The 60,948-nt window shown below is 40.9% G+C and overlaps 2 protein-coding genes and 1 long non-coding RNA gene across 3 annotated transcripts; 2 read left to right on the forward strand and 1 right to left on the reverse strand.

Moving 5' to 3' along the window:
- Nucleotides 1–34,569: 34,569 nt before the first annotated feature.
- On the forward strand, nucleotides 34,570–37,870 carry LOC117402742 (complement component C1q receptor-like). The gene has a single exon (XM_034004170.3). The coding sequence runs from the start codon at nucleotides 34,631–34,633 to the stop codon at nucleotides 36,326–36,328; it is 1,698 nt and encodes a 565-aa protein (XP_033860061.3). The 5' UTR covers nucleotides 34,570–34,630; the 3' UTR covers nucleotides 36,329–37,870.
- Nucleotides 37,871–42,369: 4,499 nt separating this feature from the next.
- LOC117402496 (thrombomodulin-like) lies at nucleotides 42,370–45,972 on the forward strand. Its single transcript, XM_034003708.3, has one exon. It carries the CDS (start codon nucleotides 42,530–42,532, stop codon nucleotides 44,216–44,218), a length of 1,689 nt encoding a protein of 562 aa, XP_033859599.3. The 5' UTR covers nucleotides 42,370–42,529; the 3' UTR covers nucleotides 44,219–45,972.
- A 4,220-nt stretch (nucleotides 45,973–50,192) lies between these two features.
- On the reverse strand, nucleotides 50,193–51,611 carry LOC131737217 (uncharacterized). The gene is made up of 2 exons (XR_009328801.1): nucleotides 51,395–51,611; nucleotides 50,193–50,912 (listed from the first exon to the last, which is right to left on the reverse strand). It is a non-coding gene; the product is annotated as an uncharacterized LOC131737217 (long non-coding RNA).
- Nucleotides 51,612–60,948: the final 9,337 nt, after the last annotated feature.

A 60,948-nucleotide genomic window follows, 5' to 3' on the forward strand; every position in this document is an offset into this window, starting at 1 on the left:
TCCTGGGGGCATTTCCTAGCAGAGCAGAGTTTGTTTACATCCTGGCTGGGAACGAGTGTGGCAGGGATGCCTCAGCTGCACACAGAATCAGGTATTTACCCTGACAGGGGTTACATACACTACCGGTCAAAAGTTTTAGAACACCCCAATTTTTCCAGTTTTTATTGAAATTTAAGCAGTTCAAGTCCAGTGAATAACCTGAAATGGTACAAAGGTAAGCAGTAAACTGCCAGAGGTTAAAAAAAAAAGTTTAGGTTACCAAAAACTGAAAAATAATGTACATTTTATACAAAAAGGCCTTTTTCAGGGAACAAGTAATGGGTTAACAACTTACAGCTGTTCTGCAGCAATTGAAGTAAATTAAGCCTTGAAAGTTGATGCTAACAATTCCTACAGGTGTCCCAACTTTTATTGATTACTTACAAACCCTCTGTCTGTATAAAAGCAGTGTTGGAACAGACTGTGTTACTACACCCTCTTAAGCATTATTTGGACAGTATTGTACTGCAGGAAGTAGTATATTGCTCTCATAATGGCAAGAAAAAGGCAATTAACAAAGGAAGACAGACAGACCATTATAACCCTTAAAAGTGTAGGTCTTTCCTTTAGAGAAATTGCAAAGAAAGCCGAGGTGTCAGTGAGTACAGTTTCCTACACCATCAAAAGGCACTTGGAAACTGGAGGAAACTCTGACAGGAAGAGGTCTGGCAGACCCAAAGCCACAACAGAATCAGAAGACAAGTTTCTGAGAGTCAACAGCTTGCGTGATAGGCGGCTCACAGGACAACAGCTTCAAGCACAGCTTAACACTGGTTGAAGTAAGCAAGTCTCAGTTTCAACTGTGAAGAGAAGACTTCGAGCTGCAGGTTTGACAGGTCGAGTGGCAAAGAAAGAAAGCCATTGCTAAGATGGCAAAATAAGAAAAAGAGGCTTGCCTGGGCCATGAAGCACCGCCAGTGGACTACTGAAGACTGGAAGAAGGTCTTATGGACCGATGAATCAAAATTTGAAATCTTCGGTTCATCACGCAGGGTTTTTGTACGCCATCGAGTAGGCGAAAGGATGGTTCCTCGGTGTGTGAACTGTCAAACATGGAGGAGGAAGCGTGATGGTCTGGGGCTCTTTTGCTGGATCCAGAGTCGGCGACTTGCATAGAGTGAGTGGCACCCTGAACCAAAACTGCTACCACAGCGTTTTGCAGCGCCATGCAATACCCTCTGGTATACGCCTAGTTGGTCAGGGGTTCATCCTACAGCAAGATAATGACCCAAAACATACCTCCAGGCTATGTCAGAACTACCTTAGAAGAAAAGAACAAGACGGTAGGCTTCAAATCATGGAATGGCCAGCACAGTCTCCAGACTTAAACCCCATCGAGCTGGTTTGGGATGAACTGGACAGAAGGGTGAAAGCAAAGCAACCTACAAGTGCAACACATTTGTGGGAACTTCTGCAACAGTGTTGGGAAGAACTTTCCAAACAATATTTGATTTCCATTGTAAAAAGAATGCCACGAGTGTGTTCGGCTGTTATATCTGCAAAAGGTGGCTACTTTGATGAGTCAAAAATTTAGATTAAACAAAACGATTCCATGATTTCTTTTTTATCTCCAATTGTTTATTTGTTCTATGCTTTAATTTCAGAGTACATTGAGACATTAAACTGCGTAAATTTCAATAAAAACTGGAAAAATGGAGGTGTTCTAAAACTTTTGACCGGTAGTGTATATAAACATGGTTAACTTATAATTTAAAGCAAAAAAAACAACAACAACAACAACAAAAAAACACAAAACTGGTTTATATTATTTTCAAGTGCTAAACATTTTTTAAATATGTTATTTATTGATTGATTTAAAACAAAACAAAACGGTGCTATCAAGAGTAAATGCCTTTAAAATGGCACAAACACAAACACCAACTACAAAAATAAATATTATATTCTACTTGGAAACATAACGTACAAAATCTAGTAAAAAACAATTTGTCTACACATACACATGTTTCAATATGTTGTCGTACTGCACATAAAAAGTAGCTTCAGTCTTTTTGTCCAAGAAAAAATACGCAAAGAGAACTTTTTATGTATCAAAAAACTAAGAAAGAAAAAAAAAAATGCTAATCCATATAGCCGTTATCAAACTCCTGTAGATGGTGTGCACATTTACTCTGAATTCCCTGTCAGCTCTTTCAGACATCGATTCTACAGAGGCTGCGCATTAGTGGTATAAAAGATATATTTTTTGCAAATTGTGGAATAAAATGTTATTTTTTCAATAATGTACTTACTGTTGCAGGTAATAAGCAGGGCACTGTAAAGAATGCAGTAATCAAATAAAGTGCTAGAACTGCATGTATTATACACATAAACCCCCATTCTGAGATTGAAATTGACTACATAGGCCTAAAACTGAATCTTTAGGGCTAAATCTTCATCTATCCCAGCTCCCCAGTAGATCTCAACAGTCTGCAAGTAAAAAGGAGCTGCGCATAGTTATTATTATTATTATTATTATTTGTTTATTTAGCAGACGCCTTTATCCAAGGCAACTTACAGAGACTAGGGTGTGTGAACTATGCATCAGCTGCAGAGTCACTTACAACTATGTCTCACCCGAAAGACGGAGCACAAGGAGGTTAAGTGACTTGCTCAGGGTCACACAGTGAGTCACTGGCTGAGGTGGGATTTGAACCGGGGACCTCCTGGTTACAAACCCATTTTCTTTAACCACTGGACCACACAGCCTCCTTACCCTGGGTACCTCAGTACCCTGAAGTATATTGTAGCGTACCAGCTTTTCAGGAACACAAGAAGTAGAACAGACGAGAAGAGACAAGAAAGCTTAAGGTACCAGAACGGCAATTATTTTATTTGGCAGACATAAATCTTGATAGCTGTGCAACCAATGACCAGTGTATATACTCTGCTTCCACACTCTGCCTCCACCCTCCCCCGAGGAGCTTGCAAGCTCCCCTTAAGTAGCCCCTAGCCTGCCAAAAATAATGCAACAAATATAACACAATTTCCAGCCCCTGCCCCCCCACCCCCCGTCCCTTCTTTTATTCCAGGTGCGTCCCTTGAAGCCCTTGCAGAGGTGCACCAATGGGTCAATGCGAGCCTGTCCGTGGCAATCCCTGCAGACACCAGCTTCTGCTCGCCATCCAAGTGATTGGAAGCAGCCAGCTTGCACCGCCTCCATGTTGCTGCTGGCGAGACGGAACCACAACGGCCCAGCCACAGTATCTCATACTGTATGTGCCGTTGCTATATGAAAGACACGCCTTTTTTGCAACTTCATGAAGACAGAAAAAATAATAAAATGATTATTTCTGAATACAGCAGATAATAAGCAGGATACTGTAAAGAATTCAATTATCAAATACAGTGCTGGAAACTAATGTGTTATACACACATAGACACACAGTTTCATGAAAAGGACTATTGGCTAAACAAATATTTAGGGATAAAGCAATCATTTTAGAAGTGATTTGCCATTTCTACATCACCCCCAGATCTCCAGCTGAAGGCAGAAAGGGATGCAAATGCACCCCAAAAATGTTCCATATGAACTTTGAAGAAGGATTACTCCAATTTCCAGAGTTAGACAAAATAATAACAAAACAATTTCACACATATATTTCTGACTGATTTCTGAAATATTCATTCATGAATACATGTGATATAAAATATTTTTTACGAACCTGGTTACTGAATAGAAACAAATCTAGAGAGTGCACGTGCTGTGGAATTGCGCGTTAGGAGGATTGAACATATAGCCTGTGCAGGGCAACCTTTTGAACTGGGAAGGTTCTTGAAACTGTTTTTCTTTTGAGTGTTTTGTAAAAGTCAAGTCTGTTTAAAGCACGAGTGTGCAATGCCTACCGTTGGTGGTAGTACAGATGCTTCCTTTTGTTGAAGCAACAGCTTTTATGTATTGTGAAACAATTTTTATGTGTAAATAAACCATGGGCTTCTAAAGGACATTTTTACCACAACCTCTGTCTCTCGTGCCATCTCTCTGAGTGGTTCCTAATACCCTTTTACAAGTCCATTCATTCCAATCAATATTATTATTATTATTTATTTCTTAGCAGACGCCCTTATCCAGGGCGACTTACAATTGTTACAAGATATCACATTATTTTTACATACAATTACCCATTTATACAGTTGGGTTTTTACTGGAGCAATTTAGGTAAAGTACCTTGCTCAAGGGTACAGCAGCAGTGTCCCCTACCAGGGATTGAACCCACAACCCTCCAGTCAAGAGTCCAAAGCCCTAACCACTACGCCACACTGCTGCCCCTAGAATGACTAGTTGAAACACACTTTCTTTTCCATAAATTGTACTGTTTAACTATTTCATGGCCATAAAAATTTCCAATTTACCCAAAAGGTTTTAGTTTTTAAAAGTGTAGTCAAGATATAGCACCCTGGGAATGTCACATGGATAATATTTGTTTTTGTACACAGGCTCTTTAATTTATAAAATCTAATCTAAACTAGGCAAATCTAGAAATCTAAACACAACGATTAAAGAGATTGCTCCCTTTAGTGATTAACTGGATATAGCAGAATTGGCTAAAATGAATGGAGTAGAAATAAAATAAGGTTTACAATATATCATGGGTTTACAGCAGGGTAAAAAAGTACTATATCTGAACTATAATTAAATACTGTTTCTGTATACTGTTTTTTTTTTTTTATTTGGGTGGTTTATGGCCTCAGGACAAAGCCTAACTAAATGTGGTGTTTTCATAATGATATACAGTATCAGCCTTGACCTCAATAAGAAATAAATTGTGTTACGAGAGCAGGCAGTAACCCTGAGGGCTGTTCTGACATTTCCTGCCATTGAAGACTGGTTGCTGCCTTTCCTTAGCAAAACACAGGACATGTTTTACATTCTTATGTTTATCTGTGTTTTACAGACAGTAAAATACAATAGTTTTCAATAGGTTCCCCAAAATATGAACCAATGACCAAGGGGATGGGCTGGTCACAAATGCCAGCAAGACACAAAGTTGCTGATTAAACTAGAATCATGTATTCCTGTATCTGCAGCCACTGCCTTAAATGAAAACCATTGTGAGCCCACAGAGAGTCCTTATAATTGTGTTAACACACAGTAAGTGAGAAATTATAGTCAAATGCAATCTGAAACATATATAGGAGGCTTGGAACCGTGCAGGACTCTGATCTGTATAATAAAAAATGGATTGGAAATTCCCTTTAACCTGAAAAATAGATACATACCGTATTCTTTTATGTATTTCACCTTTTTCTGCTTGATGAAAGCAAATCTTCATTTTAGTACACACCCTCTGAATGTTGTCTGTCAATATCAGTGGCAATATTATTATTATTATTATTATTATTTATTTCTTAGCAGACGCCCTTATCCAGGGCGACTTACAATCGCAAGCAAATACATTTCAAGTGTTACAATACAAGTAATACAATAAGAGCAAGAAATACAATAATTTTTGTTCAAGTGTGACAAACCACAATTCAATAATACAGCAGATAATAGTGATAGTTACATCAGGATATGATTAAATACAAAATACTACAGGTTAAACACTTGGCAGATTACAGTATTCTGAAGTACAGGATTAAATGCAGTAAAATAGGGGGCAGATAAGAGCAAAATAAAGCACATTTAAATGAAGGGTGATAGTGTCCCAGGATACAAACAGAGGAGTTCTACAGGTGCTGTTTGGAGAGGTGAGTCTTAAGGAGGCGCCGGAATGTGGTCAGGGACTGGGCAGTCCTGACATCTGTAGGAAGGTCATTCCACCACTGCGGAGCAAGGGTGGAGAAGGAGCGGGCTCTGGAGGCAGGGGAGCGTAGCGGAGGTAGAGCCAGTCTTCTAGTGCAGGCGGAGCGGAGAGGTCGAGTGGGGGTGTAGGGAGAGATGAGGGTCTGGAGATAGCTGGGTGCAGTCTGGTCAAGGCATCTGTAGGCTAGTACAAGAGTCTTGAACTGGATGTGAGCGATGATCGGGAGCCAGTGGAGCGAGCGGAGTAGTGGAGTAGCGTGGGTGAAGCGAGGCAGAGAGAACACCAGGCGGGCAGCAGAATTCTGGATGAGCTGGAGCGGACGGGTGGCGGACGCAGGGAGGCCAGCCAGGAGGGAGTTGCAGTAGTCTAGGCGGGAGAGTACCAGGGCCTGGACCAGGAGCTGGGTAGCATAGTTGGTGAGGAAGGGTCGGATTCTTCGGATGTTGCTCAGGAAGAATTGGCAAGTGCGTGCCAGAGTGGAGATGTGCTGGGAATAAGAGAGGCAGGAGTCCAGTGTGACTCCAAGGTTCTTAGCGGAGGAAGAGGGAGAGAGTGTGGTAGATTCCAGAGGAACAGAGATAGAGAGATCAGAGGAGGGGGAGGAGGAGGGAAAGAAAGGAGGTCAGATTTAGAGAGGTTGAGTTTGAGGTGATGCAAGTGCATCCAGGAGGAAATAGCAGACAGACAGGTAGAGATACGGGAGGAGATGGTGGAGTCAGAGGTGGGGAAGGAGAGGAAAATCTGAGCATCATCAGCATAGAAATGGTATGGGAAACCATAGGATGCGGTGAGGGGGCCCAGGGAGCGGGTGTAGAGAGAGAACAGGAGAGGACCCAAGACTGACCCTTGGGGGACTCCAGTTAAGAGTGGGTGAGGTGTGGAGGTTGCTCCACGCGAGGTTACCTGGTAAGTGTGGTTGGAGAGGTAGGAGGAGAACCAGGCCAGAGCAGTGCCAGAGATCCCCAGGTCAGCAAGAGATGATAGTAGAATAGAGTGATCAACAGTGTCAAAGGCAGGAGAGAGGTCGAGGAGAATTAGGACAGAGGAGAGAGAGGCAGCTCGGGCACACTTAAGTGAGTTGGTGACAGACAGGAGGGCGGTTTCAGTGGAGTGAGCAGAGTGGAAGCCAGATTGGAGAGGGTCAAGCAGAGAGTGGTTGGACAGGAAAGCAGAGAGCTGGTGGTGTACAGTCCGCTCGAGGGTTTTGGAGAAGAAGGGTAGGAGGGAGACAGGACGGTAGCTCTGGTGGGAGGTGGGGTCGGGGGTAGGTTTCTTGAGGAGGGGAGTGATAGAGGCTTTTTTGAAGGCAGAGGGAAAGATACCAGAAAGTAGAGAGGTGTTGAGGAGGGAGGAGATGAAGGGAAGTAGAGCAGGAGCAGCAGCTTGAAAGAGGTGAGTGGGGAGGGGGTCCAAGGCACACGTGGTGGGTTTGTGACCCTGGAGCAGGGAGGAGAGGTCAGAGTCTGAGAGGGTCAAGAAGGTGGAGAAGGAGGTCGAGTTAGTAGGGGATGTAGTGGGTGTAGGGGTTGGAGCAGGAGGGGGTGCGGGGGAGGGAGAGGTGTTAAAGAGTTTGCGGATATCTCAGATTTTAGAATAGAAGAAGGAGGCAAAGTCATCAGGGGAGATAGAGGAGGAAGGAGGAGGGGGGGAGGGTTTAGGAGGGAGGAGAAGGTAGAGAATAGTTTACGAGGGTTGTTAGTGGAGGCTTGGATTACAGATTGGAAATAAGCACATTTAGCAGAGGAGACAGTAGAGGAGAAGGAGGAGAGGAGAGTGCGGTAAAGGTCTAGGGCAGCAGGGAGTTCTTCCATTTCTTTTCAGCAGATCGCAGTGCGATTCTTGCCGAGCGGAGCGCCGAGGAGAGCCAGGGATGGGGAAGGGAGGGGCGAGCAGGTCGGGAGGTGAGGGGACAGAGGGAGTCGAGGGAGGAGGTGAGTGAGGAGAAGAGGGTGGAGGTAGCAGAGTCTACGGAGAGTTGTGAAAAGGAGTCGATAGAGGTGAGAGAGAGCAGTGGCGGCAAGGACAGAGGGGGAGAGAGATCGGAGGTTACGGCGAGAGGTGACAGTGGGGGTAGGAGAAGCAGGGAGAGGGGGGAGAGACAGAGAAAAGGAGATGAAATAGTGATCAGAGAGGTCCAGGGGGGTGACAGAGAGGGTGGAGGGGCAGCAGGCCCTGGAGAAGGTGAGGTCCAGTTGACGGCCAGCTTTGTGGGTAGGAGGGGACGTAGAGAGACAGAAGTCGAAGGAGTGAAGGAGAGGGAGGAATCCAGCAGAGTGGCTGGGGTTGGAGAGATGGATGTTGAAGTCACCCAACAGGACAGTTGGGGTAGACAGAGAGGGGAGGGAGGAGAGTAGATAGTCGAGTTCATCCAGAAAGTGAGCAAGAGGCCCAGGGGGGCGGTACAGAACAATGAGCAGGAGTTGACAGGGAGAGGTTAGTTGGACTGCATGAAATTCAAAGGTATTGACAGAGAGTGAGGTGAGATCGGAGGGGACAGAAAAGAGTAAGGAGGGAGAGAGGAGAAGACCCGTTCCACCTCCCCGTCCAGTGAGACGCGGGGTATGGGACAGGACGTAGAGAGAGGACAGGGCAGCAGGAGTAACAGTGTTATCAGGGGACAGCCAGGTTGCAGTGAGAGCAAGGAAATCGAGCGAGAGGTGGGAGGCAAAGGCAGATATGAAATTAGCTTTGTTAGCTTTTAAGTGACAGTTCCAGAGTGCACCAGAGAGTGTGCGGGAGGCGGGGAGAGGCAGAGAAATGAGGTTAGAGGGGTTGGAGGAGCAGCAGCGGAGGGAGGGCAGAGGACGAGGACGGGAGGACAGAACAGTCCAATACAGTAAGCCCAACAGGAATAGAAACTAGTCTCTGGTTTGAATGGCAAGTTGCAGAAATCAGGCAACTGGATGCAGATTGATTACTTTGATAAACGTTATGAATTCACTGTAAACAAGTTACATAACAAACAGAGTGATCAGCACTAACACATGTGTAATGTCTGATGGCTTGCATATTGTTAACTGCTGTGTCAATTACTATAATGCTTCAATCAGCCAGGGAAAGATAAAAACCCCAATAGTTCAGGTGAGGAGAGTGACGGGGGAGTCTGAGTGAGAATGCAAATGTGCTGAATTAAGCAGTTTCGGTGTGTAGTGGAAGGCACCACAATAACAGAGTAACAACCCGCTGTGAGAGAGGATTTAAGCCAGTGTAACATTAGAAAATGCATCCTTGTCAGAAAATGCATCCCGCTAGCATTTTCTGACATGCAGGGGTTTATTTATTGAAGTTACAACATTTACATGGAAATATGCACCCCCCCCCCCCCCCCCCTACAATAACAAAGCATTTTAAAAATGTATCTTTCAAAATATGGATGAAGCTCTGCTAGCACCAAGTAAAGCAATGGCACCACCACAACATAAAACACATAAACTTACATAAGATCACAAAACAGTCAGCAAATGTGATTTAACAGTTTATTTACAGAAAAATAAAAAACATTCGCGATCAAAAAATGTGATCAAGAAAACAGAAAATAATTTTCAGAATCTTTAATGTCTGTATGTTAGGACCCCAAGCCAAAATACAACCCAGTCGTTACACATGTTACACTTTTACAAAAAATGTTTTTTACTTTCGCTAATACATTTTAGCACATATTAATAACTTAAATGCTTACATAAATACACAAACGTTCACAAACCATTTTCGCTTTTATGTAGGATATACCTGAAGTGAAGAACAGTTTTCCATGGTAAAGCCCTAGGGAATGCTCACTCACATGTGTACCTGTACAGACAGTACAGCATGAATTCAAGCAAAAACAAAGTCTGCAAAACAAGTATGTTTGTCAATGCTATAAACCATTCTTGACAAGTTTCTGAAAAAAATGTAGCCAACGCATTTTTGTTTGAAATTGAATTCCTGTAAACAGCAAATATACAGGTATGTCTGGGCTCAATTTTGTGTTCCAACTTTATTTACTGTGAAATACTGTAATTGCACTGGTCAGTCTACAAAAGTTTGCTGGACTTGATTTTTTTTTGTGAGCGATTTACTGTAAAACATTTTTACTTATACATGTTGTAGCAGGGCGGTTGAAAGACCCTGCTGTTTAAATGTATTGGTTTATTTTAGAACGCCCCCTCCGCCCCTGTGTTATTTTTGTATTTGTGGTTTTTGATTTATTATTGTGTGTAAATGACGATGAGAGCCGTGTGTTTTGTTTGTTTATTGTTTTATTTAAAATGTGTCCTGCAGAGGCGAGAGTGGGTACTCATCCTCTGCCAGGAATAATTAAAAACCCTGTGCAGAAGGTGGCCATCTCCCGAATTAATTAAGTGATTTATTTGTTGGTAAATCGGGAGATGGTCACCTGCATAAAAGCCTACAGCTCTCTGCACTCGGGTGGGGGGTGTTAGGAGTGAGAGGAGCGAGAGAGAAACAAAAATTAAAAACCAAAACGTAAGGATCAGTGATGGCAGTTGCTCAGCCTGACCTTAGTGTTCTTTTGTGTTTGAGATTTGTTTTGTTTAATTATTTATTTTTGCTCTGTGATCAAGTGTTTTGTGTTTGAACTTTTTATTTATTTTTGTTATTTAAAAATAAAACGGCGCCGCCACATCTCTTTATTTGAATATGCAGTACCTGGTGTCAGTTTCCTTCCTGCTTCTGGCCTGACGTCACCGCACAGCCACCCTGTCACACATGTATACAAAATTGTCACTAAAAAAATCCATTTTTATGAATTAAGAAAATGAAACACTGTTTGTATGGCTTTTAATTGATTTTTTTTCATGCTTTTGTTGCAATTGAGCTGCACTTTTTGAAGATCTCGTCGCAATTTATGTAGGGTCTAAATTATTTTCAATATTAACTCACAAATTGTGTTTTGGCAGGAACACTAAAAATAGTGTCACGGGTAGGGTGACCTGAGATAACCTAGCTAGTGTACCTATGTAGCTGACGACTACGCCACATTGTTTTTGGTAAGGCAAGGACCTTATTTAACAAATAGTTATTTCGTTCCCCCGTGTAGATTCTTTGTCCCCTGGGTTCCCACACACATACAACGGTGCGATGTCTGGTAAAACAATGTTTATTGTTCTCAACAGGATAAAAAAAAGTACTAAAACCAAACCACACAAAAATACAAAAAAGGTAAGTTAAAATTCCAAAAGGAAGTGCCAAAAAAAAGGAACAAATGAAAACTCCACATACTAGGCAGTCGCCTCCTGTTGGTCAAAATTATCATTTTCCCAAAGTCCTCCAAACAGTATATTTCCCCCTGGCTGCGTGCCCTGCCTGCACTGGTTCCTACTGGTTCCTCCTGGTTCCTCCTGTCTTCCATGATCCTGCCCTGCTCTCAAATCCAACCCCTTATATAGTCCTGCCTGGACCGCCATTGGCTGTGGCGCTAACCAGGCGGGACTTCCAGTTGCTGAGGAGAAAATGCTCTACCCCACAGTCAGCCACAACACACATAAAACCAACTGGGGGTTGAGAGGAGCAGATTCCAGAAAATTTTTTAAAAAAACAACAGTACACAAAAACCCCTTTAAATGTTGTCACTCATGACAATAACACTGAGGAAGTTTTGCCCCACCTCCCCAAATCGTAAAAAGCTTCCACCACCACTGGTCTCATGGACTTATCTACGAGCAGATACAGTTATCTCTTGATTGGAAAACAAAAGATACTGCACCACAATTCTTCAATAACATTACTGGAAACCTGTAGTACTGGTAATGAAAAAGACAATGTGACATTGCACCAACATGTTTTACACTGCTACAGTAAGTATTTGACGTAAAACACAAATTAAAAGCTTCAGAATGTTAATTCTGAAGAATGGTACAGTATGTGTGTATTAAATTCTTCTGAGGTATAAAGCAGAAACATGCAGCATTACATGTGTGCCACCAGAGGGCTTTTGACTTGGTTTATAAAACTTGAGCTGTAAAAATAAACTAGTAACACTGATTTATTTGTCCATATGCAGATACCCATGAATGACATTACCACATGGGTGGCCCCAAGGCCTGTAAAGGACAATTGTAAAAAGAAGAAATATACATTGCTTTCATGATATGCACAACAATTGTAGCAAGCTATAACTATGGTGATAAGGAAGAGAAACAAATGAAAAAAAATTCAAAAAAAGATTTCCATTGTGTCTGAAAACCGGGAGTTCGTTCAGTTAAATATAAAGTGCTATGCATCTATGTTTTTATTATTATTATTATTATTATTATTATTATTATTATTATTATTATTATTATTATTATTTGTTTATTTAGCAGACGCCTTTATCCAAGGTGACTTACAGAGACTAGGGTGTGTGAACTATGCATCAGCTGCAGTCACTTACAACAATGTCTCACCCAAAAGATGGAGCACAAGGAGGTAAAGTGACTTGCTGAGGGTCACACGATGAGTCAGTGAGTGAACTAGGACTTGAATCCTGATTACAAGCTGTTGTGTTGCGCAATACCAGAATTACAAACCACTAAAGTACATGTTCAGTACAAAGCTGTCACTGCATAACAGGAACAGTATGCCCCGGACGGCTCCAGGGTCAGTTGGAAGTCGGCCATCCAGGAAGGGATAGGAGCCACAATACCAGAAGTCATCGCCTTAATGTGGTAGGCCATGTGTCAGTCACGGATTGGAGGAGACGTGATTGGCCGTGACACCGAAAGAGGGCGTGACGGAGGGTATTTAGGGGAAGTGGCCCCAGCAATCTGTTCCTTTTGATGTGGTTACCGCTCGGACCGAGAAAGGAAACAACCTATTAGTACTCCTGAGTGAAGTGTTTTGTTTGTTTATAACTGTCTTTCCCAGACGGCTAATATGAACCCGGGAGCTGCCGCTTCAAGCCAACACTAAACCTGGACTGCACTGCACCTGTACTTAATACCACTACTGTTAAATCACTGCACCTGCACCTGAGCACTCACTGTCCGGAGACGTGTCTGTGTCTGTGTTGTGTGTCTGTGTTTTGCAATATTATTTCGGGACTGAAACCCCATGGTTTATTCGCTGGCAATACCCATAGAGTTGGGTAGAGCCAGCATTATTATTTCAGCGGTCAAGCTGACCAAAAAATAAATAAAAATAATTGTTTGAACCGTGAACTTTGTATTTGTCATTGTCTGGAGCACCTGCATCACCACTACACCTACGCACTACAAACCACTTTGTCACAGGTAGCTAAACTAAATCTAACTAAATCTGCTCACAGACTTGGAAAACTTGATGAAGCTTGTTAACATACATTACAAGCTCACTGGTATAATACAAAACAATACAATGCAGTACAAAGACAAACACTTGGTGTAAACTAAGGCTTTGAAAATGTGAGACTTATGCAATTATTAATTTTATATAAGATGTACTTTAATTCTACAGCATAGCCCTATGTAATATAACCACTATGTAAACTACTTAGCCCAATTATTATTATTATTTATTTCTTAGCAGACGCCCTTATCCAGGGCGACTTACAATTGTTACAAGATAGCACATTAATTTTACATACAATTACCCATTTATACAGTTGAGTTATTACTGGAGCAATCTAGGTAAAGTACCTTGCTCAAGGGTATAGCAGCAGTGTCCCCCACCTGGGACTGAACCCACGACCCTCCGGTCAAGAGTCCAGAGCCCTAACCACTACTCCACACTGCTGCCCAATTCCGATACACCCAAAGAATTTTGATGGAGGCTAGACTGTAATTTGCTTTGGAGATCATACAATATTAAATTGTTCCAATATGTACTGGATGTTTCATAGATTAGCACCAGATAACCACCCAGTCACTGCTAATAAACTATGGGTTTATTCCATGTTTAACTAGAACAAGCAAAAAAAAACTGGAAGGATTTGGATGACGGGTTTGACAACATGGGCCTCAAGAGAGACATAATTTGTGTAAAAGAATGAATATGTTGTCACATTTTGAACATTTGCTCTGTTATTTGTTGGATTTGTTTTTTGGCCTAAATTCCAATTTTTTAACATAGATGATGTAAGTGGGCGATGCAGACTACAACATCATCCTGCGTGTTCAAGCATAATTCCATGTATTGCAGTCCCAAGACAAAATAACACTTGCCAAAATATGATGGGGTTTGTAAAAAAAAAAAAAAAAAAAAATTACTAGTCTAGCAACAGACAAAAAATAATTGTGTGACCCAGACAGTCATTAAACAAAATGTGTGGGGTCTTTATAAAATAATCTGGAATCTGTATATGAGCAGTAAACCATGAGACACCACAAGTGGAACATCTAATTATATGGTGAAATGTAAACCCTGGCCACCCTCATTGGATAACACAACTCATTTTAGTTAGTATGTGTTTATGCAGCATTTGGTTTATGTGATATATTCCATAATATAAGGGGTGCAATGTTGTACAATCAGTTATGCAACATTAGTAACACTAGTATTAGATTAGAAATGTGATGCCAAATACAAAGGTCGCGTCAAGTGTACAGACAAAAAACATGAATAAAAATAACACTGTATGGCCTGCTGGTTGTAAAAGTTTTTAGTTTGACATGCAGCTACAAGATACTTGTTTTTTTAAAGTGCTGGTTATGCTGGTACAAAAAAAGAAAAGCCAGTACATTTCTAAAAATCTATTTAAAAGGGGTAATCTGGTGCCTATGAAAATAATAACATTTCATATTTCAGAATGGGAACACAGGCGTACCGGTCATCTTACAGACATGAATTCCCTTGAATTCTCTGAACTCAAATGACCCACTTGTCAGTGATTGAATATCATGAGAAACTCTTTGTGCCCTTTCATTTAGTTAAACTTACAGTTCGGTCAGCCTTACCACAAGATTTTCTCTGGAGTAAAAGTAAACAAACACTCTTAGGCAAGGCTTGCACAACACCATACAACCCATCATCCCCTGTGTCAATGAATCCAGAAATAGATTCTAAATGTAATGCCAATCTATCCCCAATGCGGAGTCTGCATCATTTACTAAACTATAAAGCATATCAAGGCTGGTGAACACAGGTTTGTAGAATCATAACCTTCTCTACTCAACTGGCTTGTGACATGTTAAGGCATTACGAAAAAACAGGGTTGTCCTTGCTACTGTACAAATGTTCTCATTTAATATTAGAACGCATATTCGAAAATGGTAAAGCGATGCGTCTTGTACATTATATATGTGTGTATCTGTACAATTCCTTTCTGTTAAAGACTGCCCTTTTATTGTTGTCTACACTTGTCCACATCAGTTCTAGAAATCATGAGCAACACACAGCAAGGGCCTCAACTATAGTATTTTTTTTTCTTTTTTTATATATACTTTTATGTAGAAATGATGACACCATAATAAGTGTGTTTGTCTGAAAGATCCATTGTTGATTCACTTTTTAACTACACACTGTATATGTCTGTATGCTATTTTCCTTCAGTTAGCGCAGTACTGATTGCACATTAGCTGTCCATATGAGTTCCTGTTACGTTAAGCGTTTGGTTCTAGAAAGCATGAGTCATGTACTGTAAGGGCTAAGACTTTAACGGTTTCCAAGACATAGTGTAGCATAGAATGTTCAAGTTACAAATGTTTTATGGTTGTCAAGCAGCCCTGTTTATCTGAAACAGAAACCCTGCTGTTAAGTAATTGTGAATTGTATTTGTTGCATGGTAGAACATTTGATATGGCTCCACAAAAATGTAAGCAGACTGTTATAAAGACAGAGATATAAACAAGTGTCTGGCAAAGTGTAAACAGTGTCCCCAAGTATTCATTAGAGAGGATTTCTTGGGTTCATCAGTTACGAAATTAGGTTTTGTTCTATGCGTCAAGAAAAACGATGATCTCAAGTTCCTCCTCATGGAAAGAAGTTCACTTACAGTTTGGATTAATTTAACATAATTGTCAGTCCATGCTAGAAGGGAGGTGCTTACAACTGAAATGTGGGGTGGTGGAGGTCTTTCAGATCAGGACTGATGTGTATTTGCAAGGTGTGGGATAGCATTATGCCCAACTCTTTGACACACCAGTGTTATCGTCCCTAAAATGAAATATAAAAAAATGAAAACCCACTCATTTTTCCATACCAGTAGCAGTACCACCAATTATGTCTGCAGTTGGGAGCTACTGAAGTAAATCTACACCAGTGTTTATTTCAATATTAAAGAGAGGGTAAATCAAGCTGACACATTCTATGGGTATTCAAAACCTTATAGGATGAATCCATTTTTGTTTGATTGAAAATACAATATCCTTCAGTCAAGGATATTGTATTTTCACATACTATATTTACCAATATGACTATATGATGACAGGCCAAGTGGCTTTAACAGATCAGATGCATTCATATACATCTAGATTATACCGCTTGTGCTTAAGTAAGTTAAGACCAAGTTTCATCACAACTGAATAAGCGATTCTCTAGATATGTAAAGGAATTCAATTCTACACATTCAAAACCCATACAGATTACTTTCCATCAGCATTGCTAACATTGTCATTCATATTCTAAAAACAACAAGGATGATTATTTTTAATTCTTAAACAATTACAAAGTTTTGCCCTGTTAAAGGGATACTGTACTAAACACAATTTACATTTTCAGAGTATTTAATTCTTTACCTGTTATATCCTAATATGTGCTTACTAACCACAGGGGATTATTCTGAAGACTAAAAGTACCACTAGAGGTGTGCAACTGTAATATCTGCAACCGTGTCAACTTTGAATTAATAACTGGAAAATGTCTATACAAAACCCAACTTTTCAAACCACCTGACTTCAGGTATGCAGCCTTTAGTTGTGATTTTATTCAGAAGCAGAGCCAGTGATTGAAAAAAAAAAAGTTTTTGCTAGAATGGTTTGTAAGCAAGGTTAAGTGATCTAACCAAAAACAACACCATAGGATAGTTAACACTACCTGGATATTAAACAGATAAGACAGTAATATTAGTAAATATATATAATATAAAGTATCCCTTTACAAAGTGTTACCAAAAATTAATATTAACTAAACTCTTAATTAACAACTAAAGGAAAAATAACACTTAAAATACTTCCAATAAACAGAGTAAATGGGTGAGCTGTACTTAATATGGCAACAGATTAATAGATCATTGATAATGAATTAAAATTAATTAAAAAAAGGAAATAAAGTTCTACATCTTTTTTTCATTTTAAATTGAGTTTCAGTAGAACACAAAGAAATATAAGAAATTTTTCCAAGAATATTAAACAAAGCTGCACAGCAGTACGGGTCAGGTAGCTGCAAGTACATTTTTCTTTATTCTTTAATAAAATAGGAGTTAATTAAAGTTTTTAAAAAATACATACACATTTCTAAATCTGCATTTTCAGTCTGAAAGGATATAAGAAAACACTGAGTTATTAGGACTTGTATTACAGCTCTAAAACAATAAAGATTATGATGAGAGTCTCTATTTACAAAGCCAACCCTCCCAGCTAATGGAAATTCTGCCACGAACACACCCAGTGTTGGCTGTCCATATCTCCTTCACTAATCCTATAAAGAATAAGGAATATTGAGCACACAGGAAAGGGTTTCCACCTTTTACTTCCTTCAATTAGATTTTCGGGTGATTCTTTCTTGACTCACATGCCTCACTTGTTATTACTTCAGTGAGCGCCTTTCCTCTAACGCCTAGATTTTGGTAGAAAAAACTAGACTTGTCTCAGATATGGTTAGCACAGTGTGTTGCTTAAAACAAATGTTAACAATCCAGAACATAATGGAAAGGCTTGCCTCATACTGATTCTATTAACTCTACAGGGTGCCAGGTCTCATTTAAACAGTGTTTTGGGTGGTATCAGCCCTGTCTTGTAAAAAACTATTACAAATTATTCCTATTGAAGTCAGCAGAGACATGCCTTGAATTCTAATCTTCCACATATTCAAAAAAATTTTGAACATGTAAAGTTAAGACCCATTTTTCAGAGGCTTTACAAGGTATTAAAATATAAGTGGTGACAGATATGATTGATAGGTAATTTGACTATTTGTTGTTAAATTTAAAATACTTAATGATATGTATAAGTTCCTTTTGAAAAATCATCTTATCTTGTGTACAGATGTCATCCTGTGCATAGAGACACAATAATAATGTTAAAAAATAGCAACACCTTTTTATGTTTAATACAGTCTTCATTTCTGTGATTAATACGTTTAGCATTAGTTTATGTGTTGTGTGTAGGGTGTCTCATATTATAACAGAAATCCTTTTTTATTTAAGCAGCCAGAACTTGCCCAAACTCTTAAGAGACCCCTACACATGTACTAATTCATAACAAAGCTCACTACACATTCTGTAATTCTAACTATTACAGGCAGAATTATCAACATTGGCATCCACTTTTTGTACTTATAAATGTAGTGTGATGTTGGCACCATATAAAACACTAAGGGCCAGAGTTATCAGGGTGTTTACTACTAACTGCAATTTGAGGAACATTTGATGGGAGTAAAATAAAACTGTTGTATTACAAATGTAATACTGTAACAAGATTTATTCACAGAGAATGTGCCCTAAGTGGTTTATTACCAGTTTTGCAACTTGTACTTTCCTTCCACAAAATATGTCCCATCTGCTGTTCTGATGCAGCCCTGTGAGGTTGTGCTGAAGTAAGCTATCATACACCTTCCTGAATGTCAAAAGGTGATGTGCTTTAGCTTCTGGTTGCTGAGATTTATAGAAGAGCCAAGAATAACCTCAGAGTGATATCCAAGAAGCTGCTGAATGTGAACTCTATATAAGAGCAATGATGCAATGGAAAAAAGATTCCTCATGCTTTAAGGGGTCATTGCACAGCCAGTGTTTCTAATCTAACTGACACTACTAGTGACACTAAAATATGAAATGTCTGTATAAACCAATGTAAACAAACAGTAGATAAATTAACGTGGTGCAGCCGCATCTATGTCCTTGAATTAATCTTCAAGGGGTTGCAATGTTGTATAGTTGAGCACTCCAAACTTTTTGGCTTATGGAGTCTGTGACAGGAGCAGAGGTGCTAGAGAGCAGAAACACAATGGAGACCAGGGGTATCAGTGCCAGTTTGGTACAATTGTATTATTTATAAGCTGGACACCATTAGAAAGTATTCCAGATCAAGGAGGATATTTTAACAAACGGAAAATTACTCTGCAAAACACTATACTTGTTTACTTCCACTAGGCTTTCCTAAGTACCTGCACAGCAGGCTTCAACATTCATAAAATTGATCAGTTTAGTTTTAGTTTTCTCACCAATATACCAAGTCCTTCACTCTTTTCAGCAAAATAGTCCATTAATCTGTCTGACCAGGCTTTTTCTACCATCCAACATGATAATTGACTAATTGAATCCCACCCCCCTTTCAAACGGAAAGATAAAATTTCAGGAATTTACAATTTACCTAATTAACCTGAGCACATTTTCTTAACCAGTGACTTGACCAGTTTTGTCAGCTCCCTGCAGTCCTTCCTCAGGTTCTTAACAGCAGGCAGGCTTTGTTCCTGGTCCCTTTTGCTTAACCTGCATTTACCACTGCCTGCCCTACAGAGTCCTATCAATAATAAGGAAGTTCTAAATAACCAGAAAAAAAAAACACAACAAAAAAATTACATAAAAAAATAAAAACAGTTTAATTTGTTTATCCACTTCGATATTTTTGTGTTGAGACAGTTAAAAGAAAATTCAGTAACATACCCCCCCCCCTGCCATGGTGGTAAAAATGAATGAGTATGATGAAAACGTTGATGACCAAGACATACAGGTTATCATCAGAGTATGTACAGAGTACAGAGTAGTATAGCATAAGAATTAGCAATGACATGTTTAATCACAATTTGATTACGACTTCACCAGATGCATGCAAAATGTAAATTTGATATATAGATGAAGGGATGTAAGAACAGACCAAGATCCTCATGTGTCTGCAGAATCTGATATTTTCAATAACTTAAGCGAAATAATGTTAATAGCAATGATGACTGGATAAGTGACTCTGCAGTTATATTGAAAAATAATCATTGTGGAATGCAAAAATGCAATAGAACATAAGTTTGTACTTTTCTTAATTAAGTTTTAATAATCTCCCAGTCCACTTTACTGGGTAAACTTGAGATAAATGACATGGCCGATGTAGTGCTAAGATGTAATCTTAAAACAACAGGCTTTATTAATGAAACATTCAAGAAGTCACTATGGTTATCATTGTTTTACACCCTGTTGGAAAAGCTGACTTTTATTAGTGTGCAATAAATCATCCTCCCTGGGTATTGCCTTCACATATTATCCCCTGGAAACTCCACATGGTGTAATGCAATATGTCCCAGTAGTGTCTATAACAAGATGCTTCAGGTTAAGAAGATTCCTACAGGCGGTCTAGTATGACTGTTCAAAACAACTTCGCCCTTGTGAAATATTATTACAGAAATACCTTAATCATGTGAATCATGTGAATGACATTTTTTTTAAATAAGAGATTTCTACAGCTCAGTGTTAAAACATTAGGTAATTTGTTAACTAAACCCTCTGAGAAATTATTAGTAAGAGATCATTGCCAAACTAATTCTGGGTAAGTATAGAGAGTCCAACAGTGACTAATAATATTGGAAAGAACATCCATGTGGTTATTGATACTTTTTAGCATACTCTATTTTAGATGTGTTTGGAAAGATTACTTTGTTTATGGTTTTATGTGTTTTTTTCTGGCAAATTGAATTAAAAAACATGCAGTATTGACTTGTTGCCTGTCCAGCACAGAATGCACGGTGGACTATATTTGGTGCAGACAGTTTACAGAAATGTTGTTTAGAGATGTTTCAAACATAAGACAATAATGGCCACGTGTGTCTTTATATATAAAAGGGATAACTGCTGGGAGCAGTGAGTGGGAAACTGTGACAGGATATCATCACGGCCCAAGATGTTACCGGCAAGAATTAGAGACTCAGAGATAGAAGCTGCAGTGAAGTGTTGTTGCGCACATTTATTAAAAAAAAAGCTGGGCATTCACCTTCACTGACCAAGTCCTCCAGAAACTATACAACAATCACCAAAACACCACCTACTCCCTCTTCCAAACAAAGGATTATATATATGTGGCCACTCCCCAATTAGCATAAATTACCTAACTGGGGAATGGCCACAGCTGTGATTGCCGGCAAGGATAGATTTAACCCCATCCCTGCCAACCTTACATTCCCCCACACACATTACTAACAGGGCAGGCCTGCCACAGAAACCATTTCAATATTATATATATTTGAAATGGGTCTGTGAATAGAAACAAAGAATTCCCAAAATATGGAAATGAAAGTGGAAAACCTTGTGATTGAACTTTATTTTGAGTATCATAGAAAATAGCTGTTTACAAACTGTAAAGGCACTAGGTCAAAATGTGTGGTCTGTATCATTGAAGTGGGAATGAAAGGTTATTGCTTACTGGACAACAAAGGTAATGAAAGTTAAATGAGAAACTCATAGAATGCAAACATACCAGATATTAACACAATAACTGAAGGTGTACTGTCTCATTATGCAAGAAACTTAAAACGTCGTGTGACCTCAGTTTTGCAGTCATAAAATATAATAGTAGATCAGAGGTCAAAGATAATTGGGTAACTCTGCAAATTTGAAGTTAATGCTTCAGAAATGATTAGCAGTTAAAAAGTGGTGGCAGCATTGCTGACTTCCCTACACATGAATAACATTTGTCGGATAACTCTGATCAAACATGAATGTTGGGGCTGCCCTTGGGTATACTTGTCAGTAAAAGCAACTGCCTCTTCCACAACTGTCATAACTTTATACATGCTTAAACAGAACGATTCTCAGTAATGTCTTTTTTTATCTTCACACAGTAGCCTAAAGTTTGTTGATATTTACATTTTTGTACTGAAAAATGGCTTGTTTCCATTATTCCTGAAGGAACCAAGGATTATGCATTGGACACTGCAGATTTCCATTTTCCTACTGATTCTCTTTGAGATGTTAAGGGTTCTGCTTATTATTAATATAACTTGGAAAACTCAAAGGGACATAATGGGTTATGTCAACCATGTCAACCACTGTTTTCCACTTACTATAGGCTGGGGGTTCCTTTTTTTTTGCTAATCGTGTACCAAGGGCATTGGCCACTTGGCTTTCTTACAACTCTTTATCAGCAAAATAAATGGGAAAAGACATCTTGCTAGACAAGCATGGGAACTCATAAAATAAATAGAAATAGAGACCAACTATTACCAATATCTTAGTACTAAAGTGATGGAAGAAAAACATTAGAATTCGTTTCAATTTACACCAAATATTTTTCTAAGGACATTACCAAAGAATGCTGAGTTTGATTGTTGCATATTTAAGAGGTTACTTTAGGGCTAGTCAAGTGTACCAGGAAATAAACTGATTCCTAAGTGGATAAACTCCAAAGACAAGACTGAGCAATGCTGAGGCTTAAGAAGTAAAGACTTTATGACACTGAGTTTATCACATTAACTTCAGTATAGCCTTATGACATTGTTGGTATATTCTAGTCCCAAATTTAAAAAAAGGTTAAAAAAAGACAAAAAAGTAACTACTACAGCACTATTGAGCGGGCAGCAGTGTGGAGTAGTGGTTAGGGCTCTGGACTCTTGACCGGAGGGTCGTGGATTCAATCCCTGCTAGGGGACACTGCTGCTGTACCCTTGAGCAAGGTACTTTACCTAGATTGCTCCAGTAAAAACCCAACTGTATAAATGGGTAATTGTATGTAAAAAATAATGTAATATCTTGTAACAATTGTAAGTCACCCTAGATAAGGGTGTCTGCTAAGAAATAAATAATACTGATGATACAGTAGCAAATATTGCATAATTCTCTGCATCTTACCGATATCACAGGTTTTTCAATAAAAGTTTAAGTGAAAATACAAATTTAAGAATTGTAACGATCTATAATCTATAACGATCCAGGTTTAAATTGTAAAGGCCATGATACAAAGTCATTTTTTGTTATTGAAAGACTTGCCTCTATGCAGAAACAGAAGCTCCCGAGTGGCGTATCCAGTAAAAGCACTTGCGTAGAGTGCAGGATGCGCCCTATAGTCTGGACGTCGCGAGTTAGAGTCCAGGCTATTCCTTTGCCGACCGAGGACGGGAGCTCCCAGGGGGCAGCTCTCAATTGGCTGAGCGCCGCCCAGGGGGGGGGAGGGTTAGGTCGGCCAGGGTGTCCTCGGCTCACCGCGCACCAGCGACCCCTGTAGTCTGGCCGGGTGCCTGCGGACTTGCCTGTAAGCTGCCCAAGAGCTGTGTTGTCCTCCGACGCTGTAGCTCTTGGGTGGCTGTATGGTGAGTCCGCAGTGTGAAAAAAAAGCGGTCGGCTGACGGCATACGCTTCGGAGAACAGCGTGTGTTCGTCTTCGCCCTCCCGAGTCAGCGCAGGGGTGGTAGCGGTGAGCTGAGCATAATAAAATAATTGGCCATTTCAAATTGGGAGAAAATAATAAAAAATAATTGGCAATGACTAAATTTAAATAAATAAATAAATAAATAAAAAATAGCAACATACATCAGTTTTTAATTTTTTAAGGAAATTAATGTAAAATGTATAATAATGTAGTGACCTGGGACCGTTTTGTGTCTACTGGACTTGCATGTTGTCCATTTTTTTTGTCTTGTCTGTCTTGTCATGTGTACGTGTTTGTGACAGCGAGCAAATTAATCCGAGTCAACAATCTCCCGCCCGACCTGTGAGGGCACGGTATAACAGGAACAGTGTGCACCGGACAGCTCCAGGGTCAGTTGGAAGTCGGCCATCCAGGAAGGGGGAGGTGCCACAATACCAGAAGTCATTACCTTAATGCGGTAGGCGATGTGTCAGTCATGGATTGGAGGATACGTGATTGTGCTCGCTACCGTATTCACTGTATTCACCATCAGCACAGGAGCACCGCAAGAAAGGACACAGAGCTGTGCCTGTATTATTATTATTATTATTATTATCATTATTATTATTATTATTATTATTATTATTATTATTATTTCGGGATTGAAACCCTGTATTGTTTAGCTGTGCAATTACACATTGCTGTGTAATTGACAGCATTATTATTTAACAGTGCCAAACCGTACAACAAAATAAAGAACTGTTTGGACTGTGAACTTTGTTGTTTGTTGTTGTTTGAGCACTGTATCACCTCTACACCTGAGCACTGCAAGCCACTTTGCCACAGTGTTACATGTATTGTGAGGGTGCTACCATGCCACCTAGAACGGCGAGAAGAGCAGGGATAGACCCAGTTGGTCAGTCTGGGTGAGAGAGGGCCTGCGAAAGAGGGTGTGAGACCGAAGTCTGGGAGTGGCGTATAGCGAGAGCCTGAGAGAGAGAGGGAGTGCCTGAGAAACAGAAAGTGGGGTTCAGTGAGTGATGGAAAGAGATTATTTTTGTTATTTTTGTGGCGTGGTCTTGGCCCAAACAGGGACTGTGTTATTTCGAGTAATAAATGACATAGTAATTGTACCTGGCAACGTTCACCGTCTTCTGCTTCATCGCCAAGGGCATAGGTCATTACAATAATTACAACAGTGCTAGCTTCCTTCCTTCCTGTCGGGTGACAAGCAACCCATACCAGGAGGAAGCACATGGCCTTATCAAATAAGTGTTCCTGACAGATGCAGTATAATAAATGATTAGTCTGGGTGCAGATGTTTTAGAAATACCATTGGCCGGGTTTCCACGCAGTTTAGAAACTCCAAATTCTCTCTCCACAGTCATGACTTATGTTACGTAGCTTGCACATACCACACATATTCCTCACGCTACAGGAAGTCCATGTTTAAAACATTGTACGACTTTAAAGGGTGGGTAAATCGCTTTCATGTTAAAAAGCAATACAATTTACCAAAAACTGTATTGTTTGGCATGGAAACATGTCTGGAATCCATACCTTATGCTCAAGAGACTTCAGCAGTGAAAATCATGTTTGTGACATTATCTTGCACACTTTCTACTATAATTAAAGGCAGTATCAAGCAATTCTTTAGCGACCTCCATTCAGTATTTTTTTATATGACACCATTTATTCAACACTTCAAATTCTTGCCATTTGACTCATAAAATGATAGTACTTTTAGTTTAGTTGTTTTATAAGCAAGGTTATAAAATAATACAGAAGCTACTACCAATAAAAAAAATGCAGCCCTTTGCAAGAAATACATAAATAACAAAGCCGTTTGCAAAGCACAGATTATTTTTTCGTTTACACTTTTGTTATCATTGTGTTTGGTGATCAGATAGATGATTGCTTTAAGCTTAGACTTTTCTGTCCCTTAGCCATAAGATGTAATACACTTTACATGAATCTTAAAGGATAAATAGCGAGGTTCCGAAAAATATAGCGTTGCACATCCCCACGTGTTGCTACAACTGTTTAAATAATGTACCTGTAATTTTACGTTTCATTATTAACATCTGGATATCTTCTTACATGTATAACTTTAAAGTCTGTTTCAAAGCTCTTTTCAAAATGGCCACTCTAGTGCACTGATAGTGTAAGGATTATTGCCCACATTGTTAAACAGGTAACACAGCAATAACAATCCATGATGTGGTACGGCACAGAAAAGCCAGACCACTTGCTGTTATGTGTTTTTTTTTTTTTATCACTCTTCCTGCGATAAATAAATAATATTTAAAAAAATAAATAAATAATAACAAAGTAATATTACTTGTTTCTCTCACCTTAACTCAAAAGCTACTTGTTTTTACTTACTCTCCTGAGCATTTCACTAGGTGGAATACAGTTCCACTGATGAGCCCCTAACAGGATCAAACATGTATGCATTTGCTGTACTCTGACTTTTAAAACACTGTTAATGTAGAAGCCTTTCACTGACTTTCAAGTGATTTGATTGGCTCTTGCAATGCTGAATTTTACATATCCCGATTACCCATAATTCTATAGTTACTTCTTTCTCCCACCTTAACTCGAAAGCTACTATATATATATTCTGGCCTGTGATTGGAAAGGAAAAATAGATTTAACTAATGCCCTAACATCCTTACACCACCGGTCAACAGTCGGTCTGTCATGTGATTGGTTCACATCGCTGTCAGTCCCGCCCCTTTTCAAACGAACACCTTTCTCCCCTGTCCCTCAGGAAGATTATTGTTACCTCCATTATAGCCCCCTGTCGGTAATAATAGTCTTCCCTCGGGTCAATAAATTTCTACTCTAGTGCTCCTCTCCAGTCCATATTTACTCTCTATATATATATGGGTTTTAGGGAGGTATGCAAATAAAGCATTACAAGCGCCAATCAAATCGTGTGAAAGTTGACTAACGGCTTCTACATTCACAGTGTTTTAAAAGTCAAAATACAGTAACTGCATACATGTTTCACACTTTTTGGGGCTCATCAGTACAGCGCAACTGTATTTTGACTTCAGAAAGGCTCAGGAGAGTAAGCAAAAACAAGTAGCTTTCGAGTTAAGGTGAGTGAAAGCAATAAATTTAAAAAAAATGGGTTGTAGGGTGATATGCAAATAAAGCATTACAAGAGCCAATCAAATCGCGTGAAAGTTGCCTAACGTATGTTTTAAAACGCTGTGAATGTAGAAGCCGTTAGGCAACTTTCACGCGATTTGATTGGCTCTTGTAATGCTTTATTTGCATATCTCCCTACAACCCATTTGTTTTTGAATTTATTGCTTTCACACCTTAACTTGAAAGCTACTTGTTTTATATATATATGTGTGTGTGTGTGTGTATGGCGATTCAGATATTTATTATTATTATATGAATATTATCTTGCAGGAAATGTGGGCAGAAACATTTAAATATACCGTCCCTTATTTTAATATTAATTAGGTTATTTGTATTTGGAAGGAGAATTTCTCTAGCTAACAGAAAACTACATGAAAACCTAAACAACCTGAAAGGTACAGTACAGAGAAAAAATAGCAGAAGAAAAAGGGGAGACTTATTTTTCTTTTTGCATGGAAACCCAGCCATTGTTTATTTAAACAATTACTGCAGCTTTACACAGGCACACCCAAACATTACGCCAAATTTCACTGGATACAGGGTGTGGCAAAGGGGGTTGCTTTGTCAAGTTCCGGGACCTTTCACACTGTCTTCTTGTGAAAAAGGAAGAACACAACAGCAAGTGAATTTAAAACAGGACAATGTCTGTATATTTATTTTCAAACACAAAATAAACCAAACAAAAGCCTAACTCCAGCAAGGGGTGCTTAGCTAAACATTTTTCAAGTTCTAGCTAATAAACTGGATGGCTAAGCCATTTACCAGTAACCAAAACACTTGTTCTCTAGAACAAGTCACACACATTACCAGTCTTTTAACAGGTCTCCCCACGGGCCTTGGCCTTAACACAGACAGCCCCTCCATCTGCTCCCCTGCTTATATACACCTGCCTACTAATTACAGGCAGGTGTACCAAATCAAATTAGTGCCAGGTGTTTCTGATCCTGGCTCAATACAACAATTAAACAATTAATCTATGTGGCTATGTAAAAACACCTATTTATCACTCTGCCCTGTCACAAGGGTTATATAAATGGTGGGTGAAATAATAGCACAGACATTTTAAGCTGTTCCAGTGTTTTGAATTATATCAGTCCCTGTATCCATTTAAATCAGGAACCCTGGTCCTGGAGAGCCCCTATCCAGCAGGTTTTGTAGGTGTCTTTTGTAATGGGAGCAAAGGCAACTGAGCCCAATCCAGCATAGGACCATGGGCAGCTACCTCTATGGCAACTACGCTCAGGCTAAGTCACCGCCGTGCTGTGCGGTAATCAGACTACGCCAGCTTTATAAAAAAAGAGCAACTAAAATTTAGTTTTGCTCTGTGGCGGAGTGTCCCGCCGCTATATATATATGTGCGCTGTTATAAACCAGCATGATATTTACTTGTTATTTGTTTGTTTTTGTTTGTTTAACTCTTTTGTTTGATTATTATTTAATAAAATACTGAGCGCCGTAGCGTCTCGCCCCGCTACTTCCTGAGTCTGTGTTTCTGGTCTGACGTCACCCCGGCAGCCACCCTGTTCACATGCCCCTTGTGCCGTTTTGTTTGTTAATGTGTTTTGTTTTGTTTAGTGTTTGTTTCATGTTTATAAATAAACTGCAGCTTTCTGTGTTCTGAGTCTCTCTCCCATCCGATAACATCCTGGGGCTCGTTTCATGAAAGCGATCTGCGAGGAATCGCTCTCGCACTGAGGTCGCAAGTGAAATTTGGTGTTTCACGAAGGCATCGCAGATCTTCCTGGGATGACACACTCGGTCCTGCCCAGCGAGGGGATAAAACCGCCACTCGCAGGAAGATCTCCCTCTTTTTCCATCGAACCCGTGAGGGCGACCGGAGTGACCTCGCGCGTGGTGGTCGTCTTCTCTTTCAGGGAACCAGGGTTAGGGTAAGTAACCTAACGTTCCCTTTCAATTCGATGACGACCACCACTACATTAGGTATGGGATAATGTATACCAAAGCCGTTGCGAGGGAGAAGGAACGGAAGCATATGAGGGACGCACAAGCACTGTCTAACCCAGAGGTTAGCGGTGTGAACTTACACCCTCAAGGACCCTTGTGCCTACAGAAGGCAAAGCAGGGTCTACCACATTAATATGGTAGAACCTGGAGAAAGTATGCGGCGCAGCCCAGCTAGCTGCAGTACAAATGTCAGACATCGAGGCACCTTTGAAAAGGGCCCAAGATGTAGCCAACCCTCTAGTTGAGTGTGCAGCTACCCTACCAGGGTACTTCAGCTCTATGGAGTGTAAGGGCTCAAATGGGGCCTTGGTGAGAGCCTCTAGTACAAAATTAAGGCTCCATTCGGGGAGAACAGTCCTCCTAGGAGGGCATAATCGCCGTGCGCCTTTAAGGAAATGGGTAGCCAAAAAATGTGCACCCGGAGACAGAATCTACGGGGGCATGGCAAGCAGATATAGCCGCTAAATACACCTTCAAGGTGGAAGGTGATCTTCCAGCATCAAGCAGTTCTTGCAGGAGTCCGCCCTAGCACTCTGCTTCGTACCCACACCCGTGTCTGGTAGCCCTAGGGCTAGCCAGCAGTCCCTTTCAGGGGCCAGACCTATAGCTGGAACCTGCCTGGTTCTGGGTGCCAAAGAGAGCCTTTCGCCTGACTGAGGAGATCCAAATGAAATGGAATCTCCCAGGGCTCGCCGTGCAACAGCTGGCACAGGGTTGAAAACCATATTCTCCTGGACCACTTGGGAGCCACTAGGAGAACTGATGCTTTCTCTAACCTGACTTTTTCTAGAAAAGCCGGGAGCAACTGTATAGACAGGAAAGCGTACAAAGACGCTTTGGGCCATTCGTGGGCTAGGGCGTCTACGCCGAGTGGACTGCCTAAGCGGTGGAGGGAGTACCACAGGGAGCAATGTGTCGTCTCTGCCGAAGCAAAGAGATCGACCTGCGCCTTCCCGAACCGTTTCCAAATGCGCTCCACCGTCTGAGGGTGGAGTCGCCACTCTGACGGATGTGGGCCGCTCCTGGAGAGGAGGTCCGCTGCCCAGTTCACCGCTCCCAGAATGTGCATCGCCCGCAGGGACAGCAGGTTCCTCTGAGCCCATATCAATAGTTTGAAAGCTATCCGTTGCAACCCCGGGGACTGTAGGCCACCCTAGTGGTTGACATACACTACCACTGTTGTGCTGTCCATCCGGATCAACACATGTGTACCGCTCAGCACTGGGAGGAAGTGTTGGAGAGCAAGGAATACCGCTTGCAACTGCAGCATGTTCACGTGCAGGGGTGCCCAGCGGTCCGACCAGGATCCGCGGACTCCCCTGCTTTCCCAGACCACTCCCCAACCCAGGTTGGAAGAGTCTGTCGTCACCGCCTGGCGGTTCAGTACTGCTCCCATTTGCACACCTTTGCGCAGGTGTGAGGGGACCCTCCACCAGCGTAGGGCTGCTGAGCACTCATAAGACACAGTCAGCTGATGGTGTCTGTCGCGTTTGGCATTGAGGTGAAACGCATTGAGCCACACTTGTAGCGGGCACATGCGAATGGCTGCTATAGCTGCGGCCATCAGACCCAATAGTTTCTGGCACAACCTGAGGGTGACCTGCGATCCCTGTCGAAACAGGGAGAGGCAACCCCAAATAGCTGCAACTCTGTCGTCCGACAGGTATGCGCGCATCGTAGTGGAGTCCAGCCAGAGCCCAAGATACGTGGTGCACTGTACTAGTGTAAGCCGACTCTTTGCATCGTTTATGGTGAGGCCCAGCCTGACCAGATGCTCCGTCACAACCGCCGTGTGGGCCAGTGCTCCCACTCGTGACTGGGAACAGATCAACCAGTCATCAGTTTATTACTCTGATCCCCTGCAGCCGCAGGGGAGCCAGGATAGTGCCCACACACTTTGAAAACGTACGCAGAGCTAGGGAGAGCCCGAATGGCAGCACAACAAACTCGTACACGCAGATGCTTTCTGTGCTCTGGACGAATGGGAACATGAATGTATGCGTCCCATAAGTCCACGGTGGTGAACCAATCGCCCGGCCGGACGGACTGGAGGATGTGACGGTGCGTCAGCATTCGGAACCTCCTTTCTTTTAAGAACCCTTTTAGACGCCTCAGGTCTAAGATGGGGCAAAAGCCGTCGTCTTTTTTGGGTACCAGAAAGTCTACGAGACAAATGGCTCACTTGCACAGCAAGGCAGCCACTTCTTTCTGAAGTACCGAGGCTTGTAGAGGGTCTGTCACGAAAGTGTTTGTGACACCTCGAAAGGGAGGAGGTCCAAAGCAAAACTGAAGTGTATAGCCGTTTTGCACAGTGGCGACCACTCAGGAATCTGAAGAGCAAGCACGCCAGTACTGCAGCTGTTGTGCCGAAAAGGGGGTCTGAGGCCGCCAGCCTTCAGGGGCCCTGCTAGGGCTGCTGAGGCTGAGACTGGGCAGTTTGGGGTGAGTGTTTTGGGCGCTGGCCCTGAAAACGCCTCTTGAGACGCTGGTTTGTGGACCGACCACGACCTGCGTTCCCTCTGCCCGCCGGTTGGGCTCGGTTACCTGCTGATGTGCCCTGAAGGCGATCACCCAGCGGAGCCCTGGGGACTGGAACTGTTCTGGTGACAGTTCGAGTCTGAAAAGGTTGCCAGCGGCTCGACCTACCCCATGCAGGGGCACTGGGCTGAGAAGGAGCAACGCGGCCACCTGATGGGACGGCTCACGTTCCCGGTGGGATTTTTGCAATATCTCCTGCACAGCTGGCCCAAAAGTATGTCCTGGGGATATGGGCGCGTCCAGCAGCGCGGCCTTATCCGCATCAGGGACTGGCCTGTGACAGCCACACCTGTCTATGAGCCACAATTAAGCTAGCTAGGCTCCGGCCCAGAGCCAGGCTCTTCCTCCGCAAGGGTCTCACCCACTTGCATATCGGAGGAGAAAGAAGCTCCGTCACCCGAGGCGGCTATGGATAGCGTATCCTCTTGCGCCAGCTGAGGCGACCCTCCCCACCCCCCCTGCACTCCCTTGGGGAGGGGGGGGGGGTGGCAATTGAGGCTGCAGCAGGGCCTGGACAGGGGCCTGGGCCGCTGGCGCCTGCTTGGTCAAGAGCTCCAGGACCAGGGCCATCTGGGCCTTGAGGTCCATAATGTCCCTCGCCTGCTTAGCACGCTTCACCCGTCTCGCTTGCGGAGACGGGGAGCAACTGCGGGCGGCCTGCACATTTGGAATGTCCAGCAGGGAGTCCTGGGATAGGACGTCTGGGGCACCCAGGGACGCTAACGTCCTGCCGCGGAGGACACAGAGCTCTCTCTCATGGCTCTCTCTAGACGAGCCTCTTTCAGTCGGGGCTGAAAAGCCTCACAGACACTACATGCCACGTCCCTCTCAAGGGCCATGGTGGCATGTGGGACACCCAAGAACCGCACGCAGGGGGTATGTTTATCCTCCTGTGGGATGATGGCGTTACAGGCCGTACAGGGGTGGGACCGCGACATGGGCCTGACTTTGTGCATTAGCACTGGGCACTGCTCGTATTGCGTTGAACACTGGTAAGTTCTAACGTAGTGTGTACACTCACTAGCGCTACAGCAGAGGTATTAACACTGCGCACCGAGTACCGTGGGCACGTAGTGCACCGCGTACTGTGCCGCATATGGGCACTAGCGTAGAACCAGTCTACGTATGCACCGTGCACTATGTACACTGCGTGCAATGTGTATGCTGAGCCCTGTGCGCACCGAGTATCCTGTTTCACTAGGTACCGTGCAGCACCGTGAGCTATGCACTAGGTTAAGCTGTGCATACTCAATGAGCGCAACGTGCACCACGTGCACTACTTGACCCGTGCATCCCAAGCGGCCTGTGCACTGCGTACCGTACACTATGTGAACTACGTACCGTGCAGCACTGTGCGTAACCGCACTAGAGTGGTAGAGGTACCAGCACTTATGCACCACGTGTACTGTGCATACCGAGCACTGCACACACCGAGTACTGGGGCACTACGTACACCGCGTACCGTGCAACGCTATCATGCACTACCACAGAGGCGCTGGGCACTGTATGCCGCTTACACTGAACACTGAGATAATATATATCATGGGCTATGCGTGCGCCACGGTACCGCAGCACCGGGGAGGCCGCTACGCAAAGTGCATACCCTGACTGCATGGTCAATACAAATTGCTGTACGACAGTTCGCAGATCGCAGGGAAAGCAGTCGCGTACGACCACGTTGCAAGCTGCTTCCTGAAACACTTGCATTGCAGTCCAGTGCGCTCAAGCAAGCAGGTCGCAGGTACCTTGCAGTCACAGAACGTTGATGAAACAAGCCTCTGGGCCGTGATGCTACCCTGTCACACCCTGTTATGAGGGTTCTATTGCTATTAGAAAATGGATATGTTAAACAAATTACATTTAAACTTTTTCTCTTTGTTTTTTTCATGATTTTATGCAGCACTAGTTTTTGTTGCTAATGAATACAAACATGTACCTCATTATCTGTGGTTGGCTAGCCTTCACTCTGGCTTCATTATTCCAGTTGTGAATGCTTCGTGGGTATTTCAGTCACCAAATAATACCTCAATACTAAAAAAAAAAAAAAAAAAGCTTCTACTTGGCATGGAGCTGTTCTTCAGTTAAGGTACCTCATACAGAAAAGCGAACATGGTCTGTGAACTGTTTGTAAAAGAATAAAAGCACAGCTAACTTTTTATTTTCTAATTAGGATTTGATTGCCTGTTCATGTATTGCGTAGGTTTCAGTATTTAAGTTACAGTTAGCTCCTAAAATGTAAAAAGCTTTAGTAATTAAAAATATATAGTTGTCTATGTGTTAATGCTGAAATTGTGCTGTTTGTTCAGTAACCTGTTCACAGTATGTGTTCATAAAGTTTATTCAAAGCCTCCTTCCTGGCTTTGTTAGAGAAGACAGCACCATGCCTGTGCTGTTATTGTTATGATATGCTAAAATAAAGTTGCTGAAAATAATCAGACTGCATCCAGTTGTTTGATTTCTTCAACTCGTCATTCAGACTGAAGACTAGTTGCTAGTGTGGTTATTGTATTGCCGCTGACAGCAAACACTATTCTTTTTTTTTGTTTTTTTTTTACTTTATTCACTAAATTGAAATAGTCTATAATGACAGACAACATTCAAAAGGTGTGCACAAAATAACATTTGAGGTCCTTTACCAGAGATTAAAGCCCTTGTATTCACCAATCAGGTTAAAGTAAATCCCTGATCCTTTTTCTAATATGTATTATTATTATTATTATTATTATTATTATTTATTTCTTAGCAGACGCCCTTATCCAGGGCGACTTACAATTGTTACAAGATATCACATTATTTTTACATACAATTACATTATTTTTACATACAATTACCCATTTGTACAGTTGGGTTTTTACTGGAGCAATCTAGGTAAAGTACCTTGCTCAAGGGTACAGCAGCAGTGTCCCCCACCGGGGATTGAACCCACGACCCTCCAGTCAGGAGTCCACAGCCCTAACCACTACTCCACACTGCTGCCCTATAGTATTAATGCCCACTATAGCTGGAAGATGATTGGCTGATAATACTGACTCGTTTTCTAATTTTAGTTTTGTAAATTAAGAAGTTTTGGCTGTATGTTTGCAAACTGTAACTTTCCCATGGGCTGTTTGATAAGGGAATACATACAAGGTCATAAACCGAAATACATGTTAGAAATTGGTTCCAAAATTACTGTTGCTTGAAAAATAGCATTGTAAAATGGTTTTGATATTAACCCTTTTGTATAAGAACCTCGCTAAAAATGGAAACATAAAAGCGAATACATTTAAATGTGCAAATTGTGTAAAATCTGAAACTAATTTTAACAACATACATATACTAACATAAATGTGTGAGACACAGAACAGGATAGTGTTGCTTAAGATTAGACAGCCAGTTATGTCAGTCTATTCTTTCATGATGATCAAGACCTATTAAAAGCATAATAATCTAAGGCCTTACATTATATGATACCTTTTAAATTGTTAAACATGTATATCTCTATACAAATCATATACAAAAACAACCCAAGTCTACATTTTGTGTGTAAAGTTAAATAATAGAAACAGCCAAAACAATCTAAACAAAACATACTGATTGTATTTTAAAAAGCTGGAAGTGAGTTCATGTGCTAAAAAAACCATCCTCTTAGAAGTATAGATCAGTTTCCGCTTGAAGCTATAGTTTACAATGGGATATTTATCTACAAAACAGGATGCAGGAGGTTAAGAGGATGCTATGCAAATCCTCACAATTCCCAGTTAATTGCATGAGCAGCTTTTTCTGCACTTAGTTAAGCAGTGCAGAACCCTTTACATCTTTACTCAAACTGTAATGATGTTGTATTTGATTATTCTTTTGCAGCTTTTGCTTTTGGGGATCAATGGTATAAAGGATACACAGATGGAAACTCTGTGCTCTAGCAGTGCCTGCTACACAGCACATCTCGACAGGGTTGATTTTGAAAGGGCTTTGCAGAATTGCAAAACTAACGGAGGAAATTTGGCAACGGTAAAGAACAGTGAAGAGGCTTCAGAGCTGCAGTCACTCCTGTCTAGAATCAGCGCTGAACAGTCAACTGACAACCTTCAATTCTGGATCGGGCTTCATCTCAGAAAGGGAGACTGTATTCATGCCCTTACACCACTGAAAGGTTTTGCTTGGTTATCGGTAGATGAAGTCGCACATTATTCTAACTGGAAAGAAGAACCGATGACCACATGCACAGCACAGAGGTGTGTGTCTCTACAATATAACCCATCCTCTGCAAACAGTGACAACTTCAAGTGGTCTGATAGGACATGCACGAAGGATGCAGATGGGTATCTTTGCAAGTTTAATTTCAAAGGAATGTGTAAAGCTATACATCTTGCGGGACCTGGGGAGCTTTTCTACACAACCCCATTTGTCACCAAGCCCTTAAATTCCAGTACTGCATTTTTACCCCGGGTACCACACGGTACTTTTGCAAGTGTGTACTGTAAAGAAGAAAAGTATTTGTATGGTATCTGCACCATAAACAAGGATGGGTTATTTGGCTGGACGATTTCTGGCCCATTTTGTGACTCTCACAAGTTGGGCTGCAGCTTCAGAAACGGGGGATGCGATCACATCTGTGTTGACGAAGGTGCTGGAAGGCATCGCTGTGAATGCAATGATGGATACCAGCTCGGGGAAGATGAACTGTCCTGTATAATCAGGGATTATTGCCAACCTTTACCATGCGAATACCAGTGTATTGCCCATTTTAAAGGATTTGAATGCAAATGTCCTTCTGGGTTTGAACTCACTGATAACCAAAAGAACTGCACTGACATCGATGAATGTTTAAACAAACCCTGTGATCACAAGTGCATAAATGCACATGGGAGTTTCATCTGCCAGTGCACAAAAGGATATGAATTAGTCAGCGGGAGGTGTCATGATGTAGACGAGTGCATTCAGTCTATGTGCTCTCAGGGCTGCCTAAACTCACCCGGTTCATTCTCCTGTTACTGTACTGAGGGATACATATTGGCAGAGAATGGACAATCCTGTGTTGATATTGATGAGTGTCAAGGCTATACTAACCCTTGTGAAGAGATCTGCAAAAACAGTCCTGGTAGCTTTAAGTGTTCCTGCAAGGAAAAATTCACAATGGCACCAGATGGAGTCTCTTGCATTCCAGAACAGAATCTGGAAGCCACGACAATAGCAGCTGGAGAAAGGAATAGAGCTGTGAATATACCTAATAATAAGGATAATCTCGAGACAGTGACTCTAGCACCAACATTTACTTCTGGTGGTATTTCTAAAAAAATAAATAAAATTGAACTAACACGTACCACAGATCAACACTTGCAAATCTCCACAACCGCAACAGTTAAAAACTATCCTCCTAATGAAGACCACCATGACTTACCCAGTGAATCTGGGAATCGGGTACACCTGGTTAATGGTGCTGACAAATCATTGATGCTGACTTCTGTGCTGGGACCCGTTGTCATCGTATTACTTTTAATTGCAGCAGGCACCTCCTTGGTACTGGCGTAGCAAAGCACTTAAAAAAGATGCAAATAAGCGAAGAAAATACCACAGACAACTACTGCTGGATGTCATCTGGAAATAATACAAAAACCAGACAGACTAAGGACTATACAACAGAACATGTATAATACTTTTGGCATTAACTGTAGTTTTTAGGCACTAACTAGTTTTAAAAGAAGCCAATATGTTGTAGCATACAAGTGATTATTATTACAGGTAAAAAAATATATATATTTGGACACATTGGCAAGCATTGGCAAAATGCCCACAAAACGCATGCAATAGCTTACTACTAAATTGTGCAGCATTAAAATGTTAAAGCCTGTGTTCTTCCAAAATACAGTACAGCACTGCAAAAAAAAAAAAAAAAATCTGAAATAAAATTTAAAAAAATAATAATAAAACACTTTTGGGGCTTTTTTGTTATTTATACCATGTACCTAATGTTGTTCCTGCAGAAAAGATCATACTGCATTTACTGTACGTAGCCTTACATAAGGTAACATTGTAATGTAATGTATTATTATTTTATTTCTTAGCAGACGCCCTTATCCAGGCCGACTTACAATTGTTACAAGATATCACATTATTTTTACATACAATTACATAATTTTTTTACATACAATTACCCATTCATACAGTTGGGTTTTTACTGAAGCAATCTAGGTAAAGTGCCTTGCTCAAGGGTACAGCAGCGTCCCCCCACCTGGGATTGAACCCATGACCCTCTGGTCAAGAGTCCAGAGCCCTAACCACTACTCCACACTTCTGCCAATCAGGGTCTATGATCCAGATCTATACATTGCATTTATGAATGCTGAAATATTTGTGGTTACAGCAGACCTCTTATTTCCTGATTTGTATTGGTATGAACATTTTCGCATTTAATTTTGACCTATTTTTTACTTCGATGCTTTTAGAAAGATTTATTATTTTGTTGTTATAAAATCTAAAACAATGTTTCCATATCCTGCCTTTGTGGGTTTGATAAAAAAAAAATAGCTCTCATGTGCAATTACTGAACTCTGTAAACAGGACACTGCAGTTGAAAGCTATTGTGGCCCTTAACAATCAATTTACAAACGACGGTAATGAAGACAAAAGAGCCATGTGTTACTGCATATGCCTGTTCTAATTAAGAGGACATGTGTACTGTGTACCTTGGAGAAAATGTTTATTGGCATAGAGATGGTTTAAACGTTTTTTCTGTATGTCATCTCAGTTTCGCTTATAGCTAGTAAACCCAATTGTGATGGAACTAAGGACCTACTATAGCACAAGGCACTAAATGTAGCATAATATCAGGGTATAGAGAGGTTGTCTGTCCTTCGGACTGTCTGTCACACTTACATTTTTAAATATATATGGTTAGGGCTCTGGCCTCTTGACCGGAGGGTCGTGGGTTCAATCCCAGGTATGGGACACTGCTGTTGTACCCTTGAGCAAGGTACTTTACCTAGATTGCTCCAGTAAAAACCCAACTGTATAAATGGGTAATTGTATGTAAAAATAATGTGGTATCTTGTAACAATTGTAAGTCACCCTGGATAAGGGTGTCTGATAAGAAATTAATTATATATATATATATATATATATATATATATATATATATATAGGTAGTGGACAAAAAAATGTAAACACCTGGGTAAATGAGGGACACCAAGTATATTGAAAGCAAGGTCTTCCACACAGGTGTGGCTCATGCGTTAATTAAGCAAATAACATCCCAGCATGCTTAGGGTCATGTATAAAAATGCTGGACAGGCCTGGTTGCCTATAATTATGGCTAGCATGGCTGCAAGAGGAGACCTCAGTGACTTTGAAATAGGGTTGATTGTTGGGGCGCATTTGGCAGGAGCTTTAGTGACCAAGACAGCTCAACTTGCTGATGTTTCACGATCAACGGTGTCTAAAGTGATGTCGACATGGAACTCAGAGGGAAAGACATCATCAGCAAAGGGCAACAGTGGGCGGAAGCACATACTCCAGGATTGTGATATCCATTCATTAATTCTAAGTGCAAGGCAAAACAGGCAAGCAACTGCAGCTCAATTGACTGCAAATTTCAACCTGGGGCGCGAGCAGCCAGTTTCATCAAAAACGGTCCGCCGGGAACAGTCCACTACCTGTATATATATATATATATATATATATATATATATATATATATATATATATAGCTTAAGCTAGGTTGCTGTGCAGTTATCAAGGTTACTTGCTAAAGATTATTGTTTTAAATGTAATGGAGGGTAACAAGAGAAATGGATCTAAGTAATAACTTAACTGAACATATACAGTTCTTTGGTTATCTAAATTTCCTTTTAAAAGGGTTGTATTTAAGATGTATTAGTGGGGCAGGATTACAATTTTCACAGTAAGAAAAAATAAGATAAAATAGTTCTGCCAGAGTGCTTTATTGTTCAGAGTTGGAGCTTTCAATAAGCCAGTTTACATGTTGGTTTGTTTCACTTGAATGGACAATGCGTGTGAAACTCAGCAGGGAAAGTTCATGAAAATGTCCCAAAAAACTGTCTTAGTATTTTACCACACGTCTCAATTTCTTGTGAGATTCCAGGAAATGCTTGTGAAATCAACACCCACTTACACATGTAAACATGGCTGGGTGGTCCAGTGGTCTCACCTCAGCCACTGACTCATTGTGTGACCCTGAGCAAGTCACTTAACCTCCTTTTGCTCCGTCTTTCGGGTGAGACGTAATTGTAAGTGACTCTGCAGCTGAAGCACAGTTCTCACACCCTAGTCTCTGTAAGTTGTCTTGGATAAAGGAATCTGCTAAATAAACAAATAACAATAACACATGAGTTTCTCTTGAAAATGTTAATTAGTGCGTTCAAGTCCTTTTCCTAAAGCTGCTAGAAGTCACTTGGGTATACATAAGTTACCATGGTCCAAAGATGGCAGCAGGGAAATTAATGTTTTGTTTGCAGTATTTCCTTTATCAGATTGATGTTGCAGATACCCAGTTTTGTCTCCATCTTCCCTAGAACTTTGCATAATGCTAATCATACACAGATCTAAATGTGTTTGTAAAGTAGCATACAGATTGTATTCACCAAGTTTCTGTTTAAAACTATTACTAAAAATGTTTGATAAACTGCATCGTGGGCTTGTGAATTCAGGTGGTTACAGCTACTGTACAGTACTTCAGAATACAGTTGCAATAGCTTTCCAAACAACTGTCAAAACGTCTTTATTGTAAAGTACTATTAAGTACTATGTTTAAATGTGTATAACTATACTCCAATGCAATTCTCCTAGTTACTTCTGAGCAAAACCTGTGTCCATCCTCCACTTCCGTTGGAGCGATGAAGAGGCTTGGGTGTTAATATCCATAAGGCTGTGTGGTCCAGTGGTTAAAGAAAAGGGCTTGTAACCTGGAGGTCCCACCTCAGCCACTGACTCATTGTGTGACCCTGAGCAAGTCACTTAACCTCCTTGTGCTCCATCTTTCAGGTGAGAGGTAATTGTAAGTGACTCTGCAGCTGATGCATATTTCACACACCCAAGTCTCTGTAAGTCGCCTTGGATAAAGGCGTCTGCTAAATAAACAAATTATAATAATAATAAAGGAAGAGGATATGATGAGGCAGCTTGATAGAATGCACCACACGAACATTGTTTAACCCACTCTCAAAATAAAATGTGGTGTGGAATTTTCGCGACATATTTCTTGGGAATCAACAATACTACTCAATATTCCAATTCTTTACAGATGAAGGATAATTGTCTTACCAGTTAAGAAATATAGCATTTTCCAACAGTATTTCAGTTATGTTAAAATATTTACAAGCAATCGATAAGCCTAAATAATTATTTGAATAGTTTTTTTATTTGGTGTTTTTTTCCCCCTATTTTATCGCGTTTATTTAAGTGACAAATATTTTTTTTATATATATATATATATATATATATATATATATATATATATATATATATATATATATATATATATATATATATATATATTATTATATATATATATATATATATATATATATATATATATATATATATACATATAATGGGTCAATTAATGTAAATACAGACGAGAAAATGTACCATTTCTGCTTTGCATCTGAAATGCATTGAATCCTACTAATTTGCAGTGAGCCCAAATTAACTGTTATTAATATTAGTTAAAAAAAATACTTGAATGGGGCTGCTTTAGGACACAAGACTTTCTGTCCAACCGCCCCTTTTTGAAGATAAATGTAGTTTTCCTTTTTAATAAAAAGAACATCGTTTTCGGATTTATAAGTAATTTGTACCTAATTTGTACCTACAGTACATTGCAGTCTACGTTCGTGTTCACATTGATCCTCAATCTCTAAAAGTTCTACGTTCAGGAAACCCCCCGTCTTCCGGATAAACACATGTATCAACACGAACTCACTAGCTCTCCTTACTACGCTTTCTCTGACGAGGTTGAGGTCTCTGACTTATCTTTTTATGTTGTAATACAATGAGTAAAAATGCTTTCTTTTTCAAATGCATATTGCACTGTAGCGTTAGTCTAGGGTGAAATTAAAACATTCCATTTTGAAAGACTCGTGACGTGACATTTATTTCTTAACATTTTGGTTAACAGTTTGACTGTAGTAAATTGTGTGACTGCGTCCACAATACCAGACTATTTTTAATTACTACTATTTTGTAAGTAATATGGTAGGCTTAATAACGAACTAGACTTTTTAGTTGTAATTTCATAATTTCCAGTTACATATTTTACTCACTCTTTTTTGGGGGGTGGGGGTATACCTGATACGAAACATACCGTTGAAGTAAACAATGTTTTGTCATTTTTAATGAAAGGGAGGGGGGGACACCCAGGACCCCCTGGATGTGCCCATGTTTTGTATAGGATAGTTAAGATAGTTTGCTTCACATATCAATCAATTTCACGACGATGCCCACCTTTTACCGCTAGTCAAATGTAGATTTCATTGGTATTGATGAACATATGGTGATAATAATAATAAAGCACTACAGTACAATTTGCACTGTCTCGATAATAAAAGCAAGCAAGCGTTTCTGCTGTGCCAATGAAATGTATATGGGTTTATGTACTGTATAAAATCAATACATATATTTTTGTATAACGCTTTACAGGTATGTCACGAAAGTGTTTGACAGTTGGGAATTCCTAAACCACAGAAAGAAAAAAGCGAAACAAAAAGAAAAGAAACAGTGCCCCCTAGTCGTTTATTTAAAACACACACGATTCAGTAAGTTAAATTTTGGATATGGCACAGGTATTCCATACGTAAAACAATACTAAAAAATAAGTAAAATATAATTGTGGGATACATCAGCTTAATTTTGCTTAATTAAAATCTGCATTACAGTGTATATAAGGCGTAGACCTCCTTTTTAAAGTTTATGATATATAATGTATTATATAAGAACATAAGAAAGTTTACAAAGTTTACAGAATCTCATCAAGCAGCTTCTTGAAGGATCCCAAGGTGTCAGCTTCAACATCATTACTGGGGAGTTGGTTCCAGACCCTCACGTGATCAATGCTACATATTTGTGTTTGGAGAAGTCTTTATTTATTTATTTATTTATTTATTTATTTTAAAGGGAATGACCATAACAAGTAATTGCTAGAAATGTATGTCTAAAGTATATTACTATTAGTATGAAACGTACAAAAATCTCATTAATAAATAAATTACTAAATAAATAAATAAAACGAAGCACGTATGTACATGCACACAACAGAAAAAAAGTGTATCAATTGATTATTTTGTTTTCTGTAAGTAAAATGAGCTTTCGTATGATGTAATGTTGTATACATAAATTAATATACTTTTTTGATTATACTTTTTTATACATGTAAGTTATATTTTTTAAAAAAATAGCTTGAAGGATTTCATCAAATAATACTATCAGTAAAATCATTTAATTACAAAATTACGCAACCGAATCGTAGGCAAAATGTTTTGGTTATGGAGTAGTTAATTGTTTGGCCAGCGAGAAATCTGGGAACACTGCCCTGCCCCAAAAGGAACTTCCTTCCTTTCTCTGATCAGAAACCCGATCTCTTATAAAGCTGGAGCACTTTTGACTTGAAATAGATTGAAACCGTCGCAAATTAAGGATATTTTAAAACGACATCTGCAAAGAAGAATTTAAAAAGATATATTATTAAAATAGTAGTTTGAATAAACGTTGTCTCGCAGAATGTTCAAGGAATGGGTTACGGTTATTTCTGCTGTTATTCAACTTTTGTTATTACAAGTAACAGGACAGTCACCGAAAAGCGGCTTGTGCATTGGGAATGATTGCTATACCATACACGAGGACTCCAAGACGTTTCAAAATGCAAATGATGCGTGCAACAAGCAACAAGGGCATTTAATGACAGTGCGATCAACAGTGGCTAACGATGTAATTTCTATCCTGATTCCTAACAAACAAGGAGATTTCTGGATTGGCTTGGAGCTTCGTAAAGGGCAATGCACGAACTATGATACAACACTAAGAGGGTACGAGTGGGTAACAGGAGATGAAAGCACAAATTTTTCAAATTGGAAAGGCAATGATTCCGCATGCACCCAGCAGTGTGTTTCAGTTTCCAGTGATCTAAACTGGGAAGAAAGATCATGTCAGGATAAGGTGGCAGGATTTTTGTGTGAATACAATTTCAATAAAACATGTGACGCACTACCTCCAGATACGGACCGCTCGATTCTATACAGCACACCACTGGGCTTTCAGGGATTTGACCTTCTATCACTTCCACCGGGAAGTACCGCAACCTGTTCACCCTCTGGTTTCAAGGCGTATTGTTCCAGTAAAGGTAATGGCAGTGCTGAATGGGCCGAGGGTCCTTGGGATTGCCAAACTAATAATGGTGGCTGTGAACATCAATGCCAAATGAACAACAATCAGCCCCAGTGCCTCTGTCCACCAGGCCGTGAGCTAAAAGATAATAAGATGAGTTGCACGAAAATAGATGCATGCAGCATTACAACTTGCGAGCATCTGTGTGTCCCTCATGAAGGCAGTTACATCTGTATGTGTAAAGACGGATATGAGCTGGATCTGGATGGCAAGCAATGCAGAGACATTGATGACTGTAAAATGGGGCACAATCTTTGTGACCAGGACCGGGTGTGTGTGAACACACCTGGAAGTTTCGAATGTAAGTGCAAATCTGGGTTTGCTGATGTGAATGGGAAATGTGAAGATGTTAATGAATGTCAGTTAGGACCCTGTGAGCATGACTGTAAAAATGTACTGGGGAGCTACCAGTGTTCATGCTTTAAAGGGTACATTAAAGACTCTGCAGACCATCACAAATGTAAAAAGCTTTGTTATGCTTCTGAATGTACTGCAGAATGTGATCCAAATAAAACCTGGCACTGTACATGTCCAGATGGATTTGTATTGGACACCAGGGAACATTTATTTGTATGTGTTGACTTAAACGAATGCGAGACAGGGACCTACTGTGATCAGCTGTGCAATAACTCATTTGGAAGTTATACGTGTTATTGCCGCGAAGGACACTCTCTTCACAGTGATGGGCATTCTTGTATTTCTGAAGATATTGAAGAAGGTTCCAGCACCACAAGCGTTACTCCAGTCATTAGTGTTTTTGCTACCCCCACTTCAAACTATACTGTAGAGGGGGAAACTATTTTAACACCCGGAGCTCTTCTCGGAATCATCATTTGTATCGTGGTGATGATTTTGGTCCTAGTTTTCCTTGTGCACCACGTTCTTAAACAGCGTGTAAAATGGGATGCCTCGTCAGACTTTAAAAGCATAGGCGCAGAACGAGAAGTCTGCCTTCAACAGGTGACCACAGAGAAATACATAAAAACATCTTCGTTTGTTAAGAGAAATTTAAAAACAGAGACATGAACGTTTTATTACCAGTTAACAAAACGGAACCTGCCATTTCTTAAAAGGTGTATGGCCAGCTGTAGCCTACTCGAAACCTTAACTGTCATAAACATATTTAGAATTAAAAAAAAAAAAAAAAAAACGCGTTCAAAATGAAATGGAATGCACGGCAAAATGCAAAAAGGGTATTGGTTGTAAAAAGTTATTATTTAATTGAAAAGCTATTATCCCATGTAATTAAGACGTATTTGAGTTTACTTGCATGGTAAAACTTTTTTTTTTGCTGACCTATATATTATTTGAGTTGCAGCATTACTAAACTTTCTATGGGCAAAGACTGAAGGTAACCAGTATTTGGTCACGCTCTCAAATAACATTATAATACCGTACCACAGTTTTATGTGGCAGGAAGAAGTTATCTTGCTCTTATACCATCACGGTAAAAAAAAAAAAAAAATTAAAGAATTAAACACAATCTTATACACCAAGTTTTTTGAACACCTAATTCCTAAAAATGTATAACATGCATTTATTTTGCTATCAACAGTCGGAAACATTGAATTGCGATGAATAAGATGTGACTAAGCATTTAACTTTTGGTTTTACAGTGATGTACTTAAACCGTCACAACATAGCATTTAAATATTGTGTCAGGTTAACATAATTTTCTGAGTGATTTTCATCCCTAAATTGCATTATTTTGGAACGCGTGGTTGTGTGGTCATAAAACTATTGGATTCTGTAAAACTGCATAAATGTAATTTAAATATGTAAATGTTAATTTGACATTTTGTTTTATGTTCTGATATTTACTTTAATAAAAAAGTAGATTATTGTTACACTACTTTATTTTTTTTTAACAATGTTATATAAATTGCAGTGCTTCAATTTATTTTTTTGTGCACAGATTATTGGGGAACAGTGGTCAAAAACAAATAGTAGTTTTGCTATGCCAAGAGTATTCAAAATGTTTAATCGTGATTACATGTAAATACCATGTCTAAAAGGTAAAGATTATTTATTTATAATGAGCATATTTTCATTTTTCTGTTTTTTTTTTAAAATAAAATATATATTCTAATTAATTTCAATATGAATTTGTATACAATGTTTAAATTAATGTGGGTGCTCTCTGGATAGTGATTTTTCATTTTGCAACATGTATTTAACATAATTTTAAACTATAATATTCAGTAGCCTTAAAAGAAGCACACCTTGTGCTCATTATATACTAATTTGTGTCAACTGAATAATCTGTCAAGTTTAAGGGCTGTTGTGAGTTTTTATCTTCATTGGATACTTTTCTAATTTGCTAATGTTATGATACACAGTAGATTTTAGGTTTAAAATATATCCTTTAAATTGAATGATGCTACAGTCAAGCATCGAGCAAAAGGTCCACCATACATTGTAAACCAAATGTTTAAAATGCAACTTATTTTAAGCATACATTTTAAACACATAAAACGTCAATGTTATTTTACGGTCAAAAGACTGGCAGCCGAGCTGACAGTCCTTTTACTGTCAAATTAGGTTCAGAACCATATGGTCTCTTCTGTTACATTTACATCAAATCAAATTAAAATTTGACTGGGATTTACCATAAAATAACTGTGTTATTCTGTATTTTGAGCGTTTTCTACAAAGAAATACTTTTAAATAATGGTTAATCCACATAAAATAATTGTTTTATCATGTATTTCACTTTTTTTTTTACTGTAATTTGACACAGAAATACTTTAAAATAAATGGTTTATCCACATAAAACAAAATATTTTGTTTTTTACATTACTTGGAATGTCTGTGGAGTTCAATGTTTTAAACCCATAATTAGTATTAGTAGTATTTGTTTATTTAGCAGACGCCTTTATCAAAGACGACTTACAGAGACTAGGTGTGTGAACTATGCATCAGCTGCAGAGTCACTTACAATTATGTCTAACCTGAAAGACGGAGCACAAGGAGGTTAAGTGACTTGCTCAGGGTCACACAATGAGTCAGTAGTTGAGGTGGGATTTGAACTGGGGACCTCCTGGTTTTACACCGGCCCCCTAACCCAGCGTCACTGTGTTTCTTCTATAAGGACAGCCTGAGGGAATAGCAAAGCGTTTATTTTATAGGTCAAGCAACCCCCTAAGGCCCGCCCCCCAACCACTCAGACAGGAGAGACAACACACCCTCACCCAACCTCTCCGTGTCACTGCCATGATTGACAACCTCCCCCTGCTGGATCATGCCTGCGTCAGATAGCCAGCACAGACCTTGTCCTGTTACATTCCTTCTTTAATTAGTTTTGTTACATCTTAGCTTACATAATAATTAGTACACAAATATTTAAATAAATGCGCTCTGATCATACCGTAGCAATCCCCTTCCTGCTGTATTTCTCCCTCCTACCCGTGGCGTATGGCTATCACAGCTCAAAGTATGCTCCTGAGCTATTGTTAACAAAGGGAACGTTTTGACGCCCTGACCAGCTCTGACCTGACGTTGTTTCTTTCTTTTTTTTATAAATAATAATATAATAATACTAATATTAAAAAAAATAAAGCACATACACTGTATTTTTAAACTGAATAGTTTTTATAAAGTTTTGATTACGAACTTCAGTTTGATAGGATACATTAAATATCTGCTACACTTCACTGGTTCTGGTCAGGGCGCAAAACTACCCATTATGTGGATTATATTATAACAAGTACATGTGAGTTTACTATTCTAGAAAAAATGTGAGACCAGAAGTGTTTTTTACATTTGAAAATATTAAAAATATTAATTCTTCTTCTTCTTATAATAATAATAATAATAATAATAATAATAATAATTTTCAGTGTAGCTCAAATTAATTTTGGGTGTGTTTAGGGCCTTCACCAGAACAGAACCAGTGATGTGTTGCAGGTTTATAATATATCAAATTGAAGTTCTTAATAATAATAATAATAATAATAAAAAACATATACAACTATTCACTTTAAAAAGACAGTTGATGTGTTTAAAACACTTTTTTTATTTACTAAATAAATAAATAAATAAATGAAGACCAGGTCAGCTGGTCAGGGCCTGGTCGGTAGTTACCCTTCAAAGGAAAAGTAAAAATAAAGGTTTAAAAAGTATTTATTTGATCTGTACTTTACCATTAATTTAAAAAAATACCATCTTTTTGCAGTCAGATTTCTTTTTTAACTGTTTCACATTAAATTCAGGGGATATGGCAGTGTTTTGAAAAATGGTTCTGTACATTAAAATGTAAGTATTTTTTATTATTATTTTTATGCCATTTTTCACGTTATTTAATGTTTTTTAACCATACAGTAAAATATGTTTAACATTTTTAGTGTATATTACACTTTAAATGTTTTTTAATGCAAATATTTGTAGTGAAAGGTTAAAATTCAGTGAAATGTGACCTTTAACCCCACAAACAATACAAAAACCTCAATAAAAAACTGATTTATTTTTTCATGCAAACATAATTTACTGACATTTTTGTAATGCTAAATAATGCTTTTCCTTTTCCCATGATGAAACTGTTTTACATGTGTCTCCATTTTTGCATGCTAATTAGCATGATGATATTGTAGCGTTTTCGCGCAGTGCACAGGATAGACAAAGACAACACGCCGTTTTCAAGTTCAAGGCTTTTATTTATGAACTTCTTTAAGAGCCCACTGCTCCAGCCACTTGCTCAGCACCGACCCAATGAGCGTGCAACGACCAGTTTTATAGCTGAGCCCCGCCCCTTTATGTTAATCGGGTGCCAGAGCGAACAGCTACCCCATTGGTCCCCAGCCGCACACCAGGACCAATGGGCACACACAACAAACAGCCTATGACAGGGGCAGCTCGCACAGCCAGACAGAGCGAACCCGCAGCTACAGGTAATACAGACGGGGGGGAGAGGAACACAATACAGCGGCATTAACAGACAATAGAAACAAGAGGGAATACAGTACACAAACACAATACACGGATCGTTACACTACCCCCACCTTAGCCTTTTTGCCCCCAAAAAGTTCACAAGGCTCCATACAGCTTATGACTGAGATCGGCCACCTCCACCCCTGAAACACAGACCCCCTCCCCGCATGTCCGGTTTTCCATCCAGGGCCTTTGGTGGGTGAGCCGACGGGCCGTGCTGTGCGGAAGGCAATCTGCTATTCCCTGCTGAGCTGAGTGACTCTCGGTACCCCAGTATCAGGAGCTCGCTCTCAGGCCACAAGTGTTCTCCCACAGGCGGCAGCGGTTCTCTTTGCTCCTGTCCCTTGGTCACGCCCTTTGCAGGAGCCCTTAAAAGGACTGGCGCTTTCAGCGGTAGCTCTCTTAAGGCAGGTAGCAGTGGTGCTTTCTCAGGCGGCGGCGGCGGCCCTGGCTCTCTCGCAGGCGGCGACGGCGGCGGCCCTGGCTCTCTCGCAGGCGGCGGCGGCGGCGGCCCTGGCTCTCTCGCAGGCGGCGGCCCTGGCTCTCTCGCAGGCGGCGGCGGCGGCCCTGGCTCTCTCGCAGGCGGCGGCGGCGGCCCTGGCTCTCTCTCACGCGGCGGCGGCGGCGGCCCTGGCTCTCTCGCAGGCGGCGGCGGCGGCCCTGGCTCTCTCGCAGGCGGCGGCGGCGGCCCTGGCTCTCTCGCAGGCGGCGGCGGCGGCCCTGGCTCTCTCTCACGCGGCGGCGGCGGCGGCCCTGGCTCTCTCGCAGGCGGCGGCGGCGGCCCTGGCTCTCTCTCACGCGGCGGCGGCGGCCCTGGCGCTCTCTCACGCGGCGGCGGCGGCGGCCCTGGCGCTCTCTCACGCGGCGGCGGCGGCGGCCCTGGCTCTCTCGCAGGCGGCGGCGGCGGCCCTGGCTCTCTCTCACGCGGCGGCGGCGGCCCTGGCGCTCTCTCACGCGGCGGCGGCGGCGGCCCTGGCGCTCTCTCACGCGGCGGCGGCGGCGGCCCTGGCGCTCTCTCACGCGGCGGCGGCGGCGGCCCTGGCTCTCTCGCAGGCGGCGGCGGCGGCCCTGGCTCTCTCTCACGCGGCGGCGGCGGCGGCCCTGGCTCTCTCGCAGGCGGCGGCGGCGGCCCTGGCGCTCTCTCACGCGGCGGCGGCGGCGGCCCTGGCGCTCTCTCACGCGGCGGCGGCGGCGGCGGCCCTGGCGCTCTCTCACGCGGCGGCGGCCCTGGCTCTCTCTCACGCGGCGGCGGCGGCGGCCCTGGCTCTCTCGCAGGCGGCGGCGGCGGCCCTGGCTCTCTCTCACGCGGCGGCGGCGGCCCTGGCGCTCTCTCACGCGGCGGCGGCGGCGGCCCTGGCGCTCTCTCACGCGGCGGCGGCGGCGGCGGCCCTGGCGCTCTCTCACGCGGCGGCGGCCCTGGCTCTCTCTCACGCGGCGGCGGCGGCGGCGGCCCTGGCGCTCTCTCACGCGGCGGCGGCGGCCCTGGCGCTCTCTCACGCGGCGGCGGCGGCGGCGGCGGCGGCCCTGGCTCTCTCTCACGCGGCGGCGGCCCTGGCTCTCTCTCACGCGGCGGCGTCGGCCCTGGCTCTCTCTCACGCGGCGGCGGCGGCCCTGGCTCTCTCTCACGCGGCGGCGGCGGCCCTGGCTCTCTCTCACGCGGCGGCGGCGGCGCTCTCTCGGGCGGCGGCGGCAGCGGCAGCGGTAGGCCCCCCATCTCCCACGCGGGAGATGATCTAGACTCCTTCGCTAGCCTCCTCGAACGACCACCCCTCCTCCGCTTTTGTTTTCGGGCAGGCAGTAGGTCCCCTTCGTCCTGGAAGGGGCAGCACGTCACCTGGTGCCCGAACTCCCCGCAGGCAAGGCACCAACCTCGCTCCTCCAAGTCACCGAGGAGATCCCCCAGTCCGCCGTCCCACCGGTTCTGTGACGGCCTGGAGTCGTACCACAGCCATTGGTCCATCTTTGTCTTCTCCTGTTTCTGCTCAACGCTGGATCACTCGTTGTACTGATCCCGCTTCTGACACCAGTGTAGCGTTTTCGCGCAGTGCACAGGATAGACAAAGACAACACGCCGTTTTCAAGTTCAAGGCTTTTATTTATGAACTTCTTTAAGAGCCCACTGCTCCAGCCACTTGCTCAGCACCGACCCAATGAGCGTGCAACGACCAGTTTTATAGCTGAGCCCCGCCCCTTTATGTTAATCGGGTGCCAGAGCGAACAGCTACCCCATTGGTCCCCAGCCGCACACCAGGACCAATGGGCACACACAACAAACAGCCTATGACAGGGGCAGCTCGCACAGCCAGACAGAGCGAACCCGCAGCTACAGGTAATACAGACGGGGGGGAGAGGAACACAATACAGCGGCATTAACAGACAATAGAAACAAGAGGGAATACAGTACACAAACACAATACACGGATCGTTACAATATTATACCTTGGTTCCTGCAAGCAGGGGCTTCTCACAGGTCGGACGCGACCCCAGGACCTCCCGCTTTGCAGCATAGGCGTAGGAAGATGTTTGACATTGGGGGGGCCAGATTTCAAAATTATTAAAAGAAAATCAAATTTAACCAAAAAAGTTGTGTCTTCTCTCATTTACACTGACAAACATACTGGCAATATCTGTCAGGCACATATATGAAACAGCATACAGTGGTTCAGGCGCTGTTGAGTCATGGTGGTCCTCAAGTAGGTCTTGATGCGTCTTAGAGTGCGTTTAATGCCAAAGCTAAACAAGGTTTGTTGCTCACCACCTCTGCCTCTTTGCTACTGGGCCATATTTCAGTTATCTGTAACAACATATGATGTATGAAATTATATAATTACCCACAGTTTATCAAATTTAATGATGTTTCAGGCATTCAATATTGAAATTAGTACAGAAAAAATGGAATGACAAATAAGAAAAATATGCTTACAGGTGCATAATAATTTTAATGCTTGAAAAACCCTGGAAGTCGCCATGGATAAGGTGCCATAATATTCATAATAATGATGACTTACTTAGCAAAGAAAAAACTAAGGAAATCTGCGGGGGACAGTTAGTACTTAAAACTGCTTTTGTCACACCGTATCTTATCTGCAGTGACAGTAACTTGATTAATAAATTAGGTTCATAATGTCTTCTGAAAAATATATATTATATTACGGTCATTTAAAATGAAACATTCTCAGAGCTATTTACTGTTCGTCTGCAAGGGGCTTACATGTAGGCTTATTCACATTAGTAGTCTAAATATTATCCTCTTAAGAAAAATAGTAAAATACATACCTTAGCTCTTCATTGAACTGTTGCCAGGCAACCATCTTCAAGATGACTTCCTTGCAATTGAAAAAAGGTGTGTTGTGATTTCCGGTCTCGTTACACTGCTCTCTTTTGTTGTTCTTAAGTTGTGCATCAACAAATTACTGTTATTTCCCTGGGACTAGCAAAATGTTAAAAAAAAAAAATTGTGAAGCCAATTTCTGTGGCGAAACAAACAGATTTCGTTTTCCTGTGATTATTGGGGGGGGGGGGCCAAAAGATAATATGGCCCCCCAAAACAAAATATTGGTTGGGCCTGGCCCCCCTTGGCCCCGCGATTCCTACGCTTATGTGTAGGATAGCGCTGATACCGCTTGCAGGATAAGATATCTTCATGTTTACATTGCGTCACCTACCAGCCCTGCCCCTTACCCCCGTGCATGCTACATTATGTTTAAATGTGATGTTTAGATTCAGTGTGACATTATAGAAATGTTGGAACAGAAAAACAAATGCCTGGTTCCATGGCCGTAACTAGCTATGAGGACACCGAGGGCGTGTCCTTGATTGTTTTTTTTGCATCATCAATGCTGATGCTTATGTAAAAATTCTGGTGTAACGGGGTGACTCATGTCACTTTATTTAGGCACTTTTTATTAACATTTTAATTAGTAGTAATCATGTTTTATCACTTTTGATTTAATGTTAGTTTGTTTTCATGTTATCACCTTGTTTTGAAGCACATTTATTTTGTATTGCACATTGCTTTTGTAGTTTAATCACAGATCCCACTGGCAAGTTGATGCACTCATGTTCTCAGCCCCCAAATTGGATAGTTTGAAGAAGCTGTTTTCTACGTGTGTTTAATAAAAGGTAAACGATTGTGGCATCTGTTAGTTTGTTATAATCTTTTGTTTATCAACAATTAAACCAAATTTCTGTTAAAATCTAAATGCATTTTTACAGTGTATATATTAGTTAAATGTATAATTAGTTGAATGTTTTGTTTTTTTCTAATTAGTGTGTTTTGCATTATATTATATGCAGTATGTAGTTTTTATGTGGATGAGTTTTCTTGAGTTTTCAAAATATAATAAATAGAAATATAATAAGAACATCAAATGTTTTCTCAAACATTGCATCCTATATACAGATAGAGCTTCTAGTTTTCTGGTTTTATTTTTGATCACGTGATCAAAGCCGATATGCTTTCTTAATCAAACACTAATTACCAAAGGAAGTTGTTTCTTTTTAACAAATGATGTACATTGATCTCACCTGATTCTATTTGAACCTGCATTTCGTTCTGGCTCTAATCGCCTAATTCAGTTTATTAATTTCCACTGCATTCGTTTCTAGTGCGTCGCTAATTTAAACAATCTGGTATTTAGTTAAGGCTTAACAACTATTTAAGGTTTAAAGGGAAGGAGAGAGAAGAAAAATAAAAACTATAAGGCCTAATAGTACCTGTTTATAACTCGTGGCAGAATTGTTGCAATAATTCTGTGTTGCCACTAGATGTGAGTAACTTCACAAGAAAAAGAAAAATGAACATTGAGAGGAACGTCCTCGCGTCAAGGTTGGTTTATACTTCTCTCGCAGACAAAAGCCGTACGTCAGCTGCAGATACTTCTACGGGTGCTCCTTAAGGACTGTAGCACCCCAGAGTTCGCAGACTTTTTGACGCAGCAAAGTGGTCGTAGCTGTCGATCATACTTTCAGTCACTCTGCGTTACTGCCGGTGTCGACTTGTGACTAGGGTTGCCAACAGGCTCCACAATCGCGCAACACTGTGAGACGGGATTTTAAAATTGCCCGTCTCATGAATGAAGTGAATGTGTAAATTGGCTCATATATATTTTTATGAGCAGCAAACAAGTAAAACTGATCAGCTGTTCTCCATACTGCCTCCGATCAGACGTATTGAACAGCTGAGCAACGTTACTGATTTGATGGGGAAAGTAATTGCATACAGAAAATAAATAGCGACATTAACTTATTAGTGACTCAAATTATATAAAAAGTACTAACAATAACAATAATACAAATAAAAAATACATTGTATTCATTATTATTGCTATTATTATAAAAGTGGTTGCTGCGCATGGTAGCCTATAGTACCAATATTCATTTTAGCAAAGGTTCATTATGCTTTATTTTCATTCAGTTTAGAGGTAAGTTTAAAATCCTGTTCTGTTCACGTTTATTGGGTTCCTCAAAAACTTGCTCTATTGCGCTTCACTGGCTTGTGACCATGCGACAAACGTTGGATTTTTTCAGCATCATCTGACCCTGTGCGTTTTGCGGTCGCAGACACACAAGAAAAGGCCGTACGACTTTTCAAAAAAGACGCAGCTCGCGGCAGTGCGGATGATGTCATTCCGACCGTCGGAGACCACTGACTGAGACCAAAACTTGGGTCTCAGTCGGAAGTAAAAACCAGCCTTAATCATGTCAGCGAAGCGCGAGAACTGACTCCCTATACATCAAGGATAGTTTATGTATTTTCAGGGTATTGGCGCAGCAAAAGTAAATCAGCCAAAAACACCATTTCATTTTTAATTTGTAGTTCCCAACACTCTTAGGTGAAATGTAGAAAAAAGTCAACACCTGTTATAAGAGAAATAAGTCTCCAAAAAGGGAGATAAAACCGACAGACCAACAAGCCTGACTTCTATTATATGGAAACTTATGGAAACTATAATAAGATCTAAAATGGAAAATTACCTATATGGTAACAATATCCTGGGAGGCAGTCAGCATGGTTTTAGGAAAGGGAGATCGTGTCTAACTAACCTGCTTGACTTATTTGAGGATGCAACATTGACAATGGATAATTGCAAAGCATACAACATGGTTGTCCTCGACAACCCACCTCCACTGGGTAAACCCGGACTCCCCATCCTCGCTTGAGCATACCGCAGTTTCTTCCTCTCATTCGCCTCATCTACAGCATCCTCCCATGGCACATATGTTAACTCTACCAGGTGAACAAGGCGTGCTGATCCAGACCACAAGACAATATCTGGTCAAAGGTTAGTGGTGGCAATCTCAGGTGGAAAAATAAGCCGTTGATCTACCAGCATTTTCCAGTCTCTAGCAACTTCCAGTTGTCCTGGGCGAGGATTGCTTTTAACACCTTTTCTTGGTGGTTGCTTAAAATGTAAATAACATTATTTATGTGCCTGTGACAGTTTTGGTTGTAAATCTCACTCCCGACCTGTGAGGGCGCTAAGCAGCGAAAGGGAAAGGCTTTGGACGGGCTGACCTGACAGTTCTTTCCCCGGGCCGGGAAGTCGGTCAGTCTGGAAGAAGGCAAGACTCTGTTGCAGGAATGTTTTGACCCGGAAGGGAAATGATGTAGCAGCTGCAGACAGTAGAGACAGCTGCACTCGTTTACAAAGGGGTCATGCATGATAGCATAAAGGGGACGGAGGATCGTAAATCTTTTCCTTCACTTGGTTCAGAAACGACAAGGAACTTGAAGGACCGGGAAAGTTTCCCATTTGTATTGTACCACAGAAAAGAGTTTGTGAGTGTTTTGTTTGTTTTGTCGTTAGTAATTGTCTTTTGTTTTGTGAAATTCACTAGATGGCTAACACGTCTCCGGAGCTGTCACCTTGGGCCAGCACTACCCGGAGCAACACTACACCACCGTCACTGTTTAATTATTATCATCCTCTACTAGCACTACTGCACACACCCAGGACTGGTTACCGTGTTAGTATATTGTGGGACGGATATTTGTGTTTATTGTTTGGCACTGTAACCCTGTTGTTATTTACTCCGTGCTCTACACATTGCTCTGTATTGCTGGGGATTATTATTTGGTCACTAGACCTGGATACAATTAAAAACTGTTCCAAACTGGATTATAACTCTCTGTGTTTCATTATTGCACTGCATCACCTCTGCACCTGTTTCTAATCAGCAGCCACTTTGCCACAGTGCACAATGAGCTATTGATGTAAAACTTTTTTGCTGTTCCCATAATGTGTGTATGCGTGTGTTATAAGTAGGCTTGCTATTTTTCTATATTAATCGGTAAAGCTAGTTAAACATCGAATTCCCCAAAATATTGTATATAAATGTATATACGATAAACGTCTGTAAAACCACTCACTGTTTTTTTATTTGCTTACTAAAAATAATCATTTAGAAATCCTTTCTTTTGCTTTAGATATACAGTGACAGTTACTAGTTTGATTTGAAAATGGGGCGCAAGAGAAAAACACTTAATGAATATTGTGCACAATACCCTGGCCAACGGCTGAAATCACCGCGGCAAGACGAAGCAGGCCCGTCTGACTTGCCTTCAATGACGTCAATAGCATAAAAAGTTTTTTTTTTTTAAAGCATAAAGGTCGATTTCACCCATTCTCTGCTTGTATTGAAAAATAAAAGTAAAAAAAAACTGGTACATTTTTCTAAAATAAACGTCAATATTAATCGTCGATTTGGCAAAAAAATAAGTAATACCTGAAACAAAAACACACTGGAAATGTGAAAAAAAACAGCAAGTTATCAAAAGTGCCCAGCCATTTAAAGTATGAAAAACACAAGATATCAAAAACACAAGAGGCAACCTTGCCCAGCACAAAGCAAATAGGCACAACTGTAAAAACGATGGGGGCCAAGGTTACCCCAATTGTTTCTTCTAACTTGTATCAAAAACACAAGCTAAGTTAGAAGAAACAATTGGGACAACCTTGGCCAGCACCAAGCAAATAGGCACAACTGTAAAAGCAGTGGGGGTGAAGGTTGCTCCAATTGTTGTCGATCAAAAACTTCCCTGCAGGTTTGTACGTTTTTAGGGAAGCGTTTGCAAACTTCTCCCTAACTTAACTTTCCTCCAAGTCGATCAACTCAACTTGTCATATTTAAATTAGGGATTGCACCGACCCCAGTAGTTGGTTAAACAAATTGGCCAAACTTCCCTGCACTTCCCCTTATTCGATTGTTGTACCTCAAGGATCGGAGGTAAGTTACCTATCCATTGGGCTATTTACCATCCGCACAGTGCACTTACAGGGGTAAGTCTGCCGATAATGTGGCTTACCATGGTTCTGAAAACCGTAACTAACCTTGGTTCTTAATTCATCCTGTCCTTTTTTCATTGTGGTATGTTTTTTTTATTATTAGTATATCTAGATAAATATAAAATGATTTATTTGCAACATGGATCAGTAGGATATTATTTAATGTTTGATGTTTTAATGATAAGTGCAACTAAATGTAATATACTGTAACATGTCTGTAACTACTCATGCAATGGAGCCTGGCTCTTTTGTACATTGGTTAAGATCTACTGTATGTTGCGCAATATATAAAGTTCTTGGCAACCTTCGCCAGTGCACTGGGTCACCATGCTTTGATCTTTGGTATTCCCAATTTGTGTATGTCTGTATACTGCAAGTCATAGGTGATACATTTTAATATGGTTGGTCATAAAATGAAGCCCGGCAACAGTATTCTGACAAATTGGCTTGTTAACGTACTTGAAAGCAAGTTATTTCAGTAGAGTTGGCTGTACATAGAGTACATAGAGAGGTAGAGTTGCTTAGCATTTGCCAGTATCCAAAATGAACATGCTACATATGAAAAGGAGGGCATATACGTGGGTAATAAATCTACTTCAGATATCATAGGGCTGGTTCCTTTATTCTAACTTGTGAAATGTTTTTGGACAGATTATAGACTTTAAGACTTTAAGTTCCTCTATTATTTCCTTGTAATCATCTTCCCGTCTGCGCACTATTCTTTGACTTTGGATTGGAAGAGCGCACTGTAAGTAACCTGCTTTTTAAGTTAGAAGCCAGGCTGTGAAAAAATGGACCCTGTCTGATGGCCACATCACATTTTCTGCCTTTGTGCAGTGCAACTTTTAAATTCTCCTTTTTTTTTACTGCCTCTGATGCTAACACACCATGGGAGCCAAGTCTATCAATCTTACACTCAGAAACATGAATATGTCTGCAGATTGCCCTGTGAGCATCTATAATGGTGAAGTCCCTTTTCAGAAACTCTAAAGATAACATTCAGTTGTTCCAGTGCATCATACATGATACAAATGCCTCTGATGAAAGCCTCTCTGCAAGTCCAGAATACATAGCTGTTTCTTTGTTATCCCTTTCCACATTCTCTGAACTCTGATTAAAGTGTGCATATAATAGTGGATAGGATTCCCAGATAGCATTCACAGCTCTTCGACTTGAGGCCATCCATTTAGTGTCAAGTACTTTCCCAATGTTTAAAATGTCTGCCTCTAGTCTTTCTAGCACATTCACATTCACTCTCTGATTTTTGGGAGAAGCATGATAGTGTATGTAGTTTCTCCATGAATATTTTAGTGGTTTATGCCAGCTACTTCTTTGATTGTGTCATTAAGACTGAGCTCCAAGCGATGTGCTGCACAATGCCAAATGACAACCCCTGGAACAACATCAAGTAATAACTGAGTGTGAACAGGCTGGCTGTAGGGGTGACGTCAGGCCAGAAAGAAACACACACATAGTCAGTACTGGCAGGTGAAACTGAGACGCTGCGGTGTTCAGTGTGTTTAATTGTAAAAATAAAAGGTTTAAACAAAAACAGCACACGGCACTTGAGGCCAAAATAAACAGACAAACAAAACGAACAGACACTAACAAACATGGTGGACGAACGCTAAACAAACAAGTATTGTGCTGATCTAACTCAGCACGTCTATCAATTGTAATTATTATTATTTTAAAGCTTACTCCCGACTTTCTCTCCCGTTCTCTCCACACTGAACACCCAACCCCGAGTGAGTAGAACGTGCATCTATATATACTGTTGTACCGGGATTCAATTACCAATTAATTATTCACTTGTATCCCAGCACGTGAACTAATTTGTTCAATCCCGTGCTCATGTACTTTATCTGCACATGAAGCGATTATGCAATCCCTGTGTCTAAATACAACTATATATTTTAAATCACTCGTGCTACACAGACCCATTTATATCCCGTGCACCAATACCTATACACCAACATTAACACACCACACGCAACACAAGCATCCATACTGCTATTTCATACAACAACTTTACAAAGCCTTTGCACATGTCTAATTTATAATATAGTTTAAATAAAAATATATAACCTTTTTTTTTATTTTTTAAGAACTTCACATCATCTTATATGCTATACCTGGTATTTCATTGTTCATTTAATTTACTTTGTACTTACATACATTCTGTTGTGTTTCTGTTTAGATTAACCTTCTTGCAGCCACTTATTTTTGCAATGGGAAAAATGCCACTTTTTAGGCTTCCAAGCCGTAGGCTGGGGAAGCCTATTGTTTTTGTTAGGATTATTAGGCTTCCAAGCCATAGGCTAGGAAGCCTATTGTTTCTGTAAGGATTATTATTATTAGGCTTCCAAGCCATAGGCTGGGGAAGCCTATTGTTTCTGTAAGGATTCTTCTTCTTCTTCTTCTTCTTCTTCTTATTATTATTATTATTTTTCTTTCTGCTGAAACCTCATCACAGAAACAAAAAATCGGGTTTGTAGGTAGGTGGCTATGTGCAGATAACAGGTTAGGCGTCACAAGTCACATGGTTTGGCAGCCATATTGGATTTTGCGAAATTTTTTAAAACGCCTATGCTTCGGAAACCGCTTACTCTAGAGTTCTGAAAATTGCTATACATGTTGAGGGATAGTCCTTGATTAACTGTTGTTAATATGAAGCTGATTGGTTATGTGGTTTGGCAACCACATCGATTAATGTCATAAAAATGTCGAATTCTCAAAATTCAAACATCTTCTTCTCTGAAACCGCTTATCCGATTGAAACAAAAATTGGAATAAAACATCTCAGTATGGTCCTCTATTCCGCTTGTTCAAAGGAAGTTGCTACTGTGAAAATCGTGGCGTCCACGCTGCATGACATCATCAACACACGCAACTGGCTATAAAACTGCCTATGCTGCACCAAAATGCACGAAATTTCACACAGATGTAGAGGACTATCGGATGTTGTGCCATGGTCAATATGGCGGCCTTAGGTCACATGGTGTGGCAGCCATCTTAGATGTAATGATATTTTTTGTGCAATTTTCAAATGTCTTGTTCTCATCAACAGTAAACATTACAGCTGTGAAAAAATTTGTACATAGTGCGCTCATGTCCACGATTGATTCTACTAAAGGAAAAATGGATTGGTCACATGGTGTGGCAGCTATGTTGGATTTTGCGTAAAACACTTAAACAACAATTCCTAATGAGCCTTTTGGCTTATTGACTTGAATCATGACTATACGTTATCTTTGTACTGTCCTCTAAAAAAGTTATTCAGGAAAAGTTCCTATTTGAACAAACATGGCTGCCATGAACCAATCAAACTGCATGACATCATCAACATACGTAACTAGCTATAAAACTGCCTATGCTGCACCAAAATGCACGAAATTTCACACAGATGTAGAGGACTATGGGATGTTGTGCCATGGTCAATATGGCAGCCATTGGTCACATGGTGTGGCAGCCATCTTGGATTTAATGAAAATTTTGCCCAATTTGCAAAAATGCTGTTATCATGAACGGTAAATAGCACAGCCATGAAAAAATGTCTACATAGTGCAATAACCAATGCACATAAAGCCGTAAAGTTGCTCGCAACTCTAGTTGTTATTATTATTATTATTTTTTTTTTTTTTTCTGCCAAAACATGCTCCAAAACTCACGAAATTCGGTACACTGGTAGATGCCTATGGATGATAGTCGGTGATATTCAGCAAATTTGCACAAGTCACATGGTTCGGCAGCCATATTGGATTTTGCGGAATTTGTTAAAACGCCTATGTATCGGAAACCACTTACTGCAGAGTTCTGAAAATTGCTATACATGTTGAGGGATAGTCCATGATTAACTGTTGTTAATATGAAGCTGATTGGTTCTGTGGTTTGGCAACCACATTGATTAATGGCATCAAATTACCATAAAAATATAAAATCATCAAAATTCAAACATCTTCTCTGAAACTGCTTATCCGATTGAAACAAAAATTGGAATAAAACATCTCAGTATTGTCATCTGTTACGCTTGTTCAAGGGAAGTTGCTACTGTGAAAATCATGGCATCTACGCTGCATGACATCATCAACATACGCATCTGGCTGTAAAACTGCGTATAACTTCTTATCAGCTGAACCAAAATGCACAAAATTTGACACGGATGTAGAGGACTATGTGATGTTGTGTTGTGGTCAATATGGTGGCCTTTGGTCACATGGTGTGGCAGGCATCTTGGATATAATGAAAAGTTTGGACAATATTCAAAAGTTTTCTTCTCATGAACGGTAAATAGTACAGCTGTGAAAAATTTTGTACATAGTGTGCTCATGTCCACGATTGATTCTACTTAAGGAACAATGGATCAGTCACATGGTGTGGCAGCTATGTTGGATTTTGCGTAAAACACTTAAATAACAACTCCTCATGAGCCCTTTGGCTGATTGACATGAATCTTTGGTATATGTTATCTTTGTACTTTCCTCTAAAAAAGTTAGTCAGGAAAAGTTCCTACATCAACAAACATGACCACCATGAGCCAAT

This window comes from Acipenser ruthenus, chromosome 5, assembly GCF_902713425.1.
Source record: "Acipenser ruthenus chromosome 5, fAciRut3.2 maternal haplotype, whole genome shotgun sequence".
NCBI lineage: Eukaryota > Metazoa > Chordata > Actinopteri > Acipenseriformes > Acipenseridae > Acipenser > Acipenser ruthenus.

Bases quoted from the DNA above. Each gene is read 5' to 3' on its own strand.
- LOC117402742 (XM_034004170.3), top strand. From the start codon at position 34,631: ATGATGTTGTATTTGATTATTCTTTTGCAGCTTTTGCTTTTGGGGATC.
- LOC117402496 (XM_034003708.3), top strand. From the start codon at position 42,530: ATGTTCAAGGAATGGGTTACGGTTATTTCTGCTGTTATTCAACTTTTG.